Below are 60948 nucleotides of genomic sequence, written 5' to 3'. Positions count from 1 at the left end.
AATTTAAAACAAAAGGATCAATGCATGAATGGTCGTAATAAGGCAAATAGGACACTGGGATTTATTAATCCGAACTCCTCCGAATTAATTTCCCTACCGATTTTCGTATCATCGGCAAATTTGCAAATGTTGCTACTCAAATAAATTGGATAAGTTTAGATTTAGGAAAGACTTGGGTAAATACTGGTTCGATAACAGGGTTGTTGACTTGTAGAACCAATTACCATGTAACGTGGTGGAGGTGGGGTCCATCGATTGTTTCAAACGTGAGTTGGACATGTATATGAGTGGGATTGGGTGGTTATAAATAGGAGCTGCCGCGTATGGGCCAATAGGCCTTCTGCAGTTACCTTTATTGTTATGTTCTTATGTTGTTGTTGTCGTGGTAGTTGATGTTGTTATTGTCGTGGTAGTTGATGCTGTTGTTGTCCTGGTAGTTGTTGTTGTTGTGGTAGTAGTTGTTGTTGTTGTTGTCATGGTAGTTGCTGTTGTTGTTGTGGTAGTTGTTGTTGTTATTGTTGTCATGGAAGTTGATGTTGTTATTGTCGTGGTAGTTGATGCTGTTGTTGTCCTGGTAGTTGTTGTTGTTGTTGTTGTGGTAGTTGTTGTTGTTGTTGTTGTGGTAGTTTTTGTTGTTGTTGTTGTGGTAGTTGTTGTTGTTGTTGTTGTTGTCATGGTAGTTGTTGTTGTTGTCATGGTAGTTGCTGCTGTTGTCGTTGTTGTTGTTGTAGTTGATGTTGTTGTTGTCATGGTAGTTGATTTCGTTGTTGACGTGGTAGTTGTTGTTGTTGCTGTCGTGGTAGTTTATGTTGTGGTTGTGTAGGTGGTGGTTGATGTTGTGGTTGTGTAGGTGGTGGTTGATGTTGTGGTTGTGTAGGGGGTGGTTGATGTTGTGGTTGTGTAGGTGGTGGTTGATGTTGTGGTTGTGTAGGTGGTGGTTGATGTTGTTGATGTAGTAGTTGTAGAGGTGATAGTTGATGTTGTTGTTGTCATTGTAGTTGTTGTTTTCGTAGTACTTGATTTTTTTTTGTTTTCTTGTCGTAGTATTTGATGTTGTGGTTGTGGAGGTAGTAGTTGATGATGTTGTTATTGTTGTGGCGGTGGTGGTTATTGTTGATGTTGTTTATGGAATTGTAGTTAGGAGCAATAAAATTAGTTAGGAACAAGGGAGAAATCCCGATCATATGTGGCATTCTTCCAAGAAAAGGAGTTGGTAATGAATGGATGTCGAGGGCACATGGTGTCAATTGCCGGCTGGAAAGATATTGCAAATCAAATGCAATATCTTTCATAGATAACTGGGAATACTTCTATGGAAGAAATGAAATGTATGCTAGGGACGGGGGTGCATCTATCGAGGGCTGGGGGTGGTTGTTGTTGCGAACTCGTTGGAACCAGAAGTTGGTGGCGTTTGTTTGGGGTTAAACTGTTATTAGATAGTGGTATGGGAATTGATATGGAGGAAGGAGGTAATAAAAGTATGTGTTTGTGGGAGAAAGAAATTGGCAAAATGATCAAGGAAAGAGAAGGTCCTCAAAATAACAACACACTTAAGGTACATTACACTAAAAGTAGAAGTTTAAGAAGAAAAATAAACGAATTAAATGCTCTTGTCTGTACAGAAAAAAATAGATATAATTGCACTTACCGAAACGTGGATGAATGTAGAAAATAGAGAACTATTAGCTGAATATCAAATAAATGGATTTAAACTATTTCACACAGATAGATATATTAGACGAGGAGGGGGAGTAGCCATATATGTTAGGGACAATTTGTAATGTAGTCTCAAAGAGGGAATCAAAACTGAGCCACACACAGAAACTATTTGGATAGAATTAAACGAAAAAGCAAATAATCTTATAATAGGAGTTATATATACGCCACCAAATTTAGACAGAATGGAAGTAAATCATCTATGGGATGAAATCCGTCAGTCAAGTGCAGTCACAGTGAGAGGGTGTGTTGGCTGGAGCTCCGATTGTACTAACATTGTTCTAGCAATAATGGAAGGATTAGTGATGGAGCTGGTGAATCTGGTTGGAGCTCTGAGGACAGAGTTGCATTCGCTACGGGAGGAGGTACGACAGCTGATAACAACAGCAGGAAGAAACAAAGAAGGAGAACAGTATTAAGAAGACCTCGTCTTAGCAAGTTGTGAAAGACAGGGGGTCTAGGGGTCTTAAGAAGACCTTTGCAAAACCGTCAACTAATAGCCTACACCTAAGGACTTTTAACGCATTTGACGTATTAGAGGACGAGTGCTGTGGTGAACCTGTTGTCCAACGAGGAGGCAAAGACAAAGCAACGAGGAGCATTGAAGCGCAGGTTCCTCAAACTGCTCGAAAGGAAAAGGGAGAATCGAAACGAATTTTGGTTGTGGGAGATTCCCAGGTGAGGTATTTAGACAGAACGTTTTGTGCCAGAGATAGGGCGAACAGATTAAGGGTTTGCTATCCGGGAGCTGAAATTGGTGATATTGTTGGAAACATGAATGATATTATGACGGGAAATGGGAACAAACCCATTATTTGTATTAGTGTAGGGGGTAACGATGTTGGACGAGTTAGGAGTGAGGAACTAATACAGAGATTCAGGACAGCCAATGATTTAGTTAGGAGCAAGGCAGTAATCCCGATCATATGTGGCATTCTTCCAAGAAAGGGAGTGGGAAATGAATGGATGTCGAGGGCAATTGGTGTCAATTGCCGGCTGGAAAGATATTGCAAATCAAATGCAATATCTTTCATAGACAACTGGGAACACTTCTATGGAAGAAATGAAATGTATGCTCGTGATGGGGTGCATCTATCGAGAGCTGGGGTTGTTGCTGTTGCGAACTCGTTGGAAGAAGTGGTTAGAGGTGTTTGTTTGGGTTTAAACTGTTAGTAGATAGAGGTATGGGAATTGATTTGGAGGAAAGAGGTAATAAAAGTATGTGTTTGTGGGAGAAAGGAATTGGCAAAATGATCAGAGAAAGAGAAGGGCCTCAAAATAACAATTCACTTAGGGTATATAACTCTAACAGTAGAAGTCTAAGAAATATAATTAACGAATTAAATGCTCTTGTCTGCACACAAAAAATAGATATTATTGCACTTACCGAAACTTGGATGAATGTAGAAATTAGAGAACTATTAGCTGAATATCAAATAAATGGATTTAAACTATTTCACACAGATAGATATATTAGACGAGGAGGTGGAGTAGCCATATATGTTAGGGACAATTTGAAATGTAGTCTCAAAGAGGGAATCAAAACTGAGCCACACACAGAAACTATTTGGATAGAATTAAACGAAAAAGCTAATAATATTATAATAAGAGTTATATAGGCCACCAAATTTAGACAGAATGGAAGCAAAGCATCTATGGGATGAAATATCTAGATCTAACAGTATTTATGTCATGGGTGACTAATTTTAGTGAAATAAACTGGTTGAACAAAACAGGGAATAGTGAAGCAGAAGATTTTCTAGAATTAATTGACGATTGCTTTCTTACGCAACACATTAAGAAACCAACACGGGAAAATAATATTTTAGATTTAGTGTTAACTAACAGGGAAACACAAATTAATGAAATCGAAATACGGAGTGAGCTAGGGAACAGTGATCACAAAGAAATCAGATTTAGCATGGAATGGAATAGACCTGTAGGAGAAAATTCTGTTAAAGTGCCAGATTTTCGAAAAGCTCATTTTAATAGCCTAAGAATTTGTTTGGGTCAAATTGATTGGAAAGTCTTGGGTATGGGGTGTGGGCCGGTCTCGGAGCGAGACATGAACCCAGCGATAGGTGACGTAAATGGGGATTTCGATGTGGATTCAATATATAACTTATTTAAGCATATTCTAAACAAAGCACAGGAACGTAGTATACCATACAAATTGAATAGATCGAATACTAATGACCCAAAGTGGATAACAAAGAATTTGAAGAACCTTATAGGTAAAAAGAGAGCTTGGTACAAAAGGATTAAAAATGGGGAGGTCACTTTAGAACAGGAATTCATACAACTGGTTAGAAATGTTAAAAAAGAGATAAGGAAAGCAAAAAGAAACTATGAAGTTCGCATAGTAGGGCAAGCAAAGACAAATCCTAAAGGTTTTTTTCAGTTATATCGAACTAAGACTAGGGAAAGGATACACATGCAGGTGAGTCACAATAACGTGGCTGAAGTATGTTGACCAGACCACACACTAGAAATTGAAGGGACGACGACGTTTCGGTCCGTCCTGGACCATTCTCAAGTCGATTGAAAGGATTGGTCCATTAAAAACTGAGACAGGTCAAATAACAGATAGTGATGAAGAGATGAGTAGTATTTTTAATAAATATTTTGTATCTGTATTTACTAAAGAGGAACTTAACAATATGCCTTCAGCCGAACAAGTCTATGTGGGTGGGGACGAGGACAGGTTGAAGAGTTTAGCAGTTACCAGGGAGGATGTAATTAAACAATTAGAAAAACTAAAACCAAACAAATCCCCAGGGCCGGATGAAGTGTTTGCCAGGGTGCTTAAAGAATGCCAAGAGGAGCTTTGTGAACCACTGTCAACCATATTTAATAAATCAATAGAGTCTGGCAGAGTGCCAGAGTTTTGGAAAGTTGCTAATGTGATACCAGTTTTTAAGAAAGGAGATAGATCACTTGCGTCTAACTATCGACCAATTAGCTTAACGTCTATTGTGGGAAAGTTACTCGAATCTATAATAGCAAATAAAATTCGTCTTCATCTTGAAAAACATAAATTAATAATTGAGTCGCAACATGGTTTTATAAATGGCCGTTCATGTTTAACAAATTTGTTATCTTTTTATTCTAGCATAGTTGAGGCAGTTGATAGTGGTAAGGATTGTGATGTTGTGTACCTTGACTTTAGCAAAGCTTTTGATACAGTGCCACATGAAAGACTGATTAAAAAGATAGAGGCTCATGGTATTGGGGGTACTATATTAAGCTGGATTAGGGCAGGGCTATACCAAAGGAAACAGAGAGTTAGTATAAGTGGAGTCAAGTCAGAGTGGGAAAATGTTGTAAGTGGAGTGCCTCAAGGCTCTGTCCTGGGACCTCTGTTGTTTATAATATATATAAATGATTTAGATTCAGGTTTGTGTAGCAACATTTGCAAATTTGCCGATGGTACGAAAATCGGGTGGGAAATTAATTCGGAGGAGGACTCACTATCACTTCAAGTTGATTTAGATAGGATTTTAAAATGGTTAAAGGATTGGCAGATGCAGTTTAATGCTGATAAATGTAAAGTTCTGAGGTTAGGTAATGATGAAGAGTTACAAGATACGAGCTAGATGGTGTTGAGATTGCGAAGTCGGATTGCGAAAGGGATCTGGGAGTTATGATTAGTAAGAATTTAAAACAAAAGGATCAATGCATAAATGTTCGTTATAAGGCAAATCGGACACTCGGATTTATTAATCGCAGCGTTAGTAACAAGACACCTGGTTTGGTTCTCAAGCTATATCTTGCTCTAGTTAGGCTCCATTTAGATTATGCAGTTCAGTTTTGGTCGCCATATTATAGAATGGATATAAATTCACTTGAACGTGTCCAGCGATGACTAAGTTAATTCCCCAAATTAGAAATCTTTCACATGAAGAAAGATTAACAAAGCTTAAGTTGCATTAACTGGAAAGGCGAAGAGTTAGGGGTGACATGATATAGGTTTACAAGTGGGTGAATGGACATAACAAAGGGGATATTAATAGGGTATTAAAAGTATCAACACAAGACAGAACACGAAACAATGGGTATAAATTGGATAAGTTTAGATTTAGGAAAGACTTGGGTAAATGCTGGTTCAGTAACAGGGTTGTTGATTTGTGGAACCAATTGCCGCGTAACATTGTGGAGGTGGGGTCCATCGGTTATTTCAAGCATGGGTTGGACATGTATATGAGTGGGATTGGGTGGTTATAAATAGGAGCTGCCTCGTATGGGCCAATAGGCCTTCTGCAGTTGCCTTTGTTCTTATGTTCTTATGTTCTTAAATATATAGAACATCTAGGTCTAAAAGTATATGTGTCATGGGTGACTTTAATTTTAGGGGAATAAACTGGATTAACAGATCAAGGAATAACGAAGCAGAAGATTTTATAGAATTAGTTGACGATTGCTCTCTTACGCAACACATTATGGAACCAACGCGGGAAAATAGTATTTTAGATTTAGTGTTAACTAACAGGGAAATACAGATTAATAACATCGAAATTGGGAGTGAAGTAGAGAACAGTGATCACAAAGAAATCAGATTTAACATAGAGTGGAATAGATCTGCAGGAGAAAATTCTGTTATAGTAATTCTGTTATAGTTATAGTGAAAATACTGTTATTCTGGGGTTGTTGCTGTTGCACTGGGGTTGTTGCTGTTGTTACTGGGGTTGTTGCTGTTGCGAACTCGTTGGAAGAAGTGGTTAGAGGTGTTTGTTTGGGTTTAAACTGTTAGTAGATAGAGGTATGGGAATTGATTTGGAGGAAGGAGGTAATAAAAGTATGTGTTTGTGGGAGAAAGGAATTGGCAAAACGATCAGGGAAAGAGAAGGTCCGCAAAATAACAATTCACTTAGGGTATATTACACTAACAGTAGAAGTCTAAGAAATAAAATTAACGAATTAAATGCTCTTGTCTGCACAGAAAAAATAGATATTATTGCACTTACCGAAACGTGGATGAATGTAGAAAATAGAGAACTATTAGCTGAATATCAAGTATACGGATTTAAACTATTTCACACAGATAGATATATTAGACGAGGAGGTGGAGTAGCCATATATGTTAGGGACAATTTGAAATGTAGTCTCAAAGAGGGAATCAAAACAGAGCCACACACAGAAACTATTTGGATAGAATTAAACGAAAAAGCTAATAATATTATAATAGGAGTAATATATAGGCCACCAAATTTAGACAGAATGGAAGCAAAGCACCTATGGGATGAAATTAGAAATTAGAAATCTTTCATATGAAGAAAGATTAACAAAGCTTAAGTTGCATTCACTGGAAAGGCGAAGAGTTAGGGGTGACATGATAGAGGTTTACAAGTGGATGAATGGACATAACCGGGGGGATATTAATAGGGTATTAAAAGTATCAACACAGGACAGAACACGAAACAATGGATATAAATTGGATAAGTTTAGATTTAGGAAAGACTTGGGTAAATACTGGTTCAGTAACAGGGTTGTTGATTTGTGGAACCAATTGCCGCGTAACATTGTGGAGGTGGGGTCCCTCGATTGTTTCAAGCACGGGTTGGACAAGTATATGAGTGGGATTGGGTGGTTATAGAATAGGAGCTGCCTCGTATGGGCCAATAGGCCTTCTGCAGTTACCTTTGTTCTTATGTTCTTATGTTCTTATGAAATATCTAGAGCATCTAGATCTTACAGTATTTATGTCATGGGTGACTTTAATTTTAGCGGAATAAACTGGTTGAACAAAACAGGGAATAGTGAAGCAGAAGATTTTCTAGAATTAATTGACGATTGCTTTCTTACGCAACACATTAAGGAACCAACACGGGAAAATAATATTTTAGATTTAGTGTTAACTAACAGGGAAACGCAAATTAATGACATCGAAATAGGGAGTGAGCTAGGGAGCAGTGATCACAAAGAAATCAGATTTAGCATAGAATGGAATAGACCAGTAGGAGAAAATTCTGTTAAAGTGCCAGATTTTCGAAAAGCTGATTTTAATAGCCTAAGAAATTTTTTGGGTCAAATTGATTGGAAAGTCTTGGGTATGGGGTGTGGGCCGGTCTTGGAGCGAGACATGAACCCAGCGATAGGTGACTTAAATGGGGATTTCGATGTGGATTCAATATATAACTTATTTAAGAATATTCTAAACAAAGCACAGGAACGTAGTATACCATACAAATTGAATAGATCGAATACTAATGACCCAAAGTGGATAACAAAGAATTTGAAGAACCTTATAGGTAAAAAGAGAGCTTGGTACAAAAGGATTAAAAATGGGGAGGTCACTTTAGAACAGGAATTCGTACAACTGGTTAGAAATGTTAAAAAAGAGATAAGGAAAGCAAAAAGAAACTATGAAGTTCGCATAGCAGGGCAAGCAAAGACAAATCCTAAAGGGTTTTTTCAGTTATATCGTACTAAGACTAGGGAAAGGATAGGTCCATTAAAAACTGATACAGGTCAAATAACAGATAGTGATGAAGAGATGAGTAGTATTTTTAATAAATATTTTGTATCTGTATTTACTAAAGAGGAACTTAACAATATGCCTTCAGCTGAACAAGTCTATGTGGGTGGGGACGAGGACAGGTTGACGAGTTTAGCAGTTACCAGGGAGGATGTTCTTAAACAAATAGTAAAACTCAAACCAAACAAATCCCCAGGGCCGGATGAAGTGTTTGCCAGGGTGCTTAAAGAATGCAAAGAGGAGCTTTGTGACCCACTGTCAACCATATTTAATAAATCAATAGAGTCAGGCAGAGTGCCAGAGTTTTGGAAAGTTGCTAATGTGATACCAGTTTTTAAGAAAGGAGATAGATCACTTGCGTCTAACTATCGACCAATTAGCCTAACGTCTATTGTGGGAAAGTTACTCGAATCTATAATAGCAAATAAAATTTGTCTTCATCTTGAAAAACATAAATTAATAATTGAGTCTCAACATGGTTTTATAAATGGCCGTTCATGTTTAACAAATTTGTTATATTTTTATTCTAGCATTGTTGAGGCAGTTGATAGTGGTAAGGATTGCGATGTTGTATACCTTGACTTTAGCAAAGCTTTTGATACAGTGCCACATGAAAGACTGATTAAAAAGATAGAGTCTCATGGTATTGAGTCGGTCATAGAGTCTCATGAGTCGGTCAGGTGAAGTCACAGTGAGAGGTTGTGTTAACCGGAGCTCCTGAGTGTTGTTATATTATCATAGCAATATGGAAGTTGTAGTGAAGGACCTGGTGACTCTAGTGGGAGCCCTGAGGACAGAGTTGGACTCTCTGCGGGAGGAGGTGCGTCAGCTTAAAAAACAACGAGAAGTAACGAAGGAGGAGACCAGCAGTAAAGGGACCTCGTCTTGGAGAGTTGCGAAAGACAGGGGCCTTAAGAAGACTTTGATAAAGCCGCCTTCAAACGCCATAGCAACTTCAAATTCATTTGACGTTTTGGAGGACGAGTGCTGTGGAGAGACTGTGGATCGCGCAAAAGGGAAAGCAACGAAGAGAAAGGAAGCGCAGGCCCCTCAGAAAGTAAAGGAAGTACCTAAGCAAACATTAGTTGTGGGAGATTCCCAGATAAGGTATTTGGATAGAACGTTTTGTGCTAGAGATAGGGGGAACAGGTTAAGGGTTTGCTATCCCGGAGCTGGCATTGGTGATATTATAAACAACATGAATGATATTATGGCTGGTAATGGGAACAATCCCATTATTTGCATTAGCGTGGGAGGAAATGATGTTGGTCGAGTCAGGAGTGAGGAACTGATTCAGAGGTATAAAACAGCCATAGAGTTAGTTAGGAGCAAGGGAGGAATCCCGATCATATGTGGCATTCTTCCAAGAAAGGGAGTGGGAAATGAATGGATATCGAGGGCACTTGGTGTCAATTGCCGGCTGGAAAGATATTGCAAATCAAATGCAATATCTTTCATAGACAACTGGGAACACTTCTATGGAAGAAATGAAATGTATGCTCGTGATGGGGTGCACCTATCGAGAGCTGGGGTTGTTGCTGTTGCGAACTCGCTAGAAGAAGTGGTTAGAGGTGTTTGTTTGGGTTTAAACTGTTAGTAGATAGAGGTATGGGAATTGATTTGGAGGAAGGAGGTAATAAAAGTATGTGTTTGTGGGAGAAAGGAATTGGCAAAACGATCAGGGAAAGAGAAGGTCCGCAAAATAACAATTCACTTAGGGTATATTACACTAACAGTAGAAGTCTAAGAAATAAAATTAACGAATTAAATGCTCTTGTCTGCACAGAAAAAATAGATATTATTGCACTTACCGAAACGTGGATGAATGTAGAAAATAGAGAACTATTAGCTGAATATCAAATATATGGATTTAAACTATTTCACACAGATAGATATATTAGACGAGGAGGTGGAGTAGCCATATATGTTAGGGACAATTTGAAATGTAGTCTCAAAGAGGGAATCAAAACAGAGCCACACACAGAAACTATTTGGATTGAATTAAACGAAAAAGCTAATAATATTATAATAGGAGTAATATATAGGCCACCAAATTTAGACAGAATGGAAGCAAAGCATCTATGGGATGAAATATCTAGAGCATCTAGATCTAACAGTATTTATGTCATGGGTGACTTTAATTTTAGCGGAATAAACTGGTTGAACAAAACAGGGAATAGTGAAGCAGAAGATTTTCTAGAATTAATTGACGATTGCTTTCTTACGCAACACATTAAGGAACCAACACGGGAAAATAATATTTTAGATTTAGTGTTAACTAACAGGGAAACGCAAATTAATGACATCGAAATAGGGAATGAGCTAGGGAGCAGTGATCACAAAGAAATCAGATTTAGCATAGAATGGAATAGACCAGTAGGAGAAAATTCTGTTAAAGTGCCAGATTTTCGAAAAGCTGATTTTAATAGCCTAAGAAATTTTTTGGGTCAAATTGATTGGAAAGGCATGGGTATGGGGTGTGGGCCGGTCTTGGAGCGAGACATGAACCCAGCGATAGGTGACTTAAATGGGGATTTCGATGTGGATTCAATATATAACTTATTTAAGAATATTCTAAACAAAGCACAGGAACGTAGTATACCATACAAATTGAATAGATCGTATACTAATGACCCAAAGTGGATAACAAAGAATTTGAAGAACCTTATAGGTAAAAAGAGAGCTTGGTACAAAAGGATTAAAAATGGGGAGGTCACTTTAGAACAGGAATTCGTACAACTGGTTAGAAATGTTAAAAAAGAGATAAGGAAAGCAAAAAGAAACTATGAAGTTCGCATAGCAGGGCAAGCAAAGACAAATCCTAAAGGGTTTTTTCAGTTATATCGTACTAAGACTAGGGAAAGGATAGGTCCATTAAAAACTGAGACAGGTCAAATAACAGATAGTGATGAAGAGATGAGTAGTATTTTTAATAAATATTTTGTATCTGTATTTACTAAAGAGGAACTTAACAATATGCCTTCAGCCGAACAAGTCTATGTGGGTGGGGACGAGGACAGGTTGACGAGTTTAGCAGTTACCAGGGAGGATGTTCTTAAACAAATAGTAAAACTCAAACCAAACAAATCCCCAGGGCCGGATGAAGTGTTTGCTAGGGTGCTTAAAGAATGCAAAGAGGAGCTTTGTGACCCACTGTCAACCATATTTAATAAATCAATAGAGTCAGGCAGAGTGCCAGAGTTTTGGAAAGTTGCTAATGTGATACCAGTTTTTAAGAAAGGAGATAGATCACTTGCGTCTAACTATCGACCAATTAGCCTAACGTCTATTGTGGGAAAGTTACTCGAATCTATAATAGCAAATAAAATTCGTCTTCATCTTGAAAAACATAAATTAATAATTGAGTCGCAACATGGTTTTATAAATGGCCGTTCATGTTTAACAAATTTGTTATCTTTTTATTCTAGCATTGTTGAGGCAGTTGATAGTGGTAAGGATTGCGATGTTGTATACCTTGAACATAAGAACATAAGAACAAAGGTAACTGCAGAAGGCCTATTGGCCCATACGAGGCAGCTCCTATTCTATAACCACCCAATCCCACTCATATACTTGTCCAACCCGTGCTTGAAACAATCGAGGGACCCCACCTCCACAATGTTACGCGGCAATTGGTTCCACAAATCAACAACCCTGTTACTGAACCAGTATTTACCCAAGTCTTTCCTAAATCTAAACTTATCCAATTTATATCCATTGTTTCGTGTTCTGTCCTGTGTTGATACTTTTAATACCCTATTAATATCCCCCCGGTTATGTCCATTCATCCACTTGTAAACCTCTATCATGTCACCCCTAACTCTTCGCCTTTCCAGTGAATGCAACTTAAGCTTTGTTAATCTTTCTTCATATGAAAGATTTCTAATTTGGGGAATTAACTTAGTCATCCTACGCTGGACACGTTCAAGTGAATTTATATCCATTCTATAATATGGCGACCAAAACTGAACTGCATAATCTAAATGGGGCCTAACTAGAGCAAGATATAGCTTGAGAACCACACCAGGTGTCTTGTTACTAACGCTGCGATTAATAAATCCAAGTGTCCGATTTGCCTTATTACGAACATTTATGCATTGATCCTTTTGTTTTAAGAACATAAGAACATAAGAACAAAGGTAACTGCAGAAGGCCTATTGGCCCATACGAGGCAGCTCCTATTCTATAACCACCCAATCCCACTCATATACTTGTCCAACCCGTGCTTGAAACAATCGAGGGACCCCACCTCCACAATGTTACGCGGCAATTGGTTCCACAAATCAACAACCCTGTTACTGAACCAGTATTTACCCAAGTCTTTCCTAAATCTAAACTTATCCAATTTATATCCATTGTTTCGTGTTCTGTCCTGTGTTGATACTTTTAATACCCTATTAATATCCCCCCGGTTATGTCCATTCATCCACTTGTAAACCTCTATCATGTCACCCCTAACTCTTCGCCTTTCCAGTGAATGCAACTTAAGCTTTGTTAATCTTTCTTCATATGAAAGATTTCTAATTTGGGGAATTAACTTAGTCATCCTACGCTGGACACGTTCAAGTGAATTTATATCCATTCTATAATATGGCGACCAAAACTGAACTGCATAATCTAAATGGGGCCTAACTAGAGCAAGATATAGCTTGAGAACCACACCAGGTGTCTTGTTACTAACGCTGCGATTAATAAATCCAAGTGTCCGATTTGCCTTATTACGAACATTTATGCATTGATCCTTTTGTTTTAAATTCTTACTAATCATAACTCCCAGATCCCTTTCGCAATCCGACTTCGCAATCACAACACCATCTAGCTCGTATCTTGTAACTCTATCATCATTACCTAACCTCAGAACTTTACATTTATCAGCATTAAACTGCATCTGCCAATCCTTTGACCATTTCAAAACCCTATCTAGATCAACTTGAAGTGATAGTGAGTCCTCCTCCGAATTAATTTCCCTACCGATTTTCGTATCATCGGCAAATTTGCAAATGTTGCTACTCAAACCTGAATCTAAATCATTTATATATATTATAAACAACAGAGGTCCCAGGACAGAGCCTTGAGGCACTCCACTTACAACATTTTCCCACTCTGACTTGATTCCATTTATACTAACTCTCTGTTTCCTTTGGTATAGCCATGCCCTAATCCAGCTTAATATAGCACCCCCAATACCATGAGACTCTATTTTTTTAATCAGTCTTTCATGTGGCACTGTATCAAAAGCTTTGCTAAAGTCAAGGTATACAACATCGCAATCCTTACCACTATCAACTGCCTCAACAATGCTAGAATAAAAAGATAACAAATTTGTTAAACATGAACGGCCATTTATAAAACCATGTTGCGACTCAATTATTAATTTATGTTTTTCAAGATGAAGACGATTTTTATTTGCTATTATAGATTCGAGTAACTTTCCCACAATAGACGTTAGGCTAATTGGTCGATAGTTAGACGCAAGTGATCTATCTCCTTTCTTAAAAACTGGTATCACATTAGCAACTTTCCAAAACTCTGGCACACTGCCTGACTCTATTGATTTATTAAATATGGTTGACAGTGGGTCACAAAGCTCCTCTTTGCATTCTTTAAGCACCCTGGCAAACACTTCATCCGGCCCTGGGGATTTGTTTGGTTTGAGTTTTACTATTTGTTTAAGAACATCCTCCCTGGTAACTGCTAAACTCGTCAACCTGTCCTCGTCCCCACCCACATAGACTTGTTCGGCTGAAGGCATATTGTTAAGTTCCTCTTTAGTAAATACAGATACAAAATATTTATTAAAAATACTACTCATCTCTTCATCACTATCTGTTATTTGACCTGTCTCAGTTTTTAATGGACCTATCCTTTCCCTAGTCTTAGTACGATATAACTGAAAAAACCCTTTAGGATTTGTCTTTGCTTGCCCTGCTATGCGAACTTCATAGTTTCTTTTTGCTTTCCTTATCTCTTTTTTAACATTTCTAACCAGTTGTACGAATTCCTGTTCTAAAGTGACCTCCCCATTTTTAATCCTTTTGTACCAAGCTCTCTTTTTACCTATAAGGTTCTTCAAATTCTTTGTTATCCACTTTGGGTCATTAGTATACGATCTATTCAATTTGTATGGTATACTACGTTCCTGTGCTTTGTTTAGAATATTCTTAAATAAGTTATATATTGAATCCACATCGAAATCCCCATTTAAGTCACCTATCGCTGGGTTCATGTCTCGCTCCAAGACCGGCCCACACCCCATACCCAAGCCTTTCCAATCAATTTGACCCAAAAAATTTCTTAGGCTATTAAAATCAGCTTTTCGAAAATCTGGCACTTTAACAGAATTTTCTCCTACTGGTCTATTCCATTCTATGCTAAATCTGATTTCTTTGTGATCACTGCTCCCTAGCTCACTCCCTATTTCGATGTCATTAATTTGCGTTTCCCTGTTAGTTAACACTAAATCTAAAATATTATTTTCCCGTGTTGGTTCCTTAATGTGTTGCGTAAGAAAGCAATCGTCAATTAATTCTAGAAAATCTTCTGCTTCACTATTCCCTGTTTTGTTCAACCAGTTTATTCCGCTAAAATTAAAGTCACCCGTGACATAAATACTGTTAGATCTAGATGCTCTAGATATTTCATCCCATAGATGCTTTGCTTCCATTCTGTCTAAATTTGGTGGCCTATATATTACTCCTATTATAATATTATTAGCTTTTTCGTTTAATTCAATCCAAATAGTTTCTGTGTGTGGCTCTGTTTTGATTCCCTCTTTGAGTCCTACATTTTAAATTCTTACTAATCATAACTCCCAGATCCCTTTCGCAATCCGACTTCGCAATCACAACACCATCTAGCTCGTATCTTGTAACTCTATCATCATTACCTAACCTCAGAACTTTACATTTATCAGCATTAAACTGCATCTGCCAATCCTTTGACCATTTCAAAACCCTATCTAGATCAACTTGAAGTGATAGTGAGTCCTCCTCCGAATTAATTTCCCTACCGATTTTCGTATCATCGGCAAATTTGCAAATGTTGCTACTCAAACCTGAATCTAAATCATTTATATATATTATAAACAACAGAGGTCCCAGGACAGAGCCTTGAGGCACTCCACTTACAACATTTTCCCACTCTGACTTGATTCCATTTATACTAACTCTCTGTTTCCTTTGGTATAGCCATGCCCTAATCCAGCTTAATATAGCACCCCCAATACCATGAGACTCTATTTTTTTAATCAGTCTTTCATGTGGCACTGTATCAAAAGCTTTGCTAAAGTCAAGGTATACAACATCGCAATCCTTACCACTATCAACTGCCTCAACAATGCTAGAATAAAAAGATAACAAATTTGTTAAACATGAACGGCCATTTATAAAACCATGTTGCGACTCAATTATTAATTTATGTTTTTCAAGATGAAGACGAATTTTATTTGCTATTATAGATTCGAGTAACTTTCCCACAATAGACGTTAGGCTAATTGGTCGATAGTTAGACGCAAGTGATCTATCTCCTTTCTTAAAAACTGGTATCACATTAGCAACTTTCCAAAACTCTGGCACACTGCCTGACTCTATTGATTTATTAAATATGGTTGACAGTGGGTCACAAAGCTCCTCTTTGCATTCTTTAAGCACCCTGGCAAACACTTCATCCGGCCCTGGGGATTTGTTTGGTTTGAGTTTTACTATTTGTTTAAGAACATCCTCCCTGGTAACTGCTAAACTCGTCAACCTGTCCTCGTCCCCACCCACATAGACTTGTTCGGCTGAAGGCATATTGTTAAGTTCCTCTTTAGTAAATACAGATACAAAATATTTATTAAAAATACTACTCATCTCTTCATCACTATCTGTTATTTGACCTGTCTCAGTTTTTAATGGACCTATCCTTTCCCTAGTCTTAGTACGATATAACTGAAAAAACCCTTTAGGATTTGTCTTTGCTTGCCCTGCTATGCGAACTTCATAGTTTCTTTTTGCTTTCCTTATCTCTTTTTTAACATTTCTAACCAGTTGTACGAATTCCTGTTCTAAAGTGACCTCCCCATTTTTAATCCTTTTGTACCAAGCTCTCTTTTTACCTATAAGGTTCTTCAAATTCTTTGTTATCCACTTTGGGTCATTAGTATACGATCTATTCAATTTGTATGGTATACTACGTTCCTGTGCTTTGTTTAGAATATTCTTAAATAAGTTATATATTGAATCCACATCGAAATCCCCATTTAAGTCACCTATCGCTGGGTTCATGTCTCGCTCCAAGACCGGCCCACACCCCATACCCAAGCCTTTCCAATCAATTTGACCCAAAAAATTTCTTAGGCTATTAAAATCAGCTTTTCGAAAATCTGGCACTTTAACAGAATTTTCTCCTACTGGTCTATTCCATTCTATGCTAAATCTGATTTCTTTGTGATCACTGCTCCCTAGCTCACTCCCTATTTCGATGTCATTAATTTGCGTTTCCCTGTTAGTTAACACTAAATCTAAAATATTATTTTCCCGTGTTGGTTCCTTAATGTGTTGCGTAAGAAAGCAATCGTCAATTAATTCTAGAAAATCTTCTGCTTCACTATTCCCTGTTTTGTTCAACCAGTTTATTCCGCTAAAATTAAAGTCACCCATGACATAAATACTGTTAGATCTAGATGCTCTAGATATTTCATCCCATAGATGCTTTGCTTCCATTCTGTCTAAATTTGGTGGCCTATATATTACTCCTATTATAATATTATTAGCTTTTTCGTTTAATTCAATCCAAATAGTTTCTGTGTGTGGCTCTGTTTTGATTCCCTCTTTGAGTCCTACATTTTAAATTCTTACTAATCATAACTCCCAGATCCCTTTCGCAATCCGACTTCGCAATCACAACACCATCTAGCTCGTATCTTGTAACTCTATCATCATTACCTAACCTCAGAACTTTACATTTATCAGCATTAAACTGCATCTGCCAATCCTTTGACCATTTCAAAACCCTATCTAGATCAACTTGAAGTGATAGTGAGTCCTCCTCCGAATTAATTTCCCTACCGATTTTCGTATCATCGGCAAATTTGCAAATGTTGCTACTCAAACCTGAATCTAAATCATTTATATATATTATAAACAACAGAGGTCCCAGGACAGAGCCTTGAGGCACTCCACTTACAACATTTTCCCACTCTGACTTGATTCCATTTATACTAACTCTCTGTTTCCTTTGGTATCGCCATGCCCTAATCCAGCTTAATATAGCACCCCCAATACCATGAGACTCTATCTTTTTAATCAGTCTTTCATGTGGCACTGTATCAAAAGCTTTGCTAAAGTCAAGGTATACAACATCGCAATCCTTACCACTATCAACTGCCTCAACAATGCTAGAATAAAAAGATAACAAATTTGTTAAACATGAACGGCCATTTATAAAACCATGTTGCGACTCAATTATTAATTTATGTTTTTCAAGATGAAGACGAATTTTATTTGCTATTATAGATTCGAGTAACTTTCCCACAATAGACGTTAGGCTAATTGGTCGATAGTTAGACGCAAGTGATCTATCTCCTTTCTTAAAAACTGGTATCACATTAGCAACTTTCCAAAACTCTGGCACTCTGCCTGACTCTATTGATTTATTAAATATGGTTGACAGTGGGTCACAAAGCTCCTCTTTGCATTCTTTAAGCACCCTGGCAAACACTTCATCCGGCCCTGGGGATTTGTTTGGTTTGAGTTTTACTATTTGTTTAAGAACATCCTCCCTGGTAACTGCTAAACTCGTCAACCTGTCCTCGTCCCCACCCACATAGACTTGTTCGGCTGAAGGCATATTGTTAAGTTCCTCTTTAGTAAATACAGATACAAAATATTTATTAAAAATACTACTCATCTCTTCATCACTATCTGTTATTTGACCTGTCTCAGTTTTTAATGGACCTATCCTTTCCCTAGTCTTAGTACGATATAACTGAAAAAACCCTTTAGGATTTGTCTTTGCTTGCCCTGCTATGCAAACTTCATAGTTTCTTTTTGCTTTCCTTATCTCTTTTTTAACATTTCTAACCAGTTGTACGAATTCCTGTTCTAAAGTGACCTCCCCATTTTTAATCCTTTTGTACCAAGCTCTCTTTTTACCTATAAGGTTCTTCAAATTCTTTGTTATCCACTTTGGGTCATTAGTATTCGATCTATTCAATTTGTATGGTATACTACGTTCCTGTGCTTTGTTTAGAATATTCTTAAATAAGTTATATATTGAATCCACATCGAAATCCCCATTTAAGTCACCTATCGCTGGGTTCATGTCTCGCTCCAAGACCGGCCCACACCCCATACCCAAGACTTTCCAATCAATTTGACCCAAAAAATTTCTTAGGCTATTAAAATCAGCTTTTCGAAAATCTGGCACTTTAACAGAATTTTCTCCTACAGGTCTATTCCATTCTATGCTAAATCTGATTTCTTTGTGATCACTGCTCCCTAGCTCACTCCCTATTTCGATGTCATTAATTTGCGTTTCCCTGTTAGTTAACACTAAATCTAAAATATTATTTTCCCGTGTTGGTTCCTTAATGTGTTGCGTAAGAAAGCAATCGTCAATTAATTCTAGAAAATCTTCTGCTTCACTATTCCCTGTTTTGTTCAACCAGTTTATTCCGCTAAAATTAAAGTCACCCATGACATAAATACTGTTAGATCTAGATGCTCTAGATATTTCATCCCATAGATGCTTTGCTTCCATTCTGTCTAAATTTGGTGGCCTATATATTACTCCTATTATAATATTATTAGCTTTTTCGTTTAATTCAATCCAAATAGTTTCTGTGTGTGGCTCTGTTTTGATTCCCTCTTTGAGACTACATTTCAAATTGTCCCTAACATATATGGCTACTCCACCTCCTCGTCTAATATATCTATCTGTGTGAAATAGTTTAAATCCATATATTTGATATTCAGCTAATAGTTCTCTATTTTCTACATTCATCCACGTTTCGGTAAGTGCAATAATATCTATTTTTTCTGTGCAGACAAGAGCATTTAATTCGTTAATTTTATTTCCTAGACTTCTACTGTTAGTGTAATATACCCTAAGTGAATTGTTATTTTGCGGACCTTCTCTTTCCCTGACCGTTTTGCCAATTCCTTTCGCCCACAAACACATACTTTTATTACCTCCTTCCTCCAAATCAATTCCCATACCTCTATCTACTAACAGTTTAAACCCAAACAAACACCTCTAACCACTTCTTCTAACGAGTTCGCAACAGCAACAACCCCAGCTCTCGATAGATGCACCCCATCACGAGCATACATTTCATTTCTTCCATAGAAGTGTTCCCAGTTGTCTATGAAAGATATTGCATTTGATTTGCAATATCTTTCCAGCCGGCAATTGACACCAAGTGCCCTCGATATCCATTCATTTCCCACTCCCTTTCTTGGAAGAATGCCACATATGATCGGGATTCCTCCCTTGCTCCTAACTAACTCTATGGCTGTTTTATACCTCTGAATCAGTTCCTCACTCCTAACTCGACCAACATCATTTCCTCCCACGCTAATGCAAATAATGGGATTGTTCCCATTACCAGCCATAATATCATTCATGTTGTTTATAATATCACCAATGCCAGCTCCGGGATAGCAAACCCTTAACCTGTTTCCCCTATCTCTAGCACAAAACGTTCTATCCAAATACCTTATCTGGGAATCTCCCACAACTAATGTTTGCTTAGGTACTTCCTTTTGACTTTAGCAAAGCTTTTGATACAGTGCCACATGAAAGACTGATTAAAAAAATAGAGTCTCATGGTATTGGGGGTGCTATATTAAGCTGGATTAGGGCATGGCTATACCAAAGGAAACAGAGAGTTAGTATAAATGGAATCAAGTCAGAGTGGGAAAATGTTGTAAGTGGAGTGCCTCAAGGCTCTGTCCTGGGACCTCTGTTGTTTATAATATATATAAATGATTTAGATTCAGGTTTGAGTAGCAACATTTGCAAATTTGCCGATGATACGAAAATCGGTAGGGAAATTAATTCGGAGGAGGACTCACTATCACTTCAAGTTGATCTAGATAGGGTTTTGAAATGGTCAAAGGATTGGCAGATGCAGTTTAATGCTGATAAATGTAAAGTTCTGAGGTTAGGTAATGATGATAGAGTTACAAGATACGAGCTAGATGGTGTTGTGATTGCGAAGTCGGATTGCGAAAGGGATCTGGGAGTTATGATTAGTAAGAATTTAAAACAAAAGGATCAATGCATAAATGTTCGTAATAAGGCAAATAGGACACTTGGATTAATTAATCGCAGCGTTAGTAACAAGACACCTGGTGTGGTTCTCAAGCTATATCTTGCTCTAGTTAGGCCCCATTTAGATTATGCAGTTCAGTTTTGGTCGCCATATTATAGAATGGATATAAATTCACTTGAACGTGTCCAGCGTAGGATGACTAAGTTAATTCCCCAAATTAGAAATCTTTCATATGAAGAAAGATTAACAAAGCTTAAGTTGCATTCACTGGAAAGGCGAAGAGTTAGGGGTGACATGATAGAGGTTTACAAGTGGATGAATGGACATAACCGGGGGGATATTAATAGGGTATTAAAAGTATCAACACAGGACAGAACACGAAACAATGGATATAAATTGGATAAGTTTAGATTTAGGAAAGACTTGGGTAAATACTGGTTCAGTAACAGGGTTGTTGATTTGTGGAACCAATTGCCGCGTAACATTGTGGAGGTGGGGTCCCTCGATTGTTTCAAGCACGGGTTGGACAAGTATATGAGTGGGATTGGGTGGTTATAGAATAGGAGCTGCCTCGTATGGGCCAATAGGCCTTCTGCAGTTACCTTTGTTCTTATGTTCTTATGTTCTTATTGGGGGTGCTATATTAAGCTGGATTAGGGCATGAGCTATACCAAAGGAAACAGAGAGTTAGTATAAATGGAATCAAGTCAGAGTGGGAAAATGTTGTAAGTGGAGTGCCTCAAGGCTCTGTCCTGGGACCTCTGTTGTTTATAATATATATAAATGATTTAGATTCAGGTTTGAGTAGCAACATTTGCAAATTTGCCGATGATACGAAAATCGGTAGGGAAATTAATTCGGAGGAGGACTCACTATCACTTCAAGTTGATCTAGATAGGGTTTTGAAATGGTCAAAGGATTGGCAGATGCAGTTTAATGCTGATAAATGTAAAGTTCTGAGGTTAGGTAATGATGATAGAGTTACAAGATACGAGCTAGATGGTGTTGTGATTGCGAAGTCGGATTGCGAAAGGGATCTGGGAGTTATGATTAGTAAGAATTTAAAACAAAAGGATCAATGCATAAATGTTCGTAATAAGGCAAATCGGACACTTGGATTTATTAATCGCAGCGTTAGTAACAAGACACCTGGTGTGGTTCTCAAGCTATATCTTGCTCTAGTTAGGCCCCATTTAGATTATGCAGTTCAGTTTTGGTCGCCATATTATAGAATGGATATAAATTCACTTGAACGTGTCCAGCGTAGGATGACTAAGTTAATTCCCCAAATTAGAAATCTTTCATATGAAGAAAGATTAACAAAGCTTAAGTTGCATTCACTGGAAAGGCGAAGAGTTAGGGGCGACATGATAGAGGTTTACAAGTGGGTGAATGGACATAACAAGGGGGATATTAATAGGGTATTAAAAGTATCAACACAGGACAGAACACGAAACAATGGGTATAAATTGGATAAGTTTAGATTACATACATAAGAACATAAGAACAAAGGTAACTGCAGAAGGCCTATTGGCCCACACGAGGCAGCTCCCATTCTATAACCACCCAATCCCACTCATATACTTGTCCAACCCGTGCTTGAAACAATCGAGGGACCCCACCTCCACAATGTTACGCGGCAATTGGTTCCACAAATCAACAACCCTGTTACTGAACCAGTATTTACCCAAGTCTTTCCTAAATCTAAACTTATCCAATTTATACCCATTGTTTCGTGTTCTGTCCTGTGTTGATACTTTTAATACCCTATTAATATCCCCCCGGTTATGTCCATTCATCCACTTGTAAACCTCTATCATGTCACCCCTAACTCTTCGCCTTTCCAGTGAATGCAACTTAAGCTTTGTTAATCTTTCTTCATATGAAAGATTTCTAATTTGGGGAATTAACTTAGTCATCCTACGCTGGACACGTTCAAGTGAATTTATATCCATTCTATATTATGGCGACCAAAACTGAACTGCATAATCTAAATGGGGCCTAACTAGAGCAAGATATAGCTTGAGAACCACACCAGGTGTCTTGTTACTAACGCTGCGATTAATAAATCCAAGTGTCCGATTTGCCTTATTACGAACATTTATGCATTGATCCTTTTGTTTTAAATTCTTACTAATCATAACTCCCAGATCCCTTTCGCAATCCGACTTCGCAATCACAACACCATCTAGCTCGTATCTTGTAACTCTATCATCATTACCTAACCTCAGAACTTTACATTTATCAGCATTAAACTGCATCTGCCAATCCTTTGACCATTTCAAAACCCTATCTAGATCAACTTGAAGTGATAGTGAGTCCTCCTCCGAATTAATTTCCCTACCGATTTTCGTATCATCGGCAAATTTGCAAATGTTGCTACTCAAACCTGAATCTAAATCATTTATATATATTATAAACAACAGAGGTCCCAGGACAGAGCCTTGAGGCACTCCACTTACAACATTTTCCCACTCTGACTTGATTGCATTTATACTAACTCTCTGTTTCCTTTGGTATAGCCATGCCCTAATCCAGCTTAATATAGCACCCCCAATACCATGAGACTCTATCTTTTTAATCAGTCTTTCATGTGGCACTGTATCAAAAGCTTTGCTAAAGTCAAGGTATACAACATCGCAATCCTTACCACTATCAACTGCCTCAACAATGCTAGAATAAAAAGATAACAAATTTGTTAAACATGAACGGCCATTTATAAAACCATGTTGCGACTCAATTATTAATTTATGTTTTTCAAGATGAAGACGAATTTTATTTGCTATTATAGATTCGAGTAACTTTCCCACAATAGACGTTAGGCTAATTGGTCGATAGTTAGACGCAAGTGATCTATCTCCTTTTTTAAAAACTGGTATCACATTAGCAACTTTCCAAAACTCTGGCACTCTGCCTGACTCTATTGATTTATTAAATATGGTTGACAGTGGGTCACAAAGCTCCTCTTTGCATTCTTTAAGCACCCTGGCAAACACTTCATCCGGCCCTGGGGATTTGTTTGGTTTGAGTTTTACTATTTGTTTAAGAACATCCTCCCTGGTAACTGTTAAACTCGTCAACCTGTCCTCGTCCCCACCCACATAGACTTGTTCGGCTGAAGGCATATTGTTAAGTTCCTCTTTAGTAAATACAGATACAAAATATTTATTAAAAATACTACTCATCTCTTCATCACTATCTGTTATTTGACCTGTCTCAGTTTTTAATGGACCTATCCTTTCCCTAGTCTTAGTACGATATAACTGAAAAAACCCTTTAGGATTTGTCTTTGCTTGCCCTGCTATGCGAACTTCATAGTTTCTTTTTGCTTTCCTTATCTCTTTTTTAACATTTCTAACCAGTTGTACGAATTCCTGTTCTAAAGTGACCTCCCCATTTTTAATCCTTTTGTACCAAGCTCTCTTTTTACCTATAAGGTTCTTCAAATTCTTTGTTATCCACTTTGGGTCATTAGTATTCGATCTATTCAATTTGTATGGTATACTACGTTCCTGTGCTTTGTTTAGAATATTCTTAAATAAGTTATATATTGAATCCACATCGAAATCCCCATTTAAGTCACCTATCGCTGGGTTCATGTCTCGCTCCAAGACCGGCCCACACCCCATACCCAAGACTTTCCAATCAATTTGACCCAAAAAATTTCTTAGGCTATTAAAATCAGCTTTTCGAAAATCTGGCACTTTAACAGAATTTTCTCCTACTGGTCTATTCCATTCTATGCTAAATCTGATTTCTTTGTGATCACTGCTCCCTAGCTCACTCCCTATTTCGATGTCATTAATTTGCGTTTCCCTGTTAGTTAACACTAAATCTAAAATATTATTTTCCCGTGTTGGTTCCTTAATGTGTTGCGTAAGAAAGCAATCGTCAATTAATTCTAGAAAATCTTCTGCTTCACTATTCCCTGTTTTGTTCAACCAGTTTATTCCGCTAAAATTAAAGTCACCCATGACATAAATACTGTTAGATCTAGATGCTCTAGATATTTCATCCCATAGATGCTTTGCTTCCATTCTGTCTAAATTTGGTGGCCTATATATTACTCCTATTATAATATTATTAGCTTTTTCGTTTAATTCAATCCAAATAGTTTCTGTGTGTGGCTCTGTTTTGATTCCCTCTTTGAGACTACATTTCAAATTGTCCCTAACATATATGGCTACTCCACCTCCTCGTCTAATATATCTATCTGTGTGAAATAGTTTAAATCCATATATTTGATATTCAGCTAATAGTTCTCTATTTTCTACATTCATCCACGTTTCGGTAAGTGCAATAATATCTATTTTTTCTGTGCAGACAAGAGCATTTAATTCGTTAATTTTATTTCTTAGACTTCTACTGTTAGTGTAATATACCCTAAGTGAATTGTTATTTTGCGGACCTTCTCTTTCCCTGGTCGTTTTGCCAATTCCTTTCTCCCACAAACACATACTTTTATTACCTCCTTCCTCCAAATCAATTCCCATACCTCTATCTACTAACAGTTTAAACCCAAACAAACACCTCTAACCACTTCTTCTAACGAGTTCGCAACAGCAACAACCCCAGCTCTCGATAGATGCACCCCATCACGAGCATACATTTCTTTTTTTCCATAGAAGTGTTCCCAGTTGTCTATGAAAGATATTGCATTTGATTTGCAATATCTTTCCAGCCGGCAATTAACACCAAGTGCCCTCGATATCCATTCATTTCCCACTCCCTTTCTTGGAAGAATGCCACATATGATCGGGATTCCTCCCTTGCTCCTAACTAACTCTATGGCTGTTTTATACCTCTGAATCAGTTCCTCACTCCTAACTCGACCAACATCATTTCCTCCCACGCTAATGCAAATAATGGGATTGTTCCCATTACCAGCCATAATATCATTCATGTTGTTTATAATATCACCAATGCCAGCTCCGGGATAGCAAACCCTTAACCTGTTCCCCCTATCTCTAGCACAAAACGTTCTATCCAAATACCTTATCTGGGAATCTCCCACAACTAATGTTTGCTTAGGTACTTCCTTTACCCTCTGAGGGGCCTGCGCTTCCTTTCTCTTCGTTGCTTTCCCTTTTGCGCGATCCACAGTCTCTCCACAGCACTCGTCCTCCAAAACGTCAAATGAATTAGAGGTTGCTATGGCGTTTGAAGGCGGCTTTATCAAAGTCTTCTTAAGGCCCCTGTCTTTCACAACTCTCCAAGACGAGGTCCCTTTACTGCTGGTCTCCTCCTTCGTTACTTCTCGTTGTTCTTTAAGCTGACGCACCTCCTCCCGCAGAAAGTCCAACTCTGTCCTCAGGGCTCCCACTAGAGTCACCAGGTCCTTAACTACAACTTCCATATTGCTATGTTGCTATGATAATATAACATTTAGGAAAGACTTGGGTAAATACTGGTTCAGTAACAGGGTTGTTGATTTGTGGAACCAATTGCCGCGTAACGTGGTGGAGGTGGGGTCCCTCGATTGTTTCAAGCGCGGATTGGACAAGTATATGAGTGGGATTGGTTGGTTATAGAATAGGAGCTGCCTCGAATGGGCCAATAGGCCTTCTGCAGTTACCTTTGTTCTTATGTTCTTATGTTCTTATGCCAGATTTTCGTAAAAGCTAATTTTAATATCCTAAGATTTTTTTTTGTGTCAAATTGATTGGAATGTCTTGGGCATAGGGCGTGGGTTGGTATAACTGGTTTACAAATATTCTAAGCAAAGCACAGGAAGGTAGTATACCTTACAAATTGAATCGATCAAATTCAAATGACCCGAAAAGGATAACAAAGAATCTGAAAAACCTTATAGCTAAAAATAGAGCTTGGTATAAATAGATTAAGAATGGGGAAGTCAGTTTAGAACAAGAATTCGCCCAACCTACTAGAAATGTTAAAAAAGAGATAGGGAAAGCAAAAAGAAACTATGAAGTTCATATAGCAGGCCAAGCAAAGACAAATCCTAAATTATTTATATATATTATAAACAACAGAAGTCCCAGGACAGAGCCTTGAGGCACTCAACTAACAACATTATCCCACTCTGCCTTAACCCCATTTATACGTACTCTCTGTTTCCTTTGGAATAGCCATGCGATAATCCAACTTAATATATTACCCCCAATACCATGAGCCTCTATCTTTTTAATCAGTCTTTCATGTGGCACTGTATCAAAAGCTTTGCTAAAGTCAAGGTACACAACATCACAATCCTTACCACTATCAACTGCCTCAACTATGCTAGAATAAAAAGATAACAAATTTGTTAAACATGAACGGCCATTTATAAAACCATGTTGCGACTCAATTATTAATTTATGTTTTTCAAGATGAAGACGAATTTTATTTGCTATTATAGATTCGAGTAACTTTCCCACAATAGACGTTAGGCTAATTGGTCGATAGTTAGACGCAAGTGATCTATCTCCTTTCTTAAAAACTGGTATTACATTAGCAACTTTCCAAAACTCTGGCACTCTGCCAGACTCTATTGATTTATTAAATATGGTTGACAGTGGTTCACAAAGCTCCTCTTTGCATTCTTTAAGCACCCTGGCAAACACTTCATCCGGCCCTGGGGATTTGTTTGGTTTTAGTTTTTCTAATTGTTTAATTACGTCCTCCCTGGTAACTGCTAAACTCGTCAACCTGTCCTCGTCCCCACCAACATAGACTTGTTCGGCTGAAGGCATATTGTTAAGTTCCTCTTTAGTAAATACAGATACAAAATATTTATTAAAAATACTACTCATCTCTTCATCACTATCTGTTATTTGACCTGTCTCAGTTTTTAATGGACCAATCCTTTCAATCGACTTGAGAATGGTCCAGGACGGACCGAAACGTCGTCGTCCCTTCAATTTCTAGTGTGTGGTCTGGTCAACATACTTCAGCCACGTTATTGTGACTCACCTGCATGTGTATCCTTTCCCTAGTCTTAGTTCGATATAACTGAAAAAAACCTTTAGGATTTGTCTTTGCTTGCCCTACTATGCGAACTTCATAGTTTCTTTTTGCTTTCCTTATCTCTTTTTTAACATTTCTAACCAGTTGTATGAATTCCTGTTCTAAAGTGACCTCCCCATTTTTAATCCTTTTGTACCAAGCTCTCTTTTTACCTATAAGGTTCTTCAAATTCTTTGTTATCCACTTTGGGTCATTAGTATTCGATCTATTCAATTTGTATGGTATACTACGTTCCTGTGCTTTGTTTAGAATATGCTTAAATAAGTTATATATTGAATCCACATCGAAATCCCCATTTACGTCACCTATCGCTGGGTTCATGTCTCGCTCCGAGACCGGCCCACACCCCATACCCAAGACTTTCCAATCAATTTGACCCAAACAAATTCTTAGGCTATTAAAATCAGCTTTTCGAAAATCTGGCACTTTAACAGAATTTTCTCCTACAGGTCTATTCCATTCTATGCTAAATCTGATTTCTTTGTGATCACTGTTCCCTAGCTCACTCCCTATTTCGATTTCATTAATTTGTGTTTCCCTGTTAGTTAACACTAAATCTAAAATATTATTTTCCCGTGTTGGTTTCTTAATGTGTTGCGTAAGAAAGCAATCGTCAATTAATTCTTGAAAATCTTCTGCTTCACTATTCCCTGTTTTGTTCAACCAGTTTATTTCACTAAAATTAGTCACCCATGACATAAATACTGTTAGATCTAGATATTTCATCCCGTAGATGCTTTGCTTCCATTCTGTCTAAATTTGGTGGCCTATATAACTCTTATTATAATATTATTAGCTTTTTCGTTTAATTCTATCCAAATAGTTTCTGTGTGTGGCTCAGTTTTGATTCCCTCTTTGAGACTACATTTCAAATTGTCCCTAACATATATGGCTACTCCACCTCCTCGTCTAATATATCTATCTGTGTGAAATAGTTTAAATCCATTTATTTGATATTCAGCTAATAGTTCTCTAATTTCTACATTCATCCAAGTTTCGGTAAGTACAATAATATCTATTTTTTGTGTGCAGACAAGAGCATTTAATTCGTTAATTATATTTCTTAGACTTCTACTGTTAGAGTTATATACCCTAAGTGAATTGTTATTATGAGGCCCTTCTCTTTCCCTGATCATTTTGCCAATTCCTTTCTCCCACAAACACATACTTTTATTACCTCTTTCCTCCAAATCAATTCCCATACCTCTATCTACTAACAGTTTAAACCCAAACAAACACCTGTAACCACTTCTTCCAACGAGTTCGCAACAGCAACAACCCCAGCTCTCGATAGATGCACCCCATCACGAGCATACATTTCATTTCTTCCATAGAAGTGTTCCCAGTTGTCTATGAAAGATATTGCATTTGATTTGCAATATCTTTCCAGCCGGCAATTGACACCAATTGCCCTCGACATCCATTCATTTCCCACTCCCTTTCTTGGAAGAATGCCACATATGATCGGGATTACTGCCTTGCTCCTAACTAAATCATTGGCTGTCCTGAATCTCTGTATTAGTTCCTCACTCCTAACTCGTCTAACATCGTTACCCCCTGCACTAATACAAATAATGGGTTTGTTCCCATTTCCCGTCATAATATCATTCATGTTTCCAACAATATCACCAATTTCAGCTCCCGGATAGCAAACCCTTAATCTGTTAGCCCTATCTCTGGCACAAAACGTTCTGTCTAAATACCTCACCTGGGAATCTCCCACAACCAAAATTCGTTTCGATTCTCCCTTTTCCTTTCGAGCAGTTTGAGGAACCTGCGCTTCAATGCTCCTCGTTGCTTTGTCTTTGCCTCCTCGTTGGACAACAGGTTCACCACAGCACTCGTCCTCTAATACGTCAAATGCGTTAAAAGTCCTTAGGTGTAGGCTATTAGTTGACGGTTTTGCAAAGGTCTTCTTAAGACCCCTAGACCCCCTGTCTTTCACAACTTGCTAAGACGAGGTCTTCTTAATACTGTTCTCCTTCTTTGTTTCTTCCTGCTGTTGTTATCAGCTGTCGTACCTCCTCCCGTAGCGAATGCAACTCTGTCCTCAGAGCTCCAACCAGATTCACCAGCTCCATCACTAATCCTTCCATTATTGCTAGAACAATATTAGTACAATCGGAGCTCCAGCCAACACACCCTCTCACTGTGACTGCACCTGACTGACGGATTTCATCCCATAGATGATTTACTTCCATTCTGTCTAAATTTGGTGGCGTATATATAATTCCTATTATAAGATTATTTGCTTTTTCGTTTAATTCTATCCAAGTAGTTTCTGTGTGTGGCTCAGTTTTGATTCCCTCTTTGAGACTACATTTCAAATTGTCCCTAACATATATGGCTACTCCCCCTCCTCGTCTAATATATCTATCTGTGTGAAATAGTTTAAATCCATTTATTTGATATTCAGCTAATAGTTCTCTATTTTCAACATTCATCCACGTTTCGGTAAGTGCAATTATATCTATTTTTTTCTGTACAGACAAGAGCATTTAATTCGTTTATTTTTCTTCTTAAACTTCTACTTTTAGTGTAATGTACCTTAAGTGTGTTGTTATTTTGAGGACCTTCTCTTTCCTTGATCATTTTGCCAATTTCTTTCTCCCACAAACACATACTTTTATTACCTCCTTTCTCCATATCAATTCCCATACCACTATCTAATAACAGTTTAACCCCAAACAAACGCCACCAACTTCTGGTTCCAACGAGTTCGCAACAACAACCACCCCCAGCCCTCGATAGATGCACCCCCGTCCCTAGCATACATTTCATTTCTTCCATAGAAGTATTCCCAGTTATCTATGAAAGATATTGCATTTGATTTGCAATATCTTTCCAGCCGGCAATTGACACCAAGTGCCCTCGACATCCATTCATTACCAACTCCCTTTCTTGGAAGAATGCCACATATGATCGGGATTCCTCCCTTGTTCCTAACTAGTTTTATTGCTCCTAACTACAATTCCATAAACAACATCAACAATAACCACCACCGCCACAACAATAACAACATCATCAACTACTACCTCCACAACCACAACATCAACTACTACGACAAGAAAACAAAAAAAAATCAAGTACTACGAAAACAACAACTACAATGACAACAACAACATCAACTATCACCTCTACAACTACTACATCAACAACATCAACCACCACCTACACAACCACAACATCAACCACCCCCTACACAACCACAACATCAACCATCACCTACACAACCACAACATCAACCACCACCTACACAACCACAACATCAACCACCACCTACACAACCACAACATAAACTACCACGACAGCAACAACAACAACTACCACGTCAACAACGAAATCAACTACAATGACAACAACAACATCAAGAGCAGCAACTACCATGACAACAACAACAACAACTACCACAACAACAACAACAACAACTACCACAACAACAACAACAACAACTACCACAACAACAACAACAACAACTACCACAACAACAACAACTACTAGGACAACAACAGCATCAACTACCACGACAATAACAACATCAACTACCATGACAACAACAACAACAACAACAACTACCACAACAACAATAACAACAGCAACTACCATGACAACAACTACTACCACAACAACAACAACTGCCAGGACAACAACAACAACAGCATCAACTACCACGACAATAACAACATCAACTACCACGACAACAACAACAACAACAACAACTACCAGACAACAACAGCATCAACTACCACGACAAAAACAACATCAACTACCACGACAACAACAACAACAACATCTACCACAACAACAACAGCAACTACCATGACAACAACAACAACAGCAACTACCATGACAACAACAACAACAACTACTACCACAACAACAACAACTACCAGGACAACAACAGCATCAACTACCACGACAATAACAACATCAACTACCACGACAACAACAACAAAAGAACATAACAATAAAGGTAACTGCAGAAGGCCTATTGGCCCATACGCGGCAGCTCCTATTTATAACCACCCAATCCCACTCATATACATGTCCAACTCACGTTTGAAACAATCGATGGACCCCACCTCCACCACGTTACATGGTAATTGGTTCTACAAGTCAACAACCCTGTTATCGAACCAGTATTTACCCAAGTCTTTCCTAAATCTAAACTTATCCAATTTATTTGAGTAGCAACATTTGCAAATTTGCCGATGATACGAAAATCGGTAGGGAAATTAATTCGGAGGAGTTCGGATTAATAAATCCCAGTGTCCTATTTGCCTTATTACGACCATTCATGCATTGATCCTTTTGTTTTAAATTCTTACTAATCATAACTCCCAGATCCCTTTCGCAATCCGACTTCGCAATCTCAACACCATCTAGCTCGTATCTTGTAACTCTATCATCATTACCTAGCCTCAGAACTTTACATATATCAGCATTAAACTGCATCTGCCAATCCTTTGACCATTTCAAAACCCTATTTAGATCAACTTGAAGTGATAGTGAGTCTTCTTCCGTATTAATTTCCCTACCGAATTTTGTATCATCAGCAAATTTGCAAATGTTGTTACTCAGACCTGAATCTAAATAATTTATATATATTATAAACAACAGAGGTCCCAGGACAGAGCCTCAACATCATAACAGAGCCGACAACATCATAATCCTTACCCCTATCAACTGCCTCAACTATGGTAGAATAAAAAGATAACAAATTTGTTAAACATGAACGGCCATTTGTAAAACCATGTTGCGACTCAATTATTAATATGTTTTTCAAGATGAAGACTAATTTCATTTGCAATTATCGATTCGAGTAACTTTCCCTACCATGACAACTACCATGACAACAAATACATCAACTACCACGACAATAACAACATTAACTACCACGACAACAACAACAATTCAACTACCACGACAACAACAACAATTCAACTACCACGACGACAACAGCAACATTTACCACGACACCACCACCAACAACAACTACCACGACAACAACAGCAACATCTACCACGACACAAACAACAACAACAACTACCACGACAACAATAACGACAACATCTACCACGACACAAGCAACAACAACAACTACCACAACAACAACAACGACAAAAACAGCAACATCTACCACGACACAAACCACAACAACAACTACCACAACAACAACAACGACAACAACAGCAACATATACCACGACACAAACAACAACAACAACCACCACAACAACAACAACGACAACAACAGCAACATTTACCACGTCACAAACAACAACAACAACTACCACAACAATAACAACGACAACAACAAAATCAAATACTACGACGACAACAACAAAATCAAATACCACGACGACAACAGCAACAACTACCACGACAACAACATCAACTACAACAACAATAACAACATGAACTTCCACAACAACAACAATACTACTACTAATACTACTACTACTACTACAACTACTACTACATTTGCTTGAACTACTATATCAACAACAACAACAACAACAAGCCCCCACATCATTAACTACCTCACAATAAACGACTAGAGAAACTGGAGCTTAAATTATATATCCATAAATGTGCAAAGAAAATGAATCACGCGCATCTGTTTGGGATGCCACTGGAGGGCTCCTAGAGCCTGAGGAGCCAGACTCTCAAGACTTGTATATGGTTAACCACAGCTGGAGGTCAGAGAGCCAGATTTACAAGACTTGCATATGGTTAACCACAGCTGGAGGTCCGAGAGCCAGACTTCCAAGACTAATATATGGTTAACCACAACGGGAAGACCAGCAAACCAGACTTTCAAGACTTGAATATGGTTACCTACAGCTGGAGGTCAGGTAGCAGACTTTCAAGACTTGTATATGGTTGAACACAGCTGAAGGTCAAGTTCAAGTTGAAGTATGTTTATGGAGACAAGAAAAAATACATATCAAAGGGATAGAGTAGCTTAGGTTATTTCTACACCCCGCTGGAGGTCGAGGAGCCAGACTTTCATGACTTGTATAAGGCTAAGCACAGCTGGAGGCCCGGGAGCTAGACTTTCAAAACTTGAAAATGGTTACCTACAGCTGGAGGTCCGGGAGCCAGATCTTCCAGACATATATTGGATTAGCCACAGCTAGTGGTTCATGAGCCAGAGCTTGCAGCCATATGTAAGGTTAACCACAGCTGGTGGCTTTTTTTTTTTGCAGGGATATTCCTGCTCGGGCCCTAAGCCTCTGGCTGGCCCACTAAGTGTTGCTTGTTTCTGTTTTACTTGGGCGGAATATGAGTATTTATGACTCGTATGGTCGCTTCAGTAAGATTTTGCCATATGTGTTTAACAACTTCTGCTCTGTTGAATCTAAGTTGAAATCTTAATGGGTTTGTAACTGTGCACTGTGTTAGATAATGTTCCAGTGGTCTGTCGGGCATTTCTCCACAGTGCTGACATTTCCTCTCATCTTCCGGAACCTGTAAGCTTAAGCTGGTGGCTGATGGCCCTGAGCTTGCAGACATATGTAAGGTTAACCATAGCTGGTGGTTCATGAGCGAGAGCTTGCAGATATATGTAAGGTTAACCACAGCTGGTGGCTGATGAGCCAGAGCTTGCAGACATGTAAGTTTAACCACAGCTGGTGGTTCATGAGCCAGAGCTTGCAGACATATGTAAGTTTAACCACAGCTGGTGGTTCATGAGCAAGAGCTTGCAGACTTACGTAAGGTTAACTATAGCTGGTGGTTCATGAGCCAGAGCTTTCAGACATATGTAAGTTTAACCACAGCTGGTGGTTCATGAGCCAGAGCTTGCTGACAGATGTAAGGTTAATCACAGCTGGTGGTTCATGAGCCAGAGCTTGCAGACATATGTAAGGTTAACCACAACTGGTGGTTCATGAGCCAGAGCTTGCAAACATATATAAGGGAGTCTTATAGACTGTGGGTTGGTTGGTGTTGTCGTCGTTGATCCTTCTCTACGGACAACCCAACCCACAACTCGGTAGAGTGCTTATACTAGGAGATCACCCTTGGCGCTTCTGGCTCTTGGAGAGGGGCTCAACGTCACACGTTTAGGGGACGCGGCTCCAACACTTAGCCTCGTTGTCACGTGCACACACCCACTCGAGCTGCTGTGACTCCCCACTCTCTCCTTAGATAAGATATGATCTCCTCAATCCCCTATGACTTACTAGTATTACCTCCTACCCTGTCCACGGCAGTGGTTCTTGGTTCTTTCTCTCTCTCCTTCTTTACTACCTCCTGGGAAGCCTCACTAGGACAAGGGCAAACACCAGCAAATTGGGATACATTTACTGGACAAAGCACATACACGATACATACACACATATAATAATAATGAATCCTATACTCTATAATATTACAATCAGGTTGCACTCCAACACCATCAGAACTCTATTATCAGCTTATCAAGTGGTATCCTATCTCCTGGTTCGCCACCTGATACTATTAACCTCCTCAAGTTGATCAAGCCTACATACACTGTTGCACCATCAGCAAGATAATATATATATAGAAAATCAGCATTTGAATGCAATCACATATATCAGTATAAATGTTCATTGATACACAACAATGATCCATCAATCACTGTCAGTCCTGAAACGCATACATCCGTAGGTAATCCAGCCTACGACTGTAACTCTAAACTTCAGTATAAAACACTCCTTGACATAAGAATGCAAACAGTCACTCACCTCTCACTGCGTCTTGCACGCTAATGACAACCAAACACTATCAACTCCCTACTAGTAATCCACCAGAACTTCCCCTTCCACCTCTGGAAGTTCACTACCCTAATATCTTTAGGTTCTTCCGGGCTTCACTACCAGGATCCTCTGCAGCTCCTCCAGGCTGCTATCATGAAGTTTCCTTGTGCAACTACGGTGCTTCACCCTTCTGCTAGGGTCTTCCACAGCTCTCTTGGCTGCTACACCATGAAGTTTCCTCGAGCAACTATGGTGCTTCTCCACCTCTACAGAAGCACGTGACACTCCTCTTCACTGCTGCTTCTCCTCACAGCTCGAGGTCCTCTGCTCCACTACCTTGGAGTCTCATCAGCTACATCATCTGCTGGCTTCGAAGTTCTCAGCAACTTCTTCCCCAAAGACAAACCTGCAACCCATCGACGTTCCAATAAAATGTTCCCCTTTAACACATAAACAAAAATAACCACACAATATGCTTGCCTCAAACCTCTATCTGTCCTCTACATACAGTGAAAGTGGACTCCCCCGTTTTGGGCGGGTCCATACTCCACCTCGCCTGGCGGCGGTCCTCACTCGCTGGGAGGGTCTTCCTCCATCCGGAGCCAGGCTCCCTCAGTCGTCCGCCAGCGCTCAGAGGGGGCGGACGTCGCTCCGTGTTCCTCCCTCTCCACTCTCTTATTTCAGGCTTTCTGCCTTATTAAAACATGTCTAACTTATAAATAAACATCGCTACTGTCGCTGGGCACACGACCAAACTACAAGCAATCACTATGAACTGGCGTATATCGTGCTTACCACAGATTAATTGGTCGAGGGCGCTTTCCCTCTGACGGCGTATGGTCAGGGCGCTCCCACGGCCCACAATAATGCCTCCGGGCGGCTTAATATTCACTAATTATCGTCCACGACTTGGACGACTTGGACGAGCTGGGGACCACACGTCCCCAGCTCGATTCCACAGCTGGCACGTCTGCACACTTCTCTTCTCTTAGAGATATATCACTAGGGGTTCCCTTCTGACGGGAGCTCAACGGAGCGCGGCTTCCCCCTGCGATGTCTGGCACTCAAGTGAGGTCAAGGTCCTCCGGAAGCGAGCCTCACGCCTCCAGCAAAATGTCCACATCTCCTCGCCAGTCATTTATCTGTTTTCTTCTTCATTGCCCATAATCTCAAATTGTTTTACATATCCAACCAGCCATTTTACATATGGGTTATCACCTCAATATTTGCTAGACCTTCTAGTTAGGTCAGGCTTGCTGAATAACTCTCAAGAAGGGAGACTCGTTTCTCCTGCAGGCTGAGATCATAACAGGAGCCAGATTTTTGCCGGCAGGCCACAGCTGAACTCCAGGGAGCCAGACTATGAAGTCATATATAAGACAGACCACAGCTCGAGGTGTATGAGCAAGAACTTCCAAACATACGAGGTCTCAGCCTCACTTACATGCCCTCCTCAGACTCCTTGAGTCTCTGTTATCCTCAGCGACCCTCATTTTCAATCATATATTTAAAAATTGTCTCATTCAGTTTGTTGTTTATTAATCATATTATCTGACCCTCCATAGAATCCCATCTGCTTTCCTTAGATTCTCACTGGAGTCTCTCTCATTAAATAATAATCCTACCTGTTCCTTCTTCTGTAAGTTGCACTTTCACTATATTCCTGGGCACTAATCGCTTCCAAACCTTGCGCACACTCCTAAAGAAAGCACCTAACGTTGCACATATTTAGATATTTGATCATATAAAGCTCCTTACCTGACTGGTTTCAATTTTAAATTTCCTCGCGACTCGGTCTCTGGCCAGGCCTTCTGGCTGGGGTCTGGTCAACCAGGTAATTGACAGGAATCATTCACTTTGATATAAATGATCGATGATCAACTCCTCACCTGCTTGATCAGGAATTCATTTGAAGGTTTACCCAGTTCTCCTTCGAATACCTAGATGCTCGGCTAGTTATGCCCTACGTGTAGAGGAAGGCGATGAAAATTATTGGGCTTTTAATGTTTTTAAAAATTATTTCATCATTCCTAATGCTCGTATGCTTTACAACGAAGCTATTGTACATTAGGTTATGTCCCCCTAGTCTCGTAAGGACATATTTCTGAAACAGTCTCTGATATTTTCCAAATGTAAACTACTATTCGTCTCTCTCGAGTAGATAGAGATGCATAGTTCGAGTATGCGTCGCTTCAAAGAGTGGAGATTGAGACATTTTATGCAATCCGAATAATTTACATAGCTCCTGATCCCAAGCCCCCAAGAAGGATCTGGGGCTCCTGATCCCCAGCCTCCAGCTGGTACCTGACCCCTAGCCCCCAGCTGGCCTTTGAGCCCCAGCCTCCAGCTGGCACCTGATCTCCAGCCCCCAGCTGGCACCTGATCCCCAGCCCCCAGCTGGCCTTTGAACCCCAGCCCCCAGCTGGCACCTGATCTCCAGCCCCCAGCTGGCTCCTGATCCCCAGCCCCCAGCTGACACCTGATTCCCAGCCCCCAGCTGGCCTTTGAACCCCAGCCCCCATCTGGCACCTGATCCCAGCTGGCACCTGATCCCCAGCCCCCAGATGACATCTGATCCCCAGCCCCCAGCTGGCCCTTAAACCCCAGCCCCCACCTGGCACATGATCTCCAAGTCCCAGCTGGCACCTGATCCCCAGCTGGCACCTGATCCCTAGTCCACAGCAGGCACCTAATCACCAGCTGGCACCTGAACCCCAGCCCACAGCTGGAACCTGATCCCCAGCCCCAAGCTAGCACCTGATCCCCAGCCCGCTGCAGGCACCTGATCCTCAGCCCCAAACTAGCATCTGATCCCCAACCCCCAGCTGGCACCTGATCCCCAGCCCCCAGTTGGCACCTGATCCCTAGCCTCCAGCTGGCACCTGATCCCCAGCCCCCCAGCTGGCACTTATACCCAGCTGGCACCTGATCCCTAGCCTCTAGCTGGCACCTGATCCCCAGCCGACACCTGATCCCCAGCCCCCAGCTGGCACCTGAGCCCCAGCCCCCAGCTGGCACATGATCCCCAGCCTCCAGCTGGCACCTGATCCCCAGCCCCAAGCTGGCACCTGATCCCCAGCCTCCAGCTGGCACCTGATCCCCAGCCCCAAGCTGGCACCTGATCCCCAGCCTCCAGCTGGCACCTGATCCCCTGAAATCAGCTGGCACCTGATCCACAGCCCCCAGCTGGCACCTGATCCCCAGCCTCCAGCTGGCACCTGATCCCCAGAACCCAGCTGCCACCTGAACCCCAGCCCCCAGCTGGCACCTGATCCCCAGAACCCAGCTGGCACCTGATCCCCAGCCTCCAGCTGGCACCTGATCCCCAGAACCCAGCTGGCACCTGATCCCCAGCCTCCAGCTGGCACCTGATCCCCAGAACCCAGCTGCCACCTGAACCCCAGCCCCCAGCCCCCAGCTGGCACCTGATCCCCAGAACCCAGCTGCCACCTGAACCCCAGCCTCCAGCTGGCACCTGAACCCCAGCCCCGTCAGCTGGCACCTGATCCACAGCCCCCAGCAGGCACCTGATCCTCAGCCCCTACCTGGCACCTGATCTCCACTTCATTACTTGCCAACAATTTGGTCCAGATGCATGAAGCAGTATCGAGAGTGCTTAAAGTAACTTTTCCTTCTTATCAGGTTCTTGGTTGATAAGTTGTGATACAACAAACTGTTTACTAATACCGATCTTTCTAGCAACACGCCTTCAAGCCAAGGCATTTCTGAAGCACTTGTAGGCGCCCAGTTCAGAGACCGGGCCGCGGGGAGATTGATCCCCGAAATAAGCATTGCTTAACATTGCATGTCATAGACACTTATTATAGCTAACTCAGTGGGAAACTAGACACCATTCTTCTGTCAAACGTTAATTACTAATCCTCTGTGTCTCACATTTTTATTATGTAGGTTTTTAATAAAAAAAGTAAATAAATAATATCACAGCATCATATTATGAGAAAAAATATTAAGTAAATAGAATCTGGGAAACATTTTAGTAGTGACCTCTGTTGAGAGGCAGGTGAACCAGATCCAAATAGCTGGCTAAGAACACCTTGGTAAATCCTGCCTGGGGGATTCTTACAGAGTTCCTAAGAACCTTCGTGAAACAGCCCAAAAATAAGGTATTTGTGATGCTTAGTGAATCTAGTTCTGAAGTGGTAGAATTTTCATGTTTGATTTGTCAGTTTTTCTTGTGTTTATTACTTAGGCTTTCGTAAATTTATTTACGTTTTCGCTTTATGTTGTTTTATTTATTTTTATTTTTCTGCTTAATAAAGAGCATTCAAGTTATTGACTTTAATTCTGTCCAATTCTTGCATAAATTTATGAAATGCATTTCTTATCCTACAGATAAATATAATAATTATCCTACAAATTTAATGTTATTTATAGCTGTGAGAGTATGATCACTCAAGATTCTTCCACAGCTGACTTGAATGGCTCATTGCAGTGCACAGTGCACCGATCTCGTGCACAGGGCACTATCTCTGTTAACCCTGGATAGTAAACTGTCATGTTGGGTGTCCCTAGCATGCCCACATAACCAGTAATACGTTTATAAAACGGAGACCACCGTATGTCCAGGCAGGAAGTAGATACATGGAAGTTAAGCATCCATGCCATAGGGTCAGAGAGTACATGGCTGGTGCCAAGCGTGAGACCGAGAGAAGAGACGCCAGTGAGGCTACAGATCTGACCTTTGGGGGTCAGCCTCAACCGGCGATTGGAGAATAACAACTATGACGTGGTCGTGTTGTGTTCATGACGTCACCTCTGCTACTGATCATGGAACGATCAATATGATTGGTTCCCGCTCTTTTGCTGCAATGCCATTGGTCAATTGTAACCCCTTGTATTTGTGTCCCACGAGGAGCCCTGCAGCTGCAGGCAAAGGTATTCACGTGAGGAAGTTCGTAGCTAGTGGACGTGTCCTCTTCTGTCTATCGGCCAATAGACTGAACACCGTCCATTCCTCACCGTCAAGTTAAACTCCGTGTCTTTTCGATATACCAACGCTCGCCCGGAATCGCGATCATGAATATATTGTTCAGAAGCCTAGTGAGAAATCACCAGTGAAACAGACTGGGATCAGGTAACCCCTGGTGACAACTGGATATCGTTGTGAGTGACTTAGAGTGAACTAAGGAGTGCCGCTGCCTAAGTAATCTGTGAGTGACTTTACCACAGTGTACCGCATGGTACCATATAATCAGCCACCGCCAGCCGCCAATCTGTCCCGAGCGTGTAGCCAGCCGCCGCCAGCCGCCACCCTCATTGTACTATGTGACGTCACCACCTTACTCACCACCAGTGTCATCAAGTGTGTGTGCGTGTGTCTGTTAGACATACAGCGCACCCTCCTGCGAGTACCCTCCGTGTCAAGTACGGGTTGTTGGGTATGTCTGTCATCAATGGTCTCACGTCATAATGAGCAAAACCATCTGTCAGGCCACCTACGAGTTCTTGCATACATGTGCCTGAGTGAGTGAGTGAATAAGAGACGTAGCCTACCTGTAAGTACAAGATCTTGTTATTGTATTATTGTGTCTGTCTGTGTGGATCTGAGGGATCAACCACAGTTCTCACCTTCTCGTACCTGACACAGGTATAGAGGGAGACACCCGACGGTGAATGCGTGGTTATCTGTGTGGTATCACATTACACTCGTCAGTGAATGTTAGCTTCACATACACCACACATTTAGTTATTGTGTGACATTATTATTGTGCATGATTATGGCCTGTCCCATTGACAGTGCCATTGTTGATTTATTGCACATCATCATTACCCGAGTATCTGGTTGGAACTCTTGTGATCCCTTTGCATACCGTCAGTTAGGTTTGCCGTGTTAATGATTGGCTGCTAATTGTGTTAAGTTAGAGGTTTCTCCACGAGTGGATCCGAATCGATTAGTCAGACGTCAGGAGTCTCGCTAATGCAACCATAGCCTTTCTGACGCCAATCTAAAGTAAATCAAGCACCCTTTGTATTAATGGTTAAGTTAGTAAAAAACTACTGTTAAGCTTTATCCGGTGTTTTCGTTGAACCACTTCTGAATACTGCCAATCATTTTACTCAAGCCTTCAGCTCTAGGTTTCTTCAACACCGAGTTGCCTATATTCACTAAACTATAAATGCGATGAGGACCCTAGGAATCCCTTAAAGTTTTAAATCATTGAGGAGATTCCAACGATCAACGTGGAACAGGACCAGGTGAGACTAGTCTGAGAAGAGACCCTCAAGGACTCTAACTCGACCTTGCTCCCAGGCCCTGTACGGTTGCTCTTGTATTTTCTCTGCTCATTCCGAAAGCTTCGTAAAGCGTCTACCACATGTACATTGGCGACGTACGCATTGCAGTCGGGATAGCAAAATAGAAAACACCACAATAACACCGGTTCTGGTGATGAGAGTGCGTTTGAAGTTTATTATTTTTGTGAAGCAAGTAAAAACATCTCGATAGTTTTGTTTTATGTGCGATGTAAAATGTGCATATAAGTTCTATATGCGCATTTTACATCGAATAAAACATAATATTACTACTATTATAATATTATACTATTACCTTCAAATGTCTCCCAAATATACCATTGCAAATAATTAGGACAATAAATATATATAACATTTTCGAATACTTTAGCCAATTTTTTTCTATACGAATAGGTTAATAATTGTCATCTTAAACAATTCATTTGATAATGTACTTATATATTGTATTATAGTTTGTGTGTTGGTGGTGTTGTCGTCGTTGTTCCTCCTTTACGGACAACCCAACCCACAACTCGGTAGAGTGCTTATACCTAGTGTGATCTAGGAGATCACACTAGGCGCTTCTGGCTCTTGGAGAGGGGCTCAACGTCACACATTTAGGGGATGCGGCTCCAACACTTAGCCTCGTTGTCACGTGCACACACCCACTCGAGCCGCTGTGACTCCCCACTCTCTCCTTAGGTGATATGATCTCAATCACCCTTTGACTTATTAGTATTACCTTCTACCCTGTCCACAGCGGTGGTTCTTGGTTCTTTCTCTCTTTCTCTCTCTCTTCCTCTACTATTTCCTGGGAAGCCTCACTAGGACAAGGGCAAACACCAGCAAATTGGGATACATTTACTGGACAAAGCACATACACAATACATACACACATATAATAATAATGAATCCTATACCCTATAATATTACAATCAGGTTGCACTCCAACACCATCGGAATTCTATCAGCTTATCAAGTGGTATCCTATCTCCTGGTTCACCACCTGATACTATCAACCTCCTCAAGTAGATAAAGTCTATATACACTGTTGCACTATCAACAAGAGAATATATATATATATATATATATATATATATATATATATATATATATATATATATATATATATATATATATAAATATATATATATATATATATATATATATAAATATATATATATATATATATATATATATATATATCTATATATATATATATATATATATATATATATATATATGTATATATATATATATATATATATATATATATATATATATATATATATATATATATATATATATATATATATATATGTGTACAAAGGAAGTCAGCATGTGAATGCAATAACATATATCAGTATAAATGTTCCTTGATACACAAAAATGATCAATCGATCACCCTATTAGTCCTAGAACACATTCATCTGTAGGTAATCCAGCCTACGACTGTAACTCTAAACTTCAGTATAAAACACTCCTTGACATTAGAATGCAAACAATCACTCACCTCTCACTGCGCCTTGCACGCTAATGACAACCAAACACTATCAACTCCCTACAAGTAATCCACCAGAACTTCCCTTCCACATCTGGAAGTTCACTACCCTGATCTCTTCAGGTTCTTCCGGGCTTAACTACCAGGATCCTCTGCAGCTCCCCCAGGCTGCTACCATGAAGTTTTCCCTGGTGCTTCACCCTTCTGCTAGGGTCCTCCACAGCTCTCTTGGCTGCTACACCATGAAGTTCCCTCGAGCAACTATGGTGCTTCACCACCTCTACAGAAGCACGTGACACTCTTCTTCACTACTTCTCCTCACAGCTCAATGTCTTCCCCTCCACTACCTTGGAGTCTCATCGACTACTCCTTCTGTGCTGGCTTCGAAGTTCTCAGCAACTTCTTCCCCAAAGACAAACCACAGATTGTCTAGTCGAGGGCGCTATTCCTCTGACAGAGCTTGGTCAGGGCGCTTCAACGGTCTACAATAATGTCTCTGGGCGGCTTAATACTCTCCTCGTCGACCAGGACTTGAGACCACAACGTTCTCAGCTCAGTTCCACAGCTGGTACGTCTGCACACTTCTCTTCCCTTCGAGATATATCACTAGGGGTTTCCTTCTGACGGGAGCTCAAACGGAGCGCGGCTTTCCCCCTGCGAAACCTGGCCTCAAGTGAGGTCAAAGCCCTCCAGAAGCGAGCCTCACGCCTCCAGCAAAATGTCCACTTCTCCTAGCCAGTCATTTATCTGTTTTCTTCTTCACTGTCCATAATCTCCAATTGTTATTTAAATCCAACCAACTATTTTACATATGTGTTATCACCTCTATATTTCCTATACTTTCTAGTTAGGTCAGGCTTGCTGAATAACTCTCAAAGGGGGAGACTCGTTTCTCCTGTAGGCTGAGATCATAACACTCCCCTCCCCTTATTTTTGAGAGTTATTCTAGTGGCAAAGCTTGGGGTAATTCATCTGCCACCTCACTGTCTCGTTCTTCAACCGATATACTCCCTTAGGAGTCTACAATTAGTTTGTTGCACCTTGCAACATCTGGCTCACAACTCGCCAGAAACATGATCTTCTCACAAACGATCTGACTTCTCTGGCACCTCTCGGCTAGGCTGTCCTCCTAGGACGCCTGCGCTCCATCGGTCCACTCTACTTATTGTTTCCACCCTCTATTTCCTCGTCTTCTTCTCTTCACGTCCAGAGTCAGACATCTACTGTCTGTACCTCCTCTGTCGTCTTCACACTTCCAGCTACTGCCATTATACTTTCGTCTCCTGTCATCATACTTCACTCCCTCGTCTTCACCGACGATCCACCCTTTCGTCTCCTCATTTATCCGAGACCTCATCCTGTTTGACTTCCATCGAGTCCTCGGCTTTCTTCTACTCCTCCACGCTTGTATAATCATCCTTTTCCCACACTTCTCACCTCTATACAACTCCATTTCTTCTCCTTCAACTCTTCTTCATTCCCTAAAAGTTTCTCCGAGCACTGTACTACAGCCAACAGCACTCGACCGTACATGTCGCTTTACCTCTCCTAGAGTGTTCGTAAGCATCTCTCCAAACATACTATCTCTTCTCCTTTCATTTTCTCGGCTATTACTCTTCTTCACCATCTCTCCTCCACGTTTTCTGCGAAACATGTCAACTCCTGACATCTTAAACAACTTAGCTCCACTATCTATATGCCTCTGTGCTCGTGGACCACTTGACGCTCTTCTCCCGTCCTCAGTATGTCCACATCCTTCCTCATTTCTACTCAGCACAGTTGCATTCGCCTTCCGACTCTTAATTTCAGTGGTCTGGGCTCTACTCAGGTCCTCTCTCTTCACATGATTCTTCTTCGGCTGGGTCATCTTCACTTTTGACCTCACCGAGACTTCATTTTCCTGGGCTGGACCTTCATCAAACAGCCACGCTATATCTACATCGATATCTTCTACCGGTTTAATCGACACTGTCTCATCTTCAGCGTCTTCCTTGTCGGCCACCTCTGCCTTCCTCACTACCGAGACAGGGTACTGAATGGCTTGGCGGTCTCCTGACTCATCTCCTCGGATGTCAGTCAGGTTCACACTCTCAGGTGTCCAACCCGTGCCGTGGCCTTCTGGGCACTCCTCTGACTCAGTCTCTGCTATGACTCCTGGCAACACCTTTGTCCCGCACAAGTCATTTCCCAGGATCACTTGGACTCCTGGAACAGGTATGTCGGGGCACATTCCCAACATCACCTCCGCCGACACATATTCCGACCTTAGCTGGACAGTGCATACGGGCATGTCACTCTCAGACAATAACCCATATACTTTCATCTTACTCTTGCCAGCTAACCGTCGATCATTCCCAATCAGGCTTCTCGTAATCAAGCTCTGATTACCTCCGGTATCTCTTAAGATACCAACTTCTACCTCAGGTTGGCCTTCTACACTGATCCAACCTTTGCTCAAGAACGGCCTATACCTCTCGTTCACTAAGTTCACCTTCTGTGGTTTGTCTTGGAACACATTGGTATATTTGCTTCGGGGGTCACACATGGCCAGGGTCACAACTCTCTTGCCCTGCCGACAGTCTCGCATCACGTGACCCAGTCCGTTACAATTGTAAATCCTCACCTGGGAGAAATCTCTTCTATATGTACCAAAGCGGCTCTGACTTTGTCCACTCACATGAGAGTTCCTCGAGCCAGGTACACTACCTGCACTCTATGGGGTTTTACTGGACTCTTGATTTCCTGGATAACGATCAGTTTCTCGTTTAGCTCCTCCATCTTCACTTTCAGACGAAGTGCGCGACCTACTCTTCTGAGTTTTAGGGTACTTACTTTTATCTCCCCATTTATCAAAATTCTTCTCACCCCAGACTCTTCTGAGTCTCTCATAATTTCTTCTTCCCCAGACTCCACTGGGTCTGCTATTGCTGCGTCTCGCCTCGCTTCTCACTCTGTTCTCCCTTAAGCTCTTATATGCTTCCGTAATCATATCCGCCCTATCTGCGGCATCTTTCACCTCCTTTATCCCTGCTTCTTGGATCTTGAACTTTGTTTCGGGATGCATCATCTCCAAGAACTTCTCCATGGCCATCAGTTGCTTCAAGTCAACGTAAGATCCAACTCCAGCAGCCTCAATCCATTTCTGGAATCGTCTTTCCAGATCTCTTGCTGTCTCAGCAAAAGTACACGCTCCAACCTTCACCATCTCTCTGAAGCGCTTCCTATAAGCTTCTGGGGTTAACTGAAATGAGCGCAATATGCTGCTCTTTACTGTGGCATAATCCTGGCACTCCTCCAGTGACAATTGGGTGTATGCTTCCCTGGCTGCACCGGTCAATCTTAACTGGACCAGCTGGGCCGATTCCTCCTGTGGCCACTCCTTGATGCTGGCTACTTTTTCAAAATGCTCGAAGAAGCTCTCTGCCTCTTCGGGAACAAACAAGGGAATGTCCTTCTCTCTAACCCTAACATCTGGTGAGTGTGATACCTGGGTGGTGCTCTCTGGCAATTCATGTTCGATCCTTCGCTCAGCCAGAGTCCTATTTGCTTCTATCTGCATTTGTTTTGTTTTCTCTTTTTCTTTCTCCTGTTCCAACTCCAGTTCTCTTACTCTGGTTTTCTCTTTTTCTACTTCCAGTCTGGTTTTCTCTTTTTCTATTTCCCTTTTCATCTGGAGTTCTAATTTCATCTTTTCCAGCTGGAACTGTCTCTCCTTGTCCTCTCGTTGTTGCTGCATCTGGAGCTCTAACTGGAATCTCTCCAAGCTCCTATTTCGGCTACTCCTGCTACTGCGGCTACTCTTGCTGCTCCTACTCGATCCCTGTGATCTCACTTCATCCTGCCCATCGTCCTCCTTTCCACTTTCAGCTCCTTTTTGGGCTCCTTTTTCTGCCGCTTCACTTTTGGCTCTCAACTGCCTCAGGATCTCATCCTTCATCCCAGCTACTTTAGATGCTTTCAACCTAATGCCACATTTTTCTGCTATTTGTTTTAATTGATCCCTCGTGCAACCTTCTAAGTCCTCAGGCTTGCCTGACTCCACAAATGCTTGCACCTTATCCATCTTTGTCCTGTGAGTCTTCCCAAGAGAGAGAATATACACCTGCGGTCACACAGTTTATCTATTTCAGCAAGGGTGTACAAGTCCACTCTTGGACAGGGTGTGGGTGTGTCAGTTCACTCTCCCGGACAGGTAGCCAATTTATTATAGTGTGGGTGTTGGTGGTGTTGTCGTCGTTGTTCCTCCTTTATGGACAACCCAACCCACAACTCGTTAGAGTGCTTATACCTCACTACGAGTTCACACTAGGCGCTTCTGGCTCTTGGAGAGGGGCTCAGCGTCACACATTTAGGGGATGCGGCTCCAACACTTAGCCTCGTTGTCACGTGCACACAACGTCTCGAGCCGCTGTGACTCCCCACTCTCTCCTTAGGTGATATGATCTCCTCAATCCCCCTTTGACTTATTAGTATTACCTTCTACCCTGTCCACAGCGGTGGTTCTTGGTTCTTTCTCTCTCTCTCTCTCTCTCTCTCTTCCTTTACTATTTCCTGGGAAGCCTCACTAGGACAAGGGCAAACACCAGCAAATTGGGATACATTTACTGGACAAAGCGCATACACAATACATACACACATATAATAATAATGAATCCTATACTCTATAATATTACAATCAGGTTGCACTCCAACACCATCAGAACTCTATCATCAGCTTATCAAGTGGTATCCTATCTCTTGGTTCACCACCTGATACTATCAACCTCCTCAAGTAGATCAAGTCTACATACACTGTTGCACTATCAACAAGAGAATATATATATATATATATATATATATATATATATATATATATATATATATATATATATATATATATATATATATATATATATATATATATATAAATATATATATATAAACGTGTACAAGGAAAGTCAGCATGTGAATGCAATAACATATATCAGTATAAATGTTCCTTGATACACAAAAATGATCAATCGATCACCCTATTAGTCCTAGAACACATACATCAGTAGGTAATCCAGCCTATGACTGTAACTCTAAACTTCAGTATAAAACACTTCTTGACATAAGAATGCAAACAATCACTCACTTCTCACTGCGCCTTGCACGCTAATGACAACCAAACACTATCAACTCCCTACAAGTAATCCACCAGAACTTCCCTTCCACATCTGGAAGTTCACTACCCTGATCTCTTCAGGTTCTTCCGGGCTTAACTACCAGGATCCTCTGCAGCTCCCCCAGGCTGCTACCATGAAGTTTTCCTTGGTGCTTCACCCTTCTGCTAGGGTCCTCCACAGCTCTCTTGGCTGCTACACCATGAAGTTCCCTCGAGCAACTATGGTGCTTCACCACCTCTACAGAAGCACGTGACACTCCTCTTCACTGCTTCTCCTCACAGCTCAATGTCTTCCCCTCCACTACCTTGGAGTCTCATCGACTACTCCTTCTGTGCTGGCTTCGAAGTTCTCAGCAACTTCTTCCCCAAAGACAAACCACATATTGTCTAGTCGAGGGCGCTATTCCTCTGACAGAGCTTGGTCAGGGCGCTTCCACGGCCTACAATAATGTCTCTGGGCGGCTTAATACTCTCCTCGTCGACCTGGACTTGAGACCACAACGTTCTCAGCTCAGTTCCACAGCTGGTACGTCTGCACACTTCTCTTCCCTTCGAGATATATCACTAGGGGTTCCCTTCTGACGGGAGCTCAAACGGAGCGCGGCTTTCCCCCTGCGAAACCTGGCCTCAAGTGAGGTCAAACCCCTCCAGAAGCGAGCCTCACGCCTCCAGCAAAATGTCCACATCTCCTAGCCAGTGATTTATCTGTTTTCTTCTTCACTGTCCATAATCTCCAATTGTTATTTAAATCCAACCAACTATTTTACATATGTGTTATCGCCTCTATATTTCCTATACTTTCTAGTTAGGTCAGGCTTGCTGAATAGCTCTCAAATGGGGAAACTCGTTTCTCCTGTAGGCTGAGATCATAACAATTGTAATATAAAGGTCCTCTCTATCTGGGATGGACCCCCCCCCCCCAAATATATGGTAAAAGTTTTCTCTCATCTCCTGGACGGACCCCTGAATGTAACAACGATGTCCCTTCTTAAGCCGGACAGAGAGTCCTCACTTCACATTAATAAAAACAAACTATCCAAATCATGTGGGAGGGAGAGATCTATAATTTCTGCTGTAGGATACTTTTAGGAAAACACCAATAATCAGGAGTCTACTCTCTGCCAACGGCCTGCGTCAGGTTAACTGTTACATTCAGTTGTGATAAACTTCCATTAACAAATAGAATTAAGTTAGTGTTAAGGCACTCACCAAATACTTACGTCTAACTGGTGGAAGGGCTCTCCCAGAGTAATTTACTGGAGATGAAGCTCTCAACCTGAAACATCCCAGGCCCAGCCCACAGTAAAGTTATTCACATGTTAAATAATTTACAGATGTCTAGAAGATATGACAGGATGGTAAAAAGCACTGGATAGTGAAACCTAATCCTAGAAATTAGCAGTTTATTTCACAAAAAACCTAACTCGTACCAAATATCAATAAACTTTTAGAGTGGAATCATACAATATTGCAATCACCCATGTGATATCAGTCAACAGTGCACTCTATAGTTAAAATAATTATAACAGCACTACAGGGCACGGCACGAAATAACTGAACTTAACTGAAAGACTCTCCATTCACAAGATTGGAGTGAAACTGCTTCACTTCACCCATCACCAGATAACTGCCTCCCTCTAACCCTCTTACCAATCAGAGGCAGCACTAAACCTGTCTAAACTTATCGAATAGTAACTGACTTGCTCTTCCAGTCAAGTTCGACCAAATACTACCTAGATATAAATAACTTCATAAATTCACTATATATATCATAACACTCCACTTATTACACCAACAGTCCAACACATATCATCTTAGGTTCTTTTTATCTAAATAGTCGTGGACCGGCAGCAGCGTCACCACTGGGAACTTGCTCAACTGAGAAAGCTCTTTCTCACGCCTTGCTTTTCTATTATTTCCGCTTGTTCCTCTATTAAATATACTATACAGGTCGTTACATTCTGCTTCTTTATTAAACAGACCACACAGGTCGTAACACTCTGCTTCTTTATTAAACAGACCACACAGGTCGTAACACTCTGCTTCTTTATTAAATAGACCACACAGGTCGTTACACTCTGCTTCTTTATTAAACAGACCACACAGGTCGTAAAACTAACTTCTAATCCAGAAGGATAAAAGAATTACTCTACTTGAAGAGAAGTGGCATTCTTTTGCTGTTGGGGGAAGTTCACAAAGTTGAAAGTCCACAATTCCAACATAAGTACACCAAATTTAACATAATAAACCAAAATAATATATCTTGGTATAAACAAACAAATAGTACAGCAATACATGTAAACTCTACAACAATATATATAGGAAATAAGGAAATACATAACTCATCATCTTCATCGAAGTCACCATACTAATCCATAATGTGAACATCAACTCTCACTAAGAACTAACCCATAACGCACAAAAAATATTCCAATCCAACAGATCACAAGCTCTGAAAGTCAACACCAATGCACAAGAATCAATAGGCACTGTACTTAATTCACAAAAAGTATAACAGTCCAATTAATCACACTCACTGAAAAACACAATATATTTCCATCATTATACACACTAATAAACAAAACATTTAAAATGCACATGAAATATAGCAATGTGCAATATCACACTCCTCACACATAACCCAAAATCATCAGTATACACAATGACATCCTAGTCATAATCACCATCATCAAAATCATGAACATCAGCAAAGTCAACATCATTAATATCCATGTAACAATCATCAATATTGCAAATATCAAGAACCTCATCATTTTTTTTATCAATACAAACCTTAGTATGATTATAAATGTCAACATCTTCAATATGAACCTCAACATCATCATAATTACCAATTAACATAACCCGTGTTTTAGCTATACCGTAGCAACAAAATTACTATCAGCAATATCATCATCACTAATATCATCAAGGTCCAAATTCCAGAATCCAGATCATTATCCATATCACCCCTATCATCATCATCATCATCATCATCATCATCATCATCATCAATATTATACTCATTATCAATATTTCAAGCATTATCCATATCAGGAATAACATCACTAGCAACACTATGATAAATATCATTAGTTTCAACATCTTCCACATTACCAAGAACACCATCATTCACTAAACCAATACATATTATAAATACCAAAGACTACAAAATACTGCACAAAATACCTGAAAATTCACAATACTATAATCCACCAAAACAAACTGGAACATTAGTTCACCATATCTGCAATCAAAATGACATTCTGTACATACATTATCAGTCAACACATTAACAATAACAATCCCACATATGGCACATTTCTGCAATGTTACCAAGAAGTTTTGCACCTCAGTTGATCCCTTGAATTTAACTTTCCTTCTCAATCACTGTAATAATGGGGTGGTAACCCTGGTAACATTCCTACCAAAGTATTTGAAAGATCCCCCACATTCCCAAAAATTATACCAGAATATATTTACAAAAGACAAGGTATTTTGCAATCGTTGACAATTTATCTCTTCATGGCTTAGTTTTACCTGCAACCACCATATAAACAAAACATGTTACAGTACTGTGTTCAGTCGAACACTTAGAATACATTACAGCAAGATCAGATGTCTGTAACACATCAAACAATTTTGGAGACTTGAACAGATGTTTGTTCCAGGTGTCTGTAGACACCACGACGTCATCCAAACATGGTTTACACAAGGGAGTATTAGCCAACAAATTTTTCTGCAGACGTAGAAATATGACAGGAACAATATTTAGCATAAAAGGTTTAATGACCAAACCGTCTTCCAGTAGAAAGTCAACCTCAGGCTGAACAATGGCAAGGTCGTCAGGACTGATCCACAAAGGTTTAAGTCTTATTGGTGAGTAGGCAGTCAGTTGAATGTCATGGGTGATGAGCGACGTCTGAGTAGGAACCTCTCCAACCAGGGTTAAGAAGTCATCAGGCCACTGCTATCTTCAGGTTATCTTGAGATGATTTCGGGGCTTAGAGTCCCCGCGGTCCAGTCCTCGACGTGGGTCTCCTTTTTATTACATGCCCTCAGGAAGCAGCTTGTAGCAGCTGTCTAACTCTCAGGTACTTATTTACTTCTAGGTGAACAGGTGCATCAGGGTGAAAAACCTCTGCCCATTCGTTTTCGCCTCCACCGGGAATCGAGCCTGGAACTTTAGGACTACGAATCCCTAGCGCTGTCCCCTCAGCTGTCAGGCCCCAACCTCAGCTGCTGCACGACCTCACGTTGAGTCTTCTGTAAGGGGGACGTCTTCCACGCAATCCAATATCATAAGAGCTAGAATAGTTGGAATGTAAATTAGTTGGATTCTTAACAGAGTCAGTATCGCCAGTAGCCAACATAATACAGTGAAATAAGGCAACTGGCAAGGGTCCCTTGGAACCTCTTCAACCAGTTCAGGTGCTCAACCAGCCCTTGTTTTCTGTCACCTGGCATGCTCACTCTAAAGCATAGTTTAGTCAGGTCCTCCTGCATGACGTATGGACCCTCATCTTTGTGGGACATGGAACTACCCGAACGAGGCTTAAACCAAACCCTTCTCTCCTGGATCAACTGTATGAAGTGTAGCTCTGTGATTATGATCATGTTAGTCTGCAGCCTGTCCTGAACTTGCTTGAAATGTTGCAGAGCCACAACTCTCACTGCCTGCAATCTCTGAAAGGGGTTTCTTCTCAAACTCAGTCCCCTCAGCCACATCCACATTGCTTAGAAGCTTATCCTGAATGATTAACAAGGAACCATGAACTTTATGACCAAATACATGCCCAGAGAGGGAGCATCCTAAAGAACTGTGAAGCTCCTCTCAAGATGCAAATAAGACATAAGGATGAAGAATTTTCTTGTTCCGGCAAAATTCCTCAAACACAGCTGATTTAAAAGTACTCCATTGATCAGTCAGCACTACCCTGGGAAGATCAAATGCTGAACAGTACTGTATTAGTTGTATAATTACTGCCTTGGCTCTGGTTTTCCTCACTTGTAAGCTTCAGGGTACAGTGTTGTTACGCACATTAAACTTATCAAATAAATATTCCCCATTTTAGTTCTGGGTAATGGGCCAACACAGTCTGATACAACATGGAAGAAAGGTTCCCTAGGCACTACAATTGGCCTTAATGGATCTTTAATGGGTAACTGGTTGGGTTTTCCAACCTTCTGACATATTATACACTGGCTACAATGCCTCAACATCTTTTCTTAGTTGTGGCCAAAATAAATACATGAAAATTTTAGAATAAGTTATATTAATACCCAGATGTCCCCCCATATGATCATCATGAGCAACATATATGACTTGTTCTATGTACTGCTGGGGTACAACAAACTGGAATACTGCTCTCCCAGTCATCTGATGTGGGAGAATTGTGGGGTATCTATCTCCTCGTCAAAAGCTGATCCTTGTAATAGAATCCAGTAGACAAGGTATCACAGTCCCCTCCAGACTGAGCCATGGCATTCTTTTAACATAGGGTCATCCCTCTGTAGTTCACTTAAGATGCCTTTTTGCCCTCGGGGCGAGGCAATAAAGGGAGGGACAGCAGTGGCATCCTCACCTTCTCAACTCTCTGGAGTTAATGGGGGGTCTTCCACACTGACCTCAGGAGTGTCATCGACATGGGGCATAAAAGTCTCTTCTAAGAATGACCTCAGCGTCTCGCTTTGGTGCGTCTACAGGGGCTGGAGTCTCAATAACCTTCGGAACTACAAGGTTGCCCTTAATAATCACACCCTGAGACCTAGTCACTGCACATGCAGGGTATACAATATCCTCTGCTGCCTTGGACTTTGGTACAAAATGAGGATTTGTCAGCATTATTGGCAATTGATTACCTCCTATTTTATCTCCTGCAATATTATTACCGAATATGTACCACATCCTTGGAAACAATCAGCATCTGTGGGGAAAACTGACTCGTGTGATTTAATTATTTAGCAATTTATATAGCGATTTATTTCTTACGTTAATTTAATTTGTTTCGATAGCGTACTGTATGATGTTTATAGTGGACTGTATGATTTTATTCCCAAAAATCGTTTCCAACACATTCTAGGCTGGTGGTTATTATTTATATATAGCCTATCAATCGAAATTATTGATTGGTAGACCACAACAATATTACTAGGTGTTAAACTACAACATGTTCTCGCTATAACACAGACATTTGTGACTAAAAGCTTATAGTCCATATGTTGCTAATTTGTATATGTTGTAGATTTCCAGTTATATTTTTTGTCCAGGCACCAATCCATTCTCACGTTTCACTGCATGTGCCATAGTACCCGTACATCGCCATAGACAGCAGAATAATCAGGATGTAACCAGTAGTAACCAGTGGAGTCCCACAGGGCTCTGTACTCGGTTCTATCTTGTTTCTGATATATGTAAATGATCTCCCGGAGGGTATAGATTCATTTCTCTCAATGTTTGCTGATGATGCCAAAATTATGAGAAGGATTAAGACAGAGGAGGACTGCTTGAGGCTTCAAAAAGACCTAAACAAGCTGAAGGAATGGTCGAACAAATGATTGTTAGAGTTTAATCCAAGCAAATGTAATGTTATGAAGATAGGCGTAGGGAGCAGGAGGCCAGATACTAGGTATCATCTGGGAGATGAAATTCTTCAAAAGTCAGAGAGAGAAAAAGACTTGGGGGTTGACATCACGCCAGACCTGTTCCCTGCAGCCCATATCAAGAGGATAACGTCAGCGGCATATGCCAGGCTGGCCAATATAAGAACGGCATTCAGAAACTTGTGTAAAGAATCATTTAAACTTTGTATACCACATATGTCAGGCCAATCCTGGAGTATGCAGCCCAAGCATAGAGTCCATATCTAGTCAGGGATAAGACCAAACTGGAAAAGTTTCAAAGGTTTGCCACCAGACTAGTATCCGAACTGAGAGGTATGAGCTACGATGAGAGGCTACGGGAATTAAACCTCACTTCGCTGGAAGACAGAAGAGTTAGGGGGGACATGATCACCACATCCAAGATTCTCAAGGGAATTGAAGGGGTAGATAGAGACAGGCTATTTAACACAAGAGGCACACGCACTAGGGGACACAGGTGGAAACTGAGTGCCCAAATGAGCCACAGAGATATTAGAAAGAACATTTTTAGTGTCAGAGTGGTTGACAAATGGAATGCATTAGGAAGTGTTGTGGTGGAGGCTGACTCCATACACAGTTTCAAGTGTAGATATGATAGAACCCAATAGGCTCAGGAACCTGTACACCTGTTGATTGACGGTTGAGAGGCGGGACCAAAGAACCAGAGCTCAACCTTCGCAAGCACAATTAGGTGAGTACATAATAGGCGTACTAGCCTGTCACAGATGTGCGCTACGAAGCTAAAACTGCAAGTGATAATCCAGAGATTTGAGTGGAATATTGGCATTCCAATCTCTGCTGTAACAGCAGTAATATTTCAGGAAATTGGGGATGACAGAAGAGCAGTTACTGACACTCAAAGGCCAGAAATCACGAGTGTAAAGAGCTATGACATGTTTAGAATCGAGAATTATATATACGGCCAGCATAAAACATCCACTAGACAGTGTGACATTGTAATTGCCAGAATTAGGTTGAGATATATCTATGGCAGGTGGTTGCAGGTAATAAAGGTTTAATACATGTTTAACATGCTGTGGTTTGTAATATTCTCATCTCTGTCATGGTGTATAAGGCAAAAAGAGTTGGGCCCAAAATATGGCCATCTTAACATTATTATGGGGCCTTGGGCAAACCAGTGTGCTGGGGCCCCTACGACAACCACTCACGGGAATAAAAAGTAAATGGCCTATAAAATTAAAAATCTATATATTTTATTAACACTTAACAAAACTGGTGCTAAAACATTAACAACATGCCGTGGAGCAGCAACTAATCAACATGATAAATATTTGAACAATACACAAGGCTTGAAAAAGACAATAATACTCAGTAAGCTACACATTAGATGGTACATATTGAAACACTTAAGTTCCACTCAAAACATTACGTTTCATTTCTGTTGATAGGATTATTCACCTGGTAAAATATATCATAAATTTTTATTAATTAGTTCCATTAAAGGATGTAGGGTTATATTATATAAGTGTGGTTGCATGTTCAATGCTCATGGGGCCCCTTGCTCGTGGGGCTCCTATACTTGTGGGGCCCCCGGGCACGTGCCCATCGGGTATATCCGGTAAGATTGTTCTGCCTTAAAATGGACCCCTGTGGTATCCCATTTAATTACATGATTTTTCCAATCGGATTCATTCCCAGTTAGCACCACTTTTTAGTGAACCCCATACCCACACATAATTTCTATGGGGTCCAATACCACCCACACGATGCGTTTGGGACCATTATCACCCATAGGATAGGTATGGCGTCCACTACCACCCACTGGATGGGTATATGTTCCACTACCGCCCATATGATGTGTATGGGGTGCACAACCACCCACATAATGGAAATGAGGGTCCATTACCGCCCACAGGATGGGTATGGCCTCCATTGCCACCCAGAGGATGAGTATAGGGTCCAGTACCGCTTACAGGATGGGTATGAGGACCCCAACCGCCCACAAGGTGGATATGGGTTCCACTTCCATCCACAGGATGGGTATATGCTCCACTACCGCCCACAAAATGAGTATGGGGTCCACTACCGCCCACAGGATGGGTATGAGGTCCACTACTGCCCGCATGATGGGTATTGGATCCACAACCACTCACAGGATGAAGATGGGGGGCACTACCACCCTCAGGATGGGTATTGGGTCAATACCACCCACAGGATGGTATTGGGTCCACTACCGCCCACAGGATAGGTATTGGGTCCATTACCGCCCACAGGATGGGTATGGGATCCACTACGTCCTACACTTACTTTTCACCTATGAAAATGCACATTAATGATACTATGTAAAAGACACATCGAACACTTTATGTAGGTCATACGTAATTCTGTGTATCTATGTATTTACGTATGTAGGTTAGCTTAGCATTTTAAAAGCACAGAATCACCTTCTGTGGTTAATTGTTGAATAAATCCCTTAACTATATGTTTAACACATCTCTAACCCTGTCCATGGAGGACAGAAGAAAATGTATGTATGTTGGTTAGCATTGTAAATGTGTGGCCACATCTGTGGTAGAAAATAAGAATAATAAAAAAACTGCCTACAGGATGGCTATGGAGACACTACCACCCACAGGATGGGAATTGGGTTTAGTACCGCTAACAGGATTGGTATGGGGTCCACTTCCGCCCACAGGATGGGCATGGGGCCCGCTACCACCCACAGGATATGTATGGGGTTCAATACTGCTCACAGGATTTGTAAGGGGTCCGCTACCGCCCACGGGATGGGCATGGGGTCCACTACCACCAACCTGATGAGTATATTGGGTCCACTACCGCCAACAGGATGGGTATGGGGTTTATAATTATAATAAGAACCATTAGTTATTACATATGGTGCTTTGCCAATCAACATTATATACAATAGTGTGTGCTTTGAAAACTTCAAGAGAATGGATTATACGAACGTCTAAAGAAAACGATGTTACATTGGAATGTCTATGGGATACACTATAATCAAATCAAAGTCAAAATAAAAATCTAAACTCAAATTCAAATTTATATTCAGGCACATACATAAATGATGAGTTACAAACATAGTGTTGGATTTATAGATAGAACTAGTACATACAATATCTAAAGCCACTAATATACATAACGTTTCGGGCAAGGTGGTGGAGAAAAAAAAAGACACTTGGACTAAAAATTAATAGTAATTGAGATTAAAGTATTAATTGTGTTGAAAAAAAGAATAAAAAAGGGGGGGAATTGGTAGAAATCAGCTTTTGTACAAGTTGGTCAACAAACAGCATTGTTTAAAATAACAAGAAATGGGTTGACATTTAGCGGGTAAGGAAGGTTACATGGAGTTAATTATTTAGTACTTAGTTTTTCTCTTAAACTGGTTGAGTGGGGTACAGCCTTTGACATGACTGGAAAGGTCATTCCACATTCTGGGTCCCTTGATTTCTTAGAGCATTTCTAGTTTGATTAAGTCGTACTCTTGGAATATCAAATAGGAATTTGTTTCTGGTGTGGTGCCCATGGATTCTGTTACATCTTTCTAGGAATCTTTTAAGGTCTGGATTGACATTACAGTTCAGAGTTTTAAATATATAGAGTACACATGAGAGGATGTGCATTGACTAAATATGTGACATTTTTCAAAGATTTGAGTAAGGGTATCGAGTGCTGTCTGGGGCCAGAGTTAGATAATGTTCTAAAAGCAGCTTTGTGTTGAGTAATTAGAGGACGTAAATGATTTTGGGTAGTAGAACCCCAAGCACAAATACCATAGTTGAGGTAAGGATAGATGAGAGAGTAATGGAGCGTCACCAGGACAGGGCGAGGTACATAATATCTGATGTTAGAAAGAATGCCAACAGTTTTAGAAACTTTTTTTGCTTTGTTTAAAATGTGACCCAGGAAATTCAGCTTGTTATCGATGACAATACTAAGAAATTTACCCTGTACTTTGTTATTGATTTGGATATTGTTTATTCTTAGATTAATTTGATTTGAGGATTTATTAGCAAATAAAATATAGAAAGTTATGTCAAAGTTAAGGGTGAGTTTGTTAGTAGACAGCCAGAGATGGACTTTATTTAGTTCAGTATTCATTATGACATTTAGAGCACGAGTGTCAGGTCTGGAGAAAATGTAGGTTGAGTTATCAGCAATTAAGATTTGTTTGAGGAGTTCAGAGGCATTTGGAAGGTCATTAATGTAGATGAGAAAGAGAAGAGAGCTAAAATGTTTGTCATTTAAAAGTACATACATAGAAGATAAGTTACAAACATTATGTTTGATTTATAGATAGAGCTAGTACATACAATATCTAAAGCCGCTAATACGCACAGCGTTTTGGGCAAGGTGTTGGGAAAAAACACTTGGACTAAAGATTAATACTAATTGAGATTGAAGTATAGGTTGAGTTGAAAAAAGGAAAATAAGAGGGAGGGGAACATTGCAGAAATCAGCCATTATACAACTTGGTCAACAAACAGTATTGTTTGAAAATAGCAAGACATGTGTTGATATTTAGGGGATAAGGTAAGTTACATGGAGTTTATTAGGTAGTACTTAGATTTTCTCTGAATGATTTACTTTGATTTACTGGTTGAGAGAGGTACAGCCTTTGACATGACTGGGAAGGTCATTCCACATTCTGGGTTACTTGATTTGTAGAGCATTTCTAGTTTGATTAAGTCGCACTCTAGGAATATCAAAAAGGAATTTGTTTCTAGTGTGGTTCCCATGGGTTCTGTTACAACCTTCTAGGAAGCGTTTAAGGTCAGTATTGACATTACAGTTTTCTTAAATATATAGAGTACACATGAGAGGATGTGCAGTGTGTTAATATCTAACATATTCAAAGATTTAAGTAAGGGTACCGAGTGCTGTCTGGGGACAGAGTTTGATATTGTTCTAATAGCTGCTTTGTGATGAGTAATTAGAGGACGTAGATGATTTTGGAATGTAGAACTCCAAGTACAAATACCATAATTGAGATTAGGATAGATGAGAGAATAATAAAGTAATAGAGTAATACTTTTGTAAACAGGATGGATATATGGTCCAAAACCAGTCACAAAATATTTATGGGATCCACTACCACCCAAAAGGATAGATATTGGGCCATCTACCACCTTTCGGATAGGTATGGGGTCCACTACCACCTTTTGGATAGGTATGGGGTCCACTACAACTTTTTTGATAGGAATGGGGTCCACTATCATCTTTTGGATAGGTATGAGGTCCATGTTACGAATCTTTTATTCCCAGTTGAAAGAATAACGAACTCGTATCTTTCTATTATAAGTAGAAGTAGAATTCAGAGGAATAAAGATGTTAGGCGTTGCCTTATTGTATTATATTATATATTATCTATGTGTGTGTGAAAGTTTTAAGCGGCTTAAGCACTTTGACCTGAGGTCGGGATGACCAACTCCAAGAAAATGGGAAGTGCTAATTAATAGTAATATTGAATTACTGGAACCAGAGAGATGTTATCAGGAATCTAGATTGATTATTAATACTTAATGGCGGATTAAGGCCAACTATGTTGAGCTTCCCAGTGTAAGTTGGACTAATAGGATGTAATACAAATAATGTAGGTAGCTACGTTACGTTTAAAATGGCGGCGACGGCCATGCTGTTTACCCCTTAGAATAATCGTAAAGTTTATGATGTTCCTGATAGTTCAGTACACCAAAACACTTGCATGTAATTAGAAATCCATTTTGCCAACCATTGTGAGAGTTTGGGTTTCTAGTATTCTAAGATAGAGAAATGCTTGATGCTTTATTGTGCATTTGGCAACCCAGAGTTTGTACCAGGCCACTTTTTGTCCTAGGAAATGTTCTATGTCCTAAATAGGCTATTGTTAATAGTATTGTCCACTTGTCTACAATGATTGTTACTAAAATTACTAGCTTAGATCTGCTTAATAGTTCTTAGATAAATGATTCAGAAGATGGACTAGTATGTTAATTACTAATTAGACTACGTCCGAACGCATTGCATGCTCGAACACGATAACCGTGCCCATATAAGGAAGAAGCGCTCAGGCCTCTCTTCACCAGTTCACCCAGTGAGCCAACTCCACGCTGACTTTGTCTCCAGTAGCACAGAGCATCACCTTCACTCACCAGACCACTCCACAAGTGATCATTTGAATTTCATCATGGAATTCCAATTGAATTATAATCGATCCAGCAATGCTGCTCAGTGTAGGAAAAGACAATCTATACTGGATACAAGTTCTGAAAGTGACGGCGAGTGGCATCTCGTGAATAAGGCGAAC

At 40.3% G+C, this 60948-nt stretch overlaps 2 protein-coding genes across 2 annotated transcripts; one reads left to right on the top strand and one right to left on the bottom strand.

Annotated features, from left to right (window-relative positions):
• Positions 1-358: 358 nt before the first annotated feature.
• LOC138358472 (GATA zinc finger domain-containing protein 4-like) lies at positions 359-30005 on the bottom strand. Its single transcript, XM_069316465.1, has 2 exons — positions 29961-30005; positions 359-1015 (listed from the first exon to the last, which is right to left on the bottom strand). The coding sequence occupies exons 1-2, from the start codon at positions 30003-30005 to the stop codon at positions 359-361; spliced, it is 702 nt and encodes a 233-aa protein (XP_069172566.1).
• A 2257-nt stretch (positions 30006-32262) lies between these two features.
• Positions 32263-32904, top strand: LOC138358471 (myb-like protein D). Its single transcript, XM_069316464.1, has one exon. It carries the CDS (start codon positions 32263-32265, stop codon positions 32902-32904), a length of 642 nt encoding a protein of 213 aa, XP_069172565.1.
• The last annotated feature ends 28044 nt before the right edge of the window (positions 32905-60948 follow it).

Source organism: Procambarus clarkii, chromosome 83 (genome assembly GCF_040958095.1).
Source record: "Procambarus clarkii isolate CNS0578487 chromosome 83, FALCON_Pclarkii_2.0, whole genome shotgun sequence".
Taxonomy (NCBI): domain Eukaryota; kingdom Metazoa; phylum Arthropoda; class Malacostraca; order Decapoda; family Cambaridae; genus Procambarus; species Procambarus clarkii.
This window is presented reverse-complemented; position numbering and strand designations above follow the sequence as displayed.

Coding starts and splice junctions, on each gene's coding strand:
- LOC138358472 (XM_069316465.1), bottom strand. CDS start 30,005: ATGATCAAGGAAAGAGAAGGTCCTCAAAATAACAACACACTTAAG. Junction 1,016..29,960: donor AAAATAACAACACACTTAAG/GTACATTACACT, acceptor AAAAAAATCAAG/TACTACGAAAACAACAACTA.
- LOC138358471 (XM_069316464.1), top strand. CDS start 32,263: ATGACAACAAATACATCAACTACCACGACAATAACAACATTAACTACC.